The sequence below is a fragment of the Pleurodeles waltl genome, chromosome 6 (genome assembly GCF_031143425.1).
Source record: "Pleurodeles waltl isolate 20211129_DDA chromosome 6, aPleWal1.hap1.20221129, whole genome shotgun sequence".
Classification (NCBI taxonomy): Eukaryota; Metazoa; Chordata; class Amphibia; order Caudata; family Salamandridae; genus Pleurodeles; species Pleurodeles waltl.
Window position 1 is genome coordinate 626,236,267 of NC_090445.1, and position 72,089 is coordinate 626,308,355.

Here is a 72,089-nt window from a genome sequence, read left to right on the forward strand (position 1 = left end):
GGCTTCCACAGCAATCCCAGCATGGAGACAGCACTCCTGGCAGCCACTGACGACATCCGACTACTCCTAGACTGCAGCCACCTTGCAGCACTCATACTCCTTGACCTCTCAGCAGCTTTCGACACGGTCTCCCACAGCACTCTCCGCACCAGACTCCACGACATAGGAATCCGCGGTAGAACCCTGGAATGGATCCACTCCTTCCTCTCCGGGAGGACGCAGAGGGTCAGACTCCCGCTGTACCCCTCCAGACCCAAAGGAGTAAACTGCGGAGTCCCCCAAGGATCCTCACTGAGTCCCACACTGTTCAACGTATACAAGACCGCTCTTGCTTCTATCATCAGAAGCCATGGTATGAACATTGTGTCATATACCAATGACACACAACTCATCATTTCCCTCAAAGAAGAACTGGACATGGCCAAAAGGAACATTCACACAGGAATGGAAGCCTTCACCAAGAGAAAGCTGCCTCTAGCTCATCTTCGACAAGACAGAGATCATCTACAGAAACGCCACCTCGGCTTGGGATGACTCCTGGTGGCCCACATCCCTCAGCACCCCCCTGCACCGACCGAGCATGCCGTCAACTTAGGAATCATCCTTGACTCCTCCCTATCCATGACCCGACGGGTAATCTCTGTCGCCTCCTCCTGCTGGCACACACTCTGCAAACTACGGAAGATCTTCAGATGGATCCTGGCAGATTGTCGCAGGACAGTCACCTACGCCTTAGTCATGAGCAAGCTCGACTACAGCAACACCCTCTATGCCGGCACCTCAACTAGGAACATAAATAAACTTCAACTCATCCAGAACGCCGCCGCCAGAATCATTCTGGACCTCCCTTGCAGAGAACATATCTCCCAACACCTGAGGACCCTCCACTGGCTACCCGTCAAGAAGTGAATCACCTTCAAGCTTCTCACCCACACGTACAATGCCATACATAACGCAGGACCAGCCTACCTAAACCACTGTGTCTCTTTCCACACCCCCACCAGATCCCTCCGCTCTGCCCAGATGGCCCTGGCTACTGTCCCTCTCATCCACAAAACCACCGCCGGAGGACGATCTTTTACCTACACTGCAGTAAAGAACTGGAACAACCTCCCCCTGCACCTGCCCTGTCGTTCACCATCTTCAGGAAGAACCTAAAGATGTGGCTCTTCGGAGGAGGCCCCTACCCTCACCCACAACGCCTTGAGACCCTCACAGGTGAGTAGCCACGCTTTACAAATATTGATTATTTGATTTATTTTCTAACACCATAGAACATTCAGTGGTACCTGCAGTTTGTGTGCTTTGTGTTCCGAGCCCGAGGGTCTGTGGGAGGCCTCTTATTTTTAATCCCAATTGGGCCCAATATAAATGCTTCACTTAAAATTCCATCTGGACCACTTTTATTCAAATCCCATTCTGGCACAGTGCTAGCTGGAGCCTAAATCTTGATGCCAATGACTTCACTGAAAAATTACACTAACCTTATCACTTCACACATGCTCAAAAGATAAACTATGATTTTAGCAAGTTTTTTTTTTACTTTACCAAGCTTACACACTGTGCTTTGCAACAGGCACATTCACCCTTTGTGCTGTTTAAAACCGGAGAGGCTTCCAGGGCTTTGTTGGGGCGGGATGGGGTGGTGCAGAGAGGGTGGGGTGGGGGGGAATTAATAAAAAATAAAATCACTTATCTGCCTTTCCGCTGCAGCTGTCGTGCCGCTCTTCTCCTGCACTGCAAGCACAGGCTCTGAGCCTGCCTTGCAGCCAATCCTGACGCTGCTCAAAGCAGCGTTCGGATTGACTAGGATCGCCCAGCCAGGGTGTGCACAGGCAGACTGGGAGCCTGTGCTTGCTGTCCCGAGCCCGGCAACTGTGTTGCTGGGCTGGAGAGAGCCTACTGCACATGTATGTTTGGCCGGCCTGAGACAGCCTGCCAAACATACATGCGCACTGAGGGGTAGTGCTGTGCACTCACCCTCAGTTCTCGTCATGCCTAATGCCCGCCTCTTTTACTACAAAATGATAATAAACCTAGTTTGTTATCGTTTTGTAGTAAAAGTTTTGCAGCTGCTGCTGCTGGTGGGGGGCAACGCTCCTCCGCTATAGCAGAGGAGCTGCGCCTGTTTAAATATGAGTGAGATCTCTTTAGTAAGTGCATTAACCAGCATCATTATCATACTGTTATAATAGCTAGGAACTAGCTTAGTACACAACACTGTAGCAAATACCTTAGCCCCGAAAGACATGTTACAGAGCAAGTATGATCTATTAAGTAAACCACAGACTTACAATTACATTTATCCTTGTTGTAACTCTTTTCAGAGACCTTGTTTTAAAACAAATGAATGGATATGTTAACTGTCAGACTTCACACCCCAATTTCTGCTGCAACCATGTTACTCACAATTTATGGGATCTCGGGGTGATTTTCCCCATTTACAGCAGGACTCACACACCAGAGTGCATTAATGCAGTCCTCAGTTTCACTGATACCCTATTCCACAGCAGTCGTTTTACCTGTGGGACACGGTACACGCCCAGTATGTTGGCAATGACCCTTGTGGTCAGTTCAAAGACTTCTCCCACTGCCCCTAGTAGCATCGGCGTGGAGTGGCAGTGGAAGTTTGGCAGCGGCTCTTTCACTCCCGATAAGAGAGACAACGTGCTGGCTACTGCAATGGTTTCTGACTGGCAGGAGTCGTGTATCCGAAAGCCCAGGGTAATGTTAGGTAATAAAGTGGGGTTGCGATTGATCTCCTTCACAGCAAACACCACCACCAGCACCTCCCTGTACGACCTCACCTGAAATCTAAAATACACAAACAAGACAGTTACCAGTTGTATCCAACAGTGCATCACAGTGAAAACCACCGATAAGTTTAATGACACTAATGAGACGGGCTATGCAGCTACTGATTATTAGCATCAGAACCTTTCCAAGAAACGCATACCTGACAACTATTTATTTACAGTTTAATCCACCACTCCACATAAATAAATAGCAAAATGGAAAACCCCACACAAAAAATGTGCTGTTCATTCGCTTGAAAAGATTCGTGCTTCGTGTTTTATTTCCTTGAGAAAAAAAGGAGAGGTTGCTCACCTGCCTTGACTGGTACTACCTCAATATTATCTCTTCTTCACTGTTTCAAAAACAGCTGTAGCAGCAAATAGAATTTAATTAATGCTGGCACATGTGTTAGAAAAGGGGTCTTTGGTTGGAAGTCAGGTTACACCCTGTCTAAGCAAGGACCCTCTCTCTAGTCAGGGTAAGTCACACACAATCCAAACTATCCTGTGTCCACCCTCTGGTAGCTTGGCACTGAGCAGTCAGGCTTAACTTAGAAGACAATGTGTAAAGTATTTGTGCAATAAATCATGCATTATCACAATATAGCACCACAAACATACACCACACAGTGTTAAGAAAAATATATAATATTTATCTGGATAAATACAGGTCAAAACGATTAAAGATGAAATAAGCAAATGTAGGGATATCACTGAAAGTGATATCAAGTGTCTTAGAATGGAAATAGTACTATAAAAGAAATAAAAAGTGTCTTAAGTTCTCCTAGAAACAACAAGTGTGTCTTGTAGGGCAAAGTAACTGTTTTGTGTTGAAAAATCCTCGCAAGGGGCCGCAGAGGAGGAGGTGCGTGGAAAACAGTGGGTGTGCGTCGGTTTCGCCCCTTCGCACACGGACTTACGTCATTATTTTCCACACAGGGAAGACGTTGCAACGATTTCTGGCACGCGGACTCGGATCCTCTTTGTGCTGCTGGGTTTTCAGATGCCCCGGGGATGATGCGTTGAATCCTGGACTTGCGGAGCAAAGTCACAGGGGCTGCGTTGATTCCAGTAGGTGATGCGTGGAATTTTCTTCCGCATGGCAGGTGCTGCGTCGCTTCCTCTCAGGAAGTCAGGTGTCGTTGTTCTGAGTCGGCTTGCGTCGATCATGTAGGGTCGTGCGTCAAAGTTCCCATTGCGTCCTTGGGCTACTTCGATCTTCTGTTGCGAAGTCACAGCTGCATCGTTCCGGTCTCGGCCTGCAGTGAATTTTTACACTGTGTGCATTGTTCTTGGCAGGCAGTGCATCGAATTTTCGCCGCACGGGGATTTGAGCTGCAGGAGAGGAGTCATTTTGGTCCTGAAACTTCAGAAAACAGGAGGCAAGCAGACTTTAGAACACTTCTGGAAACCAAGAGGGATCTCTGTTTGGAGAAGAGCTGAAGAGTCAAGAAAGAACAGCTGCCCTGCCTATGACTGTGCTTTGTGGAGCTATCCTGCAGTTGCTGCTTCTCCCAGAGTAAGAGGACAAAGACTGGACTTTGTGTGCCTTCCATCCTGTGAAGATCTCCAAGGGCTTAAATAAGAGCTTGCCTTCTGTTGTTTGAAGTCTCAGGGACAGCAAAGACTTCTCTCTTCCAACACTTGGAGTCTTTGGAGAGACTCCTACTCTGCCCTGTGGTGCCCAGGCACAGAACGCCATGCAGAGATAAAATCGACGCGACTCCGATCTGCGGCTGAAAAATCAATGCGCCGCCGGCTTTGCGGCTGAAAATCAACGCTCGCCTGCAACGCGACTGAAGAATCGACGCACGGAGCTGGAGATACGACGCACAGCATCGCTGACGGAGGCTGGGAGATAGCAACCCGCGCTGCGTGGTTTTTGGATCATCGTGTGGCTGGATTTCCAATGCAAACAACGATGGGCATGTAAAAACAACTCAAGGCCTGTCCAGACCCAAGAGTGCTGACCGGATCGATGCATCACTCTACTGCGGAGAGAAGAAATGATGCACACCGACCCGACAAAAGGAGAAACGAAGCAAGGTCTTGCTCGTGAGGGGAAGCATCACCCATTGACTTCGACCTGAGCGCTTCAAGTTTACGCCTTGAAGCACCCAGGGCTAGTGTCAATTAGTGACACCTCATCACAGAGTGGGGAGAGGTCAGCAGTCTCACTGACCCCATCCCACTCTGTGACAAAGTTGGGACTGCTACTTTCCCTCACTGGCTGACCCAAGGTTAGCCAGCAAGGGAAGGCAGCAGTCCCAACCCTCCTGGGACCCCCGAGGGTGAAGGTAAGTGTGTGTGTGTGTGTGTTGTGTGTGTGTGTGTGTGTGTGTGTGTGTGTGTGAAGGTAAGTGTGTGTTTTTTAAATGAATGTTTGGTGTGTGCGTGTATTTTCGAATGTTGATGAGTGTTGTGAATGTATGTGAGTGTTGTGAATAAATAAATTATTGAGTGTTCACCCCTCCCTCCTAAAATTACCAGCCACCGCTGCAAGCAACGATGCAGGAGGAGAGAGGGGAAGAAAGGGTGCAAGAAAAGAAAAAATATACCTCTGAAAGTGGCGAGTAGTGGAAAGATATTGGGCAAGGAAAGCAGTACTTGGGCCATGCTCCAGGGTTGGGGCAAACATACAAAGAGGAAGTGTAGCTGGCTCTTGCTGACCAAACAGAAGCAAGGAAATTAGAGTGACAATGAAGCCAACCAATAGTAAGCAATGGATGGGATGTACGCTTCCTGTAAGTAAACAAAATGCCATGCAAGTAACAGTGCTTGCTTTTTCCCAGGTGAGACCTAAAGTATGATGGGGGGGCAAACTGTCAAAGAGACAAAGGTGCCCTCCAAACATACCAAAGGGCATAAAACAACCAACACTACTGCTAAAACATTTTGAGGTGCTAGGGTAAAGGTTGGAAAGTGTGTGAAACCGACTCATCGCAAGCCCTTTTTGACGCACACTCGCCCATGCAGGCTTATTGTTGACGCACCCAAGGTACATTTTCATGCTAACAATGTTAGTGTGTTTTTAATGAAGATTCTTTTTGCATTTTAGTGATAACTTGACTTGTGTATTGTGGATTTTTGTGGTTTTGGTCTCGTTTTCTTTAGATAAATAATCTCTATTTTCCTAAACCTGTGCTGTGTCATTTTGTAGTGTTTTAATTAAGTTACTCTGTGTGTTGGTACAAATACTTTACACCTAGCACTCTGAAGTTAAGCCTACTGCCCGTGCCAAGCTACCAAGGGGGAAAAAAGGGGCTAGCTGAGGGTGATTCTCTATTACCTTGACTAGAGTGAGGGTCCTTGCTTCTACAGGGGGTAACCTGACTGCCAACCAAAGACCTCATTTCTAACACAGAGCTATACAAAGAATGGAGATCTAAAGCCACAGCAGCCACAATTGAAACCTGTGATATTGGTCCTTCCCTGGGAGGTATTATCTCCTGTAATAATTGGGGAAATTGTTATTTTTCTCTTATGGATTAGCAGATTTTGGAAATGAGTGCTTGCTGTTTTTTCAATGTAGTGTATGTTTGTGAATGAATGGGTAGGTGGACCACTGGGACGCTGTGTATGACTGCCTGCTGAGTGCATGCCAGTGAAGAACCTATGGAATATTGAGAAGGGGAGGAATGAAAATCCGATGAGACGTGACATTTACAGGTGAGATTTAAAATGGTAAGGGGGCAGATCCCATTGATCAGTCAGCAGTGTTTGAAGAGAAGTGTTTTTTTTCAGGGAGTCTCCCAGTGTGAAATTCCCTGATGGGGACATCTTAGATCGTGAGGGGGGGGGGGTCTCCATTATTGACAAATGTCCTTAAGGAAGTTCCTTTCTTATAGTGTAGGCAGAGTGTAGGGAAGGCACTTTCGCACATGCCAGGGTAGTGAGAGCTAGGATCCCATTTGCCAATAGGGAGGAAATGAAGACGTGGACAAGCATTCAGACTGAAGACTCCAAAGGTGGACCTCTTTAACAGGGGAATTGTGGGTGGAGTTGTGAGCAAGCATTTAAATAAGTATGTGAAAATCTGTGGGTATCCTTTGGGTTGATCTGCATTTCACTGGAAAACAAACCCTATTTTCTTTCCAGTTGAAAGCAAACCTTTTTTTCAGAGTATAGTTACCACATCTTCCAGAAATATTAATATTGTTATATGTTTGCACATGCACTATCATTCTGAGTGTGGGTGATGGATGAATGTGTGCAGTCATGTGGGGTGAGTAACGGGATGTGTACCTAGGCATTTATACAGCTCAAATCTACCCGAATGTCCCCAGAGCTCTGTACAGGCCCAAAGTCAAAGGTACAGCAACCTGTTAGTAGGAGAGAGCATGTGTGAGAGAGGTATGTACATTTGTGAAGTATGTGTATTTTTTACTGAAATGAAAAACACTGTGTGAGTGTACCTTGGCAGTTTGAGTTTCCTGGTTATGAATGATGCATCAGTGTGTCTAGTGGGAATGTACAGGAGCATCTGTCCATGTCAGCGAAAGTGCATGCGTGAGAAATTAATATATCTGCAAAAATGAGGAGTTTACATTTCAAAGGTTGTGATATGTGTGTGCATAGGAAATATCCTACCTAAGGGTTCATGAAATGCAATGTGCATTGTTTTAATATTATGTACGTGTGGTGTGTGCGCGCACATGTGCGTGTGAGGGAGAAAGTGAAACAGTAATACTGCTGCAGTTAATCAGTTGAAGCAGCCAGAGCCCAAGGCAGTGTGGAGCATCGGGTCTTCTAGCTCTTTATACATACATTTCTAATGCGTTCAAGAAACACGAGGTCGTTAAATGCGGAAGGACAATTACATTTACAGAGTAACTTGGCTTGTCAATGTTGTTCAAACTTTAATCTCGATCCTTGAATAATGTTTGCTTCAGGAACAAGATATGGGTCTTTTACTGAATTGCTGACTTCAAAGTGCAAAAATGGAATATGAAATTTAGATATTTAATTATGGGGTTCCTCATCCTTCACTACTACCTTCTAGCCCTGAAAATATTGTAACCAGTACATCTCTGGAGTCAGGGATGTCAGCTACATCTGGTGAAACGCTAATCAGTCCTCAGTGTACCTCAAATAAGCGGGCACCACTGTGTAATTATTAATTATTAATTATTTTGTAAAATGTATGGTGTGGCTTTTTTTACATGAAGAAACTTCAGTAATCGTAAATGATGACTAAAAACTCCATAAAATAGGAAAGCTGCCATCCAAGCACAAGCGTGAAGTGCATTCATTTACCCCTGAAGCCTAATATATTTGGTGATGTGACTGTGATATCAATTAAAAATGTTTGAAGCGATTCCTTTTTATTGAACGCGCATAGATTTTAGACTGCTTAATTTCGTCCCCTGAGCAAAAGAGGCTGCAGTGCCCTACAGTCTAGGTTGCAGCAACAGCACGATGCCACCATCAGCGAGCCTTGGACATTCTCCTCAGGCACTCCTGACATGAAAATGGTTATATGTACTCCCATCCATGGGCAGTGCTTAATTTGTAAATACAAACGTGCCAGTGCTCAGAGCTCTCCTCTGAAACACGGAGCTGCTGCAATTAAATGTGCGAGAACGGAATACTGAGGCAGCGTAATCAGTGTTGCTGATTCTGAAATTCTCTTTGCAGCTGTTACAATCAATTTTAAACAAGACATTGGGGTAATACTAGTTTAGCGTCCTCCCACTTCCTCTCTTAGTTTTCTTCCAGAATTTTTATAACTAGTAGTTACAGTCTTCACCACTTCTCGAAAATATGTCTTAGACTTGGAGATGTGTACTTCCACTTAGAGCACATTAAAGATTACCGACTGCATTCTTGCCCAACTAATTAACTCCATACTCATGTGGGCGTCACATCCTAGGTGCTGTCAGGGCATCGCCTGATATTATCTATCCACTTGAAAAGTTTGGACTGAACGTTTTTTGACAACATTTGAGTTATGTGACATTTTGGGAGACAAACCCACGTATGATCCTCCTATTCATGGAAAGAATCTAACTCAGAATTGCTAAAAAAAAATCCTCGGCACCGCAGGAAATTATAATCTCAATTTTTATGTAGGTTAAGGGCCTCTACAGTTGCAGAAACCATTGCTTCTCTGTGAGTTTCTAGAATTGAAACACAATTGGCACCTCTCTCTCCACTGGAAGCTTATGCACTCTAAAACTGGAAAGCAGACAGTTGAAACTTAAGTGGCATACTCACTACCCCGAGCTAAAACCTCTATATAATTCCAAAGTCTCAATTTATAAAAAGGTCACTCTCGAGGTCTGCAACCATCACTATTGTAATGGACTCCTAAACGCAGTAAAGAAACACAAGGAAAGGTTTAGAATTAGTAACGAGTTGTCAGACATACCCAGTCCTATTTCCCAGAAGATCATCTCCCAGTCCTTCTGTAATCAACTATCGTGCTTCTTTGGACTAAACATACATTGAAATCATAGTTGCAGAGTGTTCCTAGCTCCTCCTACATGTGCTAGTTAAAGAATCCTCTTCCTTCGATTCAATTGTGCCAACCATCACTGATCCTTCCATCCCCTCCCCTTCTTAACTTGAGCAACTTAACTGTCCCTCTTTAGACACTCTTTCTCAATACACGAAAGGCTGTAAATTCGGCTCTGCTCTTGGTCCCATCCAAATCAAAATAATTCCCATGGATAACCCTGAACTCACTGGAGCAGTTCACATTATCATTGACATTTCATTGTATCTAGAATTGTTCCCAAAGACTGAAGCAAGGCATCCTTAAGCCTTTGCTTAAAAAACCTAATCTTGACCCTAAATTATATATTGTCCTATGTCTGTGCTTTCTGCTGTTGCTGAAATACTTGCAAATTTAGTGGGCAAACAGCTATGTACGCACAGCGAAATTCATTCACTTCTGGGTGACTCCTTGTAGAAGAACAGCTGCATTAGATTACTTGCTGTTGTGGATTACCTTATAATGGTTGCTGAAATCAATTCCACCACTATCATAATCATTTTTTATGTGGACAGCCTTGATCATAAACTCCTATGTGCTGGACTGTCTGACTGCAGGACATTGATAAACCCTTAATCATGCTAAGGCATTCATATTGCTCATTCACGCAAAGTAAGATTAGATGTCAGCAGTGTGACATTTGGTACCATCATACAAAGCACCATGTTTAACCTTACTCTGGGTGACTACTTAATGTTAATGCCTTAGCACGATTTGAAACCTGTCTTGACTACCGTGCCCAAAGATTAATGTTAAATAACTCTCTTTCCCTTCTTCTTCACTACATGTTGGGATGCCCAAGGGCTCTACTCTTCCATCCTCCCTATTGAACATCTAAGTCAGACCTCTCTTCACCAACAACGGAATGAATGAGCTTACATTGATATTTTCCCACTTCCCATTCCAAGAAAAACGTAACTTTCTTGTCTTAATCCTCTTTCTTCTCTTCCTGTGTTACACTGTAATGCCAAGAGGCCTCTGGGTGAGAGTAGTGCTTAATAAATAATCTTAATTCATAAACGGCATAGCACCTAACTATAAGTACTTTGAGATAAAAGAGGTTACATTGTGAAAGGTATAGAAGGAATTATAGTATTTTTATCACTCTCACATTTCAGTGTACAGGTAAAATAATTGTTTCTAAGTCAAGTAAATTTGCCATCCAATTCTTTAGAGCTGGGTTACCATTTTTGATAGCACCAGCTGCAGCTGAATAACAATGGACATAGAAGACAATGATACCTAGAAATATTAATCAGGTTAACTGAGAATGTTAAATTATATGTACTGGGTTTGAATGTAATTTTTAGCTTCACTATGTTTTAAGCTGCTGTGAGAATGTTATTTTAAATGCTACAGAAAAGCTTAAAGGGGTCATTTAATGTTCAGGGAGCATGAGCTCTCGCCCACATAAATTCGTAGTTACCCTGCCTCGTTCTGAGGTGGAGAACTGCCATGTTTCTGATGGCAGAGCTCCGTTAATGGAAATCTTTGACCTTGCGGTCTATGAGCCACATGACTGCAAGCTCGCTGTCAAGGAAGCCCTGCCCTACCACCAGCACTAATTTTCGCTGCCTGCCTCTGATGGACAAACAATGGCCTGACCTACATGGAGAAAACCGCCTTCAGGTCAGGGCCATTGTTAATTTGCTTTTCTGAAATCAACCCATGAGCAGGCAGGTCCAATAAAACGAGACCCACTCAGCATTAGTTGTGATTAAAGTAAATTTGCCAATGCAGCAGCACCTACCCTGGTGAAGAGAGATCTCTAAATGTTGGGGGTATTCCCATGGATGTCAATTCACTGAAATACCAGGGGTAGCGGAAGTGAAGGCACATGCCCTTTCACTCCCCCACTTTCACTCATACACACATGCTTACACATACATACAATTTCACGCTTACATGCACTCTCATATAAAGACACTCTCACCTGCAAGCACGCACACAACATATATTTTTCACTTACCTCGGCTACCATAGGAGGGCATATTCTAGCTAATTGTACTCCATTTTTATTGCATTAATAGTGAAAACTACATTATTCTTCACTATCAGTGCAGTAAAAGATTGACAGAAAACAGAGTGACGCCCCAAGTGACGTCCATAAGGACGAGCTGCCCCTTGGTTCCTGGCACTGAATTTGTCACCTCTGGGATCAGGCCTCGCAAAGTCAGAGCCAGGGGTCGAAAAGGGCAAACCAGGGGTCGCAGGGCGACGAGACTAGGGCCTCTGCCATGATCCTCGTAGGCCTGCGGGGTACCAGCAAGGGACTAAATGACACTCTAAGCTTTTTCATTACTGCTAAGGTAAATTAGGCAGCCACACATTTTCGTAAACAATAAATGAACGATGTTTTTTCCTTGCTACCAAACCAAAATCTCATATCATTCCCAATTCCAGTGACAATTAGAAACAAAGGGTTTTCCTACAGAAACGATGTGTGTATTTGGACAAATTTTTATTTTTTCAAGCACTGTTCACAAAGGAAAGATAATTCGTTTCTGAATGTACCTCCTTTGTTCGAATTGGAGTTCCTCACAGTTTGCATATTTATTCAGCTTTCACACCATCTCAGATCATTAAACACCATACGTGAGCAAACAATCACTCTGGACGCGATCCCACATAACTGTAGTGTCTCTACTGTATGGCTGGCACGCGTGCATAAGGCTGTGATTGCATAGGGTAGCTTGAATGTACAAACACTGTGAAATGACATGGCGAACTCACGCTTCACATGAAATTGCTTCTGGTTCCTCTCTGAAGCTATTGACGGGGCCTGAGTGCGTCCAGTGCACAAGTATCATAGCTCCCAGCACAATCTCTCCCTCCTGGATGTAGCCATTTGCTGCCTTCTTTGGGAGTCTGCAGCTGCCCTTCGAAGGCTGGCCGGACACGGTACACATTGCCAGAAGACCAACTACCAAGCGGACCACCCTTGCAGCGGAGCAGCACAACCCTAGAGGCATGTTGCAATATTCACTTCCGACAACAGTCTGTCAGTTCTGATAATGCGATCACTCGGCCTCTTGCCACTTTTTATAAGAAGAGTACTTCCAGCCCTGAGGATTTGGGTCCAGTGATTCCTTGGGAGGGAAAGGGAATTACCGATAACAGCTCTGGTTCCACGGTGATCTGGGAAGAGTCCCTGCAGGAAAATGCGTCATAACACTTACCCTGTGATTAAATGAACAGCACATGCGCTTGTTCTTTGAAACCTGAGATTATCACAAGAGATCATGATGATTTGTGTAATGCATATGTGGTAAAATAACAGCCCAGACAGTAACAATCACCATCTTGTGGGGAGGTGACTGGCAGTCAATAGATGTTTATATCTTTTTAAATATCACAAATCTCACATCTTGGGAAAAAGTAACCAAGGTGAGTCACATATGGTGCATAGTTTAATGGTACTGCTGACATTTAATTTTACTTAGGCAGCTAAGCAATCTGATTTTTTTTTTTACTTATACTTTTGAGACTTTTTGCTGCTCTTTATAAAAGAAACAATTCTCATTTGATAAAACAAGCTGACTCTAGGAACATTTAAAAACTATTAGAACATTCGAACGTTGGCACTCCATTGAAAGCAATGGAGTGCTGAGGGCTTTTACTGGCCGGTAAAAGCCCACAGCGCCAACATTCCAATGTTCGCTTTGTTCACAGCAACAGCTGTGAACAAAGCCTCACGGAGCCCGAGGGGATTTTAATCCCCTCGGGCTCTGTGAGCAATTTGTTTTATTTACTAGAACATTCTGCCCTGAGTGGCAGAATGTTCTAATAGCCTTAGAACCCGCCGTAGCGGGCTCTACCAGGTTTTAAAGGCCCTTTCACGTGTTAAAGGGCCTCGCCTTCAGCTCAGGCATTTAACGCAGGAGCGGGCCTTTAATAGCCTGTAGAGCCCGCTACGGCGGGTTCTACGGCTATATGAGAACATTGGAATGTTCGCATCTCCATTGCAGACAATGGAGTGCTCCAGGCTTTTACTGGCCGGTAAAAGCCCGGAGCCAACATTCCAATGTTCTCTTTGTTCACAGCAACAGCTGTGAACAAAGCCTCACGGAGCCCGAGGGGAATTCTTCCCCTAATGGCAGAATGTTCTAATAGCCTTAGAACCTGCCGTAGCGGGCTGTACCGGACATTAAAGGCCCTCTCCCTTGTTAAAGGCCCTTGCCTTCGGCTTGGGCTTTTAACGCGGGAGCAGGCCTTTAATGGCCGGTAGAGCCCGCTATGGCAGGTTCTAAGGCTATATTAGAAAATTGGAAAGTTATGCGCTCCATTGAAGATAATGGAGTGCTCCGGGCTTCTAATGGCTGGTAAAAGCCTGGAGCATCAACATTCCAATATATGTCCTTCACAGTTGTTGATCTGAACAAAGGCCTTACGGAGCCCCAAGGGATTTCAACCCCCTCAGGCTTCATGAGGCTTTTGTGTAACTAATTAGAACATTCTGTCCTCTTGGACAGAATGCTCTAATCGCCTTATAACCCCCAGCGGCTGGGCCAATGCCGGCTATTGAAGACCCGCTCTCTTGTTAAAGGCCCACGCTTTTGGCTCGGGCCTCCAACGTCGGAGCGGGCTTTTTGCGACAGGCTGCAAGGCTATATTAAACTAACCCCTGCCTATGTCAACAGTTGTGCTTCTGAAGAAAAGATGCTAATCAGCAGCAGAACGTCTGGTTTGCAATTCCTTTTTTCTGGCAATGCCTTAAGAGGGCCAATAATTAATATAGAAGGTCCTTTAACTCCCCTATCTGGCTGATGAGTAAACCTCACAGATTCAACAAGGTAAGAAATGAGTAAAAGCGGGAATAAAGTCCGACATGTCTTCTCGCAACGAATGTCCCACTGAAACTGCCAAAAAGATCCATCATCCCAACATTCTTATATTCTAAACAAAACAACTGTCATGCCCTTTTCACCATAAATACCAGTGACAGCACGTGAATTAAAGCTATACACAATACATCTTCCCCTTTACATATAAATAAGTTACTAAACTTTTAACATACACACTACTCCATTGACCTTTCTGGCCACCGTCCGTTGTTCCCTCCTGCGTGGCCACTGTTGATGCTGCTGCTTCTTGTGTGTGCCTGCCAGAGCCTGCCGGCTCTGAGTTCGAGGTCCGGTTCCACCCGCAGGCACCAGCCTGCGCCTCATCCCTAGTGGCCTAGTGGCCATCTGTGTCTGTCTGTTTTTCTGTCTTTCTTCTTTTTCATGTTTTTCCTGTTTTTCCTCCTTTTTACTGTTTCTTTTTTGCACTTGTTCACTCGTTCCTGCTTTGGAGCTCTGCTCCTTTGCCGCTCCCATGCTTCCCTCCCTGCCACTGCTACCCCCTCCCTCAAAGCACTTTCTCAATCCCTCCAAAGGTAAACCTGTCTGCACCTAGATTGCACCCAGTGCCACAGACACTGGTTCTCACACCATCCACCGATATGATGCTAAAACCGTCCACTTATTGAACCCAGGAGGTTCGACCGCCTTCCACCTCACTTCCCCTAGAGGCACCCACCACGGTTTTGCCTTCTGCAACTGCCACCGCACCTTTTCCACACACCAGACCCCCAGCTGCAGAACTATTGCACACCATCCAGAACACCTCAACTCCATCCTCCTCAACATCTGCTCCCATCACAAGAACGCTGTGGAACTTTGGAACCTGATACACTCCAACTGCCCAGACATCGCTTTCCTCACCGAGACAGGTTGCTGCCTTTCCCAGCCAAGATCGCCGAAAAAGCAATAAACGCTCAGCTTCGCCGACACATTGAGAACAACAACATACTGGACGTCTCCCAATCAGGATTCAGAACTAGCCACAGCACAAAGACAACCCTGCGCGCTGCCACAGATGAAATCTGATCTCTCCTTGAACGCGGCCAAACCACAGCCCTCATCCTACTGGACCTATCAGCCGCCTTCAACACAGTCTTCCACCACACTGTATGCGTCCAGACTCCACACAGCAAGCATATGTGGCAAGGCCCTTCAGTGGATACACTCCCACCTGACAGGCAGAACGCAGAGAGTCAGACTCCCGCCACACCCGTCAGAACCTACAGAGAACAACTGTGGAGTACCCCAAGAATCCTCGTTGAGTCCCACACTGTTCAATGTCTAAAAGGCTCCGCTCATCCCAATCGTCACAAACTACAGATTGAACATCGTCTCCTATGCTGATGACACCCAGCTGATCATCTTCCTGACCGAAAACCCCACAACGGCCAAGAAGAACTTCCTAGATGGGATGGAAACAGTCCCCGCCTGGATGAAGGAAGGCTGCCTCAAGCTAAACTTTGACAAGACCGATATCCTCATCCTGGGAGCCTCCTCCTCAGCCTGAGATGACTCCTGGTGGCCCTCCACACTTGGCAGACCTTCCCCCACCCCTACAGACCACACATGCAACCTTGGCGTTATCCTTGACTCAGTGTTCCCCATGACAAGACAGGTTAACTTCGTTGCCTCCACCTGTTTCCACACCCTCCGACTACCACAAGATCTTTAAATGGATCCCAAGTGACTGCCACAAGACCGTAACACATGCTCTGATCACAAGCAGACTTGCCTACGGCTACGCCCTCTATGCCTGAACCCCATGAAGAACCTGAGCAAGCTACAACAAATCCAGAACAGCTCCACCAGACTAATCCTGAACATCCAGAGCCGAGAACACATCACAGGACACCTGAGAGATCTCCACTGTCTCCCCGTCAAGAAGAGGATCAACTTCAAGCTCCTCGCACAAACTTACAAGGCCCTCCACAACCTTGGACCCAGCTGCATCAACCACCGCATCACTTTCTTTTCCCCTGTCAGACCTCTCCGCTTCTCCCAGCAGTAGCTTGCCACCATACCTAGCATAAGGAAGTCCTTGGCTGGAGGGAGATCTTTCACTTACCTTGGGGCAAAATGCTGGAACACCTCAGGCCATCACCATTGCTACCTCAATTCATCAAGGACCTTAAGACCTGGCTTTTTGACTGAATTTTGAGGACCTACCCCACAGCGTCTCGAGACCCAATGAGTGAGTAGCGCAATTTAAAAATGTGAATTGAATTGAATACTACTACAATCTGGCTAAGAAATCAATTTTGAAAAAATAAATGGATACAAAATTTCTCATAACATACATTTTGTTTTAAATTAGCAATCACTTAACATTTTCAACATAATTCTTCAAATATCCCAAATATATAACTTTTCTTCTCAATCTAGTATCAATTTGCCTTTCCTCATCACAATCCCCTCTTACAACATACTCTCTGATTTCACCAATTCTTTTCTCACTCATACTTCCTTTACCATCATTCAACTCAACACTTTCTTCCAACCAATCATAACCACTTTTTTTATTTTTGTCCTATTTTCACTTCTCTACTGCTTCCTTTACATCTTAACACCCTGGTCATTTTCCACACTATCCATCACTAAGCCTTGCTGAATTTTTATAAACTACCACAACTTCCAATGAGTCAGAAAACTTGCTTTTACCCTTCTCCACTCTCCTACGTAACTTAACACGTACCATATACCTTTTTTTTCAACACCACTTCTGTGTTACCTCTTTTTTATTTGCATAGTATTTACTATACACATCCTGTGCTCTCTTTATATTCTGTTTAACATTTCAGGAGACCACTTTTGTAACCAAGATTTTACCATCGATCCTTGATTGTCTCTCGTAAAAGGTACTCTCCCTCTCATAATGGTAAATTGACTATACCCAGTCACTGTAGGTGTAGTATGATACACCCATACCGTTTTTTTCACACACACCAGCCAATTCAATCCTTTCTCTTTGGCTAATTGCAAAGTTCTTTTAATTACATAGTTGAATCTTTTCATGCCACCATCCCTACTGGAATGATAAACTGAAGTAAATTTCTGTTCAATCCCATTGCAAATTTAGAAGTGTTCCATAATTTCACTCCTGAACTGCACCCAATTATTCGTGATGACCCTCTTAGGTAAACCTTCTCTCTGGAAGATGTCATCAAGAAACTTCACAATGGTTTCAGTATTGGCACACTTCACAAACAGTACTTCAGGCCATTTGGAGAGATAATCAACAGCTACTAAAACATACCAAAATTCTCAATTTTTCATCCTCAGTAGGGCCCATGATGTCCACACCTAATGCCTCTCAAGCCATCTCAGAACAAGGTATAGGACATAACTGTGATTTATCCACATCCATACAAACCCCACACTCCCTGACAATTCTTTCAATTTCACTGTCAATCCCAGGCTACCAATATATTTTCTTAATCCTCCTCTTACTTTTCACAATACCCAAATGTCCCTTGTGGCACAACTTTATGATGGGCTCACTTAACTCCTTTGGGGGTACTACCTTAACCACTCTCATGACATTTTCATGCATTACTGTGAGCTCATTGCGAACCTCCCTAAACTTCTTACAACTTGTATCCAAACGTTTCTTTTCAGGCCAACCATCTATTATATAGTCCTTTACTATTGTCAAAGTGGCATCTTGTTCACTGGCTTCCGTACACTCATTCCCTGAAACAGCAGCCATTCTTTTATCTCCCATCCATGCCACACATATTTCCTCCTTGTCATCAAGGGTAAAGGTAATCTGCTGAAACATTCTGCTACTTTGTTCTTTCCACCAGGAAGATAACACAAATTGTACCTAAAGTCTAGCAGATGTGCTGACATTCTTGCAATTTAGGTGTTGCATTGCATAAAACTTCATAGGACAACACTTTAAGTATTGGTTCATGACCACATCTCACCTCTAATTTATACCCCCACACAACATTTCTAAAGTGTTCCAGACCCCACACAATAGCTAGTTCTTCCTTTTCAATAACCGACTAATGCTCTTCGGCTGGTGATAATACCCTTTATGCAAACACAACCGTATGTTATCCTCCTCTGGCATCCTTCTGTGAAAGCACTGCACCAATACCTTTGTTGCTTGCATCGGTAGTCAAAATGCAGTCCAACAATGGATCAAAAGCTTGTAAAATGCCTGCATTACAAATGCTGTTCTTAATCTCTATAAAATCATGCTGCACAGTTTCTGACCACACAAATTTCACTTTGTTTTTTAAAAGCTGGCATAAGCTATAAGTTTTTTCTGAAACATTCTTCACAAATTTAGCATAAAATACGACATGCACTAGGAAAGACCTCAGTTCATGGTATTTGGTTGGTGCAAGAGCTTCCTTTACAGCCTTAAGGAGACTTTTCTTTGGCTTGATTCCTTCTGACGTGACTTCATGCCCTAGGTATCCCAAAGTTTTTACTCTGAAATTGCACTTTGAAAACTCAGCTGTGAGCCCATTATCCCAGATGATTTGTGATACTTCATGCAATCTGCTTTCATGCTGATCCTTGTTCTCCCCATGATCAAAACGTCATCCTGGAAGAAAACAATTCCTTCCTTGTTTTCGAACAATTTATTGATCAGTTTTTGAAATACTGCAGCCGGTGACGCAAGGCCAAACAGCACACATATAAACTAATAACATCCTTGGGGAGTCATAAATGTGGTTAGGGTTTTACACTCTTCATGAAACTTTACCTGGTGGAAAGAGGAGGAAAAATCAAAAAAAGAAAACCACTTCATACCTTTTGTCAATGTTAACGACTCGTCAATTTTAGTTAATGGAAATCTCTCAATTACAATGTTGCTATTGAGGTACCAAAGATCCACACACAAACGGATTTTCTCTTTTCGTGCACCAGGCCACCACCAATGGGGCAATCCACTCAGCAGCATCCACAGGTTCAATGACCCTGCAATCAGCAATTTCTTGATTACTTTGTTTACTTCCTCTCTCAAAATCCATGGTATCGCTCTTACCTTCTGTACCTTGGGAATGGCATTGTTCTTAAGCACTATTTTGCAGGAAAAACCTTTGAGTGTACCAATTTCCCTGAAAAAATATCTGGATATGTCTCCTTGTTATCTAGACCACATTGCTCATCTCCCCAACAACCAATACATGATTGTCACTGTTCAGATCCAAAATTATGTTCAGAGCTCTTTGATTGACCCACCCTAGGACTAAAGGCCCTTCCTCTGCTATGTAAAGGTTTTCCATTGATTTTCTAACCTTAAACTCAAATGTTAACTCTCTGGATCCAATCATGGGACTAGAGTCTCCCATAAATCTTTCTGGGGCAACAATCAGTTCAGATAAGGAGTTCCTAACACATCTACAAATTTCTCCTTCCATACCCACTTTTCAACAATTGTGTGTGGTGACCCTGAGCCAGCTATGTTTAAAATTTCCACTCCACCAATCTTCATGTTAAGCACAGGTTTCAACCTGGTATTTTTACCCAGATTAGAAACACCGCTACCTTTGGTATGTTCTTTGATGCATACCACACACTCATTCTCCTTGTAGTTTATGTCTGACTGACACCTTTGCATAATGCCCCTTGATTCCACACTGTTAGAATTTTTTTTTTGGTTGGCAGTCAGGTTACCCTCTGTCCAAGCAAGAACCCTCACTCTAGTCAGGGTAAGTCACACACAATCCAAAGTATCCTGTGCCCAACCTTTGGTAGCTTGGCACGAGCAGTCAGGCTTAACTTCGAAGGCAATGTGTAAAGCATTTTTGCAATAAATCATACAATAACATAATATAGCACCACAAAAATATACCACACAGTGTTTAGAAAAATATATAATATTTATCTGGGTATTTGCAGGTCAAAACGATCAAAGATGCAATATGAATTTGTAAAGATATCACTGAAAAGTGATATAAAGTGTCTTAAGTCTTTAAAAAGTAAACAAAGTCTCTTTCAAGCACAAAGTACCTGGTTTAAAGTGGAAAATCTCCGCAAAGGGCCGCAGAGGTGGAAAAATAGTGTGTGCGTCGATTCCTCCCCTGCACACACGGACCTGCATCATTATTTTTCACACGGGGAAGTCGTGCGCCGTTTTCCGGTGCACGGCAGTCTCCTTCTGTGGTTCGTGGGATTACCAGATGTCCCGGGGTCTGTGCGTGGAATCCTAGGTTTGTTTTCCAGCTGCGCGTCATTTCGGTGGGCTGTGCGTGGAATCTTCTCCCTCACGGCAGGCGTTGCGTCGATTTCCTTTCTGGAGTCGGGTGGCGTTGTCCAGGCGAGGCCGTGCATCGAAGTTTTGGTCGCACCACAGGCGTCGCGTCGAGCGGCGTCTTTCCGGATCGGCATACGGTGAATTTTTCACCAAGGAGCAAGCTGTGCGTCAAATTTTTCGCCGCACAAGGCGTCCAAATGAAAAAGAGAAGTCTTTTTGGTCCTGAGACTTCAGGGAACAGGAGGCAAGCTCTATCCAAGCCCTTGGAGAGCACTTCAGCAACAAGGCAAGAGTTCAGCAAGGCAGCAGGGCAACAGCAAGGCAGCAGTCCTTTGTAGAAAGCAGACAGGTGATTCCTTTAGGCAGCCAGGCAGTTCTTCTTGGCAGGATGCAGGTTCTGGTTCAGGTTTCTTCTCCAGCAAGTGTCTGATGAGGTAGGGCAGAGGCCCTGTTTTATACTAAATTGTGCCTTTGAAGTGGGAGTGGCTAAGAAATGCACCAGGTCCCATTTCAGTTCAATCCAGTCTGCCAGGGTCCCAGTAGGGGGTTTGGCAGTCCTTTGTGTGAGGGCAGGCCCTCCACACTCCCAGCCCAGGAAGACCCATTCAAAATGCAGATGTATGCAAGTGAGGCTGAGTACCCTGTGTTTGGGGTGTGTCTGAGTGAATGCACAAGGAGCTGTCAACTAAACCTAGCCAGACATGGATTGTAAGGCACAGAAAGATTTAAGTGCAAAGAAATGCTCACTTTCTAAAAGTGGCATTTCTAGAATAGTAATATTAAATCCAACTTCACCACTCAGCAGGATTTTGTACTATCATTCTGGCCATACTAAATATGACCTTCCTGCTCCTTTCAGTTCAGCAGCTGCCACTTCAACAATGTATGAGGGCAGCCCCAATGTTAGCATATGAAGGGAGCAGGCCTCACAGTAGTGTAAAAACGAATTTAGGAGTTTTACACTACCAGGACATATAAACTACCCAGGTACATGTCCTGCCTTTTACCCACACAGCACCCTGCTCTAGGGGTTACCTAGGGCACACATTAGGGGTGACTTGTATGTAGAAAACGGGCAGTTTTAGGCTTGGCAAGCACTTTTAAATGCCAAGTCGAAGTGGCAGTGAAACTGCAGACACAGGCCTTGCAATGGCAGGCCTGAGACAAGGTTAAGGGGCTACTGAAGTGGGTGGCACAACCAGTGCTGCAGGCCCACTAGTAGCATTTAATCTACAGGCCCTAGGCACATGTAGTGCACTCTACAAGGCTCTTACAAGTAAATCAAATAGTCAATCATGGATAAACCAATCAACAGTACAATGTACACAGAGAGCATATGCACTTTAGCACTGGTTAGCAGTGGTAAAGTGCCCAGAGTTCAAAAGCTAACAACAACAGGTCAGAAAAAATAGGAGGAAGGAGGCAAAAAGGTTGGGGATGACCCTGTCAAAAAGCCAGGTCCAACACACACTCTTAAAGCTTTTGGCCTTTAGCTAGGCATTTCTTACTAACAGACAAATGGTCCTTACTTCCACATCTATAACATCTTCTTTCTCTGTTTGTTATCACGGTCTTCTTATTATTCTCCTGTATTCTGGGTTTTTCCTTTCTGTATTTTTGTTTTATTTTACAAACCATGTCATTGGACTACTCTTTTGACTCCTCTTTGGAACCTTCCCCAGCCACTTTAGCACACTTGTTTGAAATTTCTGCCTTCTTAACAACTGCAATAACATCTGCTAAAGTTGCCTCACCAGGTATCCACAATCTCTCCTGAACATGCTCATTATTGACATGTGATGATCTGATCAAGAATGATTTTGTCATGTAAAGTTCCAAACCGACATGCAACCTTTTTTTCAAGGCTGTAACATAGTCTTCTATAGGCTACTATCTGTTCTGGTTCCTTGTTAAAAATGTGTGCCTGTCAATAGAAATACACACTGAAGTGGAGTAATAATTGTCTAAATATTAAAATGTGTGTGAATTGTATCTGAATTGCTTCAGAATTGCAGGGATTTGTTTCTATGGCATTGTACACTACAAACCCTTGTGGACCCAGTGAATGTCGGAGTATTTTTTTAATTTTTTTATCTATGATAACTCCTCATCTTCAATTGTGTCAGTAGAATAAGAAAATACTCTTTCCACTCATGCCACTTAATTTGGTGTTTCACCTGAAGCGGGTAGAAATGGTTGTGGTGGCATTAAATGCTCATCCTGCAGGCTCACAGACATCACAAAAATAGGCGTCATGAGATATATTCTTGTCAGGTGCTTAGCTTGTTAAAATGTAAGTTCTGGGGCACATTTGTTTTCTTAGCGACTTGTGGCGAGCACTGCTGAATGCTGGAGTTAGCTAATATCAAGGCACCTTCATCTTGATTCCACCCCAAGCCTCTTCCTTTCATGACTCAACACTTCCTGTCTTAGAATCTCACTCTTGCAAGTTGATTTTAATTCCTGCTTGTACCTTTTGTCATTGTTTGCCGATCTTTTCCTCTTGGTTGTCATTCTCTCCCTTGCTCTGGTTCAAAGTCTGATGATGAAAAATATATCTCTGTTCTGAAAAATAACTGCTGGTGCAGACCACTGACAAGAACTGGAACAAATTAAGCACTGTTCCTGTCTTATAGGAATGTAGGTGGCAGAGGAGTTGGGAAAATAAGTAGGAGTTAGTCAGGTATGATGCAGGAAGGTAGATGTATGCCATGTAACAAAGAGCTAAGTTAACATAAATCGGATATACAGCTACCAATACTGTTAATACCCACATGTAAGAAGGCTCTCCAAAAAATCCATTGTAAATTAAGAAAGCCTGTCACAAGAAGCATAGTAAGACACTCTGATAGGTTTAGCTGGAGACAGCAATAGCCGTTCACTCAAGATCTTGCAAAATCACTAAGAGAAAAAGAACAAAAAGTCAACTGCACGCAGCCATTGGCTGTTGCTAAGTTTCATTTACAATTTGACACCCAACTGATAGTCTCCTTCACCAAAAACCTGACCATTGTCAAGAACAATTTCCATGAAGAAATGAAAGTAGTTGCAGCCTGGATGAAAGACAGTTGCCTCAAACTGAACTCGAACAAAACAGAAGTCCTTATCCTCGGCTCCACACCCTAGGCCTGGAACGATTCCTGGTGGCCCACTACCCTCAGAAACGCCCCCACCGACCACGCCCACAACCTCAACATCATCTTAGACTCATCGCTCTCAATGGGCAGACAGGTGAGCGCCGTCTCATCGAGTTGCTTCCACACCCTGTGCAAGCTTCGAAAAATCTACAAATGGATACCTACCAAAGCCAGAAGGACAGTCACCCAGGCCCTCGTCAGCAGCCGCCTTGATTATGGCAATGTACTCTACAGCAGAACCACTGCCATGACCCAGAACAGACTACAACGCATCTAAAACGCCTCCGCCCAGCTCATCAAGAACACCCTACAACACAGCCTCAGCTCCACCCTTCAGAGAGACCTATACTGGCTGCCTATCGACAAGAGAATCCCCTTCAAGCTCCTGACCTACGCCTACAAGGTCCTACATGACGCCGGACCAGACTACCTCAACCACAAACTCTCCTTCTACACCCCGCCAGACAACTCCGCTCCGCCAACCAGGCCCTCGCCAACATCCCCCGCATCCAGAAAACCACAGCCAGAGGAAGATCCTTCTCCCACATCACCGCCAAGACCTGGATCACCCTCCCCATCCACCTCAGGCAGTCCCCCACCCTGTCACAGTTCAGGAAGGACCTCAAGACCTGGCTCTTCAACTGATCCTCAGCACCCCCTCCCCACCTCCTCCAGCACCTTGAGACCCTCACAGGTGAGTAGCCATGCCTTACAAATCCCTGATTGATTTATTGATTGATTAATTGATTGAACAGCTGACATTCGTGAGCCATTGGTTAATTGCACTTGTCAATCATAATAGATGACGTTTTTCATCTTCACTGGCAAATAAACATTTAATTGTAAAAAGTAGTTAGATGAGCATGCATTGGAAAGAGTGTAATCTCTTTCCCATAGCTCTCGATGGAACCTGAAATGACAGCTTTGCCATCTCTGGTGCAACATAAGTGCTGTGGTCTTAAATGATGCGCCCTGCCCCACCATGAGAAAGACTTGAAGTTGAGCTACTGGGACCAGGAAGTGGAAGTGTAGCCCTGGGCATCCTCCCCATTCCAAAACTAATCAGCTAAAACTGGCAATTCAGCATAATACCTTGTTAACTCTACAGAGGCAGGCCATGGCAAGCTACCGCGTATCTCCAGCAAGGAGTGTATTGGCCACACTCAAAGACATTATCCAGCGATATGAGACAGAGGTGTAGGATTATTAGATTTTCAAAACCAAACAATCGGACAAATGGTCACACACACATGCATAGCAGTATACATTGACAGCTTTTGTGGACCCAAGGGAAATACAATGGTTTCCCCAACAAGCACACACAATGGTACTTTGCACAGACATGCAAGATAAGCTAGACAAAACAATGGCAGATATTTTAGTGGGTATGAATGTTGCTTCATTGTAATGCTTTTGTTACCTTACAGCTTTGAAGATGCTACAAGTCAGGCATTAGTAACTCAATATCAGACTCTGGTCGGGGAGGCCATAGGTCAACCTTAGGTTCCCGGGCAACAACGGTTTTGGTTCCAGTCCTTTGCCCACTGGTGCCCTGTGATCCACCTTACTTTGGCTCTGCAAACTGGGCCAATTACACCACTTGACTCCTAAGATAGGGAGGGCTTTGACTGCAAGCCCTCCCTATATTAGGAGTCAAGTGGTTTCTCATGGAGGTAGAGAGGGGACAAAAACTCTGAACTCAACAGTCAACCAAGGGACAATAATGTTTTCTCTAGGTCATTGCTTATCTTACTGAACCTAAAACACTTTAAACTTACTGTCAGAAATGGGAGTATTTTTTTAGAGTTTTGAGAGCCCCATTGTGAGAATTTAGTTTTTTGGTAGAAGGGGGTGTGAGTCCTTCTCAAGCAACAGCCACAATCCTTGTGTCATGTTGGCAGGAGACGTTGGTGGTCATTCACAGATGTGAAAAGCGCAGAATTTCTGGGTTTTCACTCCATCAGAGGCCAGCAGCAGGATCCAGGCAAGTCCAGTTGATGCTGGGCAGCTGGGCAGTTGCAGGGGAGTCATCTGGAAGCTTTTTGTGTCACTGTATCTAGCCAACTGATCCTTGGAGACACATCTGGAATCCTCGGTTTAAGGAAAGCAGGCCAAGTCTTCCTTCTTTAAGGGTAATCCTTCTGAATCTTCATAGGTCTGAGGGTGTTAAGATTAGAGGTACTGAGGGTGCCACTCTCATACCAGAGTGCAAGCCTGTGTGTGGTGGTGGCTCTCTCTGTCTACCCCTAAAATAGTTCTAGTTGGTTCTTCCCTTTCCTTTAGGTTTGGCTCCAATATATCCAGGGTATCAAAGAGCAGACAGGCCCAGGTGTGAGCAGCATTTGCCAGTGACAGGGCAGGCAGCTTCTGAAGTGAAGATGGCGTTTGGCACAGCCCTCAGGCTACCCTGTGAAGTTCAGGGACAGCTGAGTGCATACACCAGGCCACCCTGCTCAGGACAGAAACACCTTTCCCCACACCTAAGGCACTTTTGTCTGCTGTCTGGTAGGAATACACATCACACTACAGGAGAGCCACTATCAAGAATGTGGCCCTGGAAAGTGGCAAAAAGGCATATAGAAGAAAAATGCCAGCTTTATTAAAGTGGCATTTTCAGACTAGCAACTTAGTCTGACTTTATCATTGAAGAGGATTTTAAATTACAATTCAGATGAGTGGAAGGAATATTTTTCTATCTGGTCTCAAACTGCAGCTATCACTTACTAAATGTAATAAGGTAATCCAGTTTTAGGGTAAACGGCCTTAATAACAATGGTAAAACCAGAAATGCATTTACAATGAAGGCTTTACAACACAACAGTCTTTATCACAACTGTTTTTACAACAACATTTTTTTTACCACAAGTATGCCTTTACCACAGATGCCTTTACTAAGAATTTCATTATAAAATATATTGCCAGTAGGTAGTTATAGTTAGGACATGTACAAAGGATTTTTCTAGTCCCAAACTAATCGGCCCGCTTGCGACTAGAAAAATGCTTTTTGGGATGTACAAAGCCCAAACTGCGATTCGGTAACTTGTTACCGAATCGCAATTTGGGTTTTGCGATTCGGTATTCGGAAGGGGCTTGTTCAGGGCCTAACTTCCTAATACCGAATCTAAATGGTATGTATGATTGCTTTGTGACCGTGAATGCGGTTGCAAAACAATTGCAGTTAGCACCAATTTCAAATTGTTGCTAACCCATTCGCAAAGGGGCCCCCTTCCCCCTTATGAATGCATGTGAAAACGTTTTTTAAGAGCAGTCAGTGGTCCCACGGACCACTGCCTACTCTTAAAAAAATGAAACTGAAACGTTTCATTTTTTCCTTTTTAAACGCAGACTGTTTTTCTTTAAGGAAAACAGACTGCATAAAAAAAAATAGATTGCTTTATTTAAAAGCAATCACAGACATGGTGGTCTGCTGACACCAGCAGGCCACCAACCTTGTGTGACTTTTGCGATTCTCAGTGGGCCGCAAATTGTGACCTACCTCATTAATAGTAATGAGGTAGGTCTATTTGCGACCCACCGGGAAGCGCAAAACAAACTCAGTGAGGTTTCTTACATTTGGAATTGCGATTTCCTAATTGCAATTCGCATGGAATCACAATTAGGAAATCACAATTCCAAATGTTCATACATGTGGACCATAGTTTCTATAGAAAAAGCTATTTTTACTTTCGTATATCTTTGGTGCCACTTGATGCATCTTCACAAAGTTTTCCCAAAAACATCGATGCTCATGTCAGCTGATGTCTGGAAAGTTTTGGGGAGATCTGTCAAGCGGGGCAGTGAAAAAGGGGAAGTAAAAAAAGGTGCATTTCTCATGTTAATTCACATGGGGATTTTGAACATGAATAGCGCCCGAACCACTGGACAGCATAACATTAATTTTGCCAGAAAGGTAGCTCTTGGTCCAGAAAGCGCACTTTTGGTTATTTTGTGTACATACATGCAGTAGTTTTCGAAATATTTAAGAAAAAACTAATTTGTATATGTAGGGATGCAAAGGCTAGTCAAACCCTCTGATCTCGTGCTGAGGTCTGACTGGCTGCCATCACTTCAGCAAGGAAGTGTTCGCAGGCATGTTGGGACTCGACTTCAGCTGAGTCCCTGAAAAAGATAAAAAAAACATAAAGGTGCCAGGGTAGGGGAACCCTGACCCCTTAGCTCTGGTGATGGGGTCCTAGACGGAACCCCCAGAGCAAAAAAGGATTAAAAAAGAAATGTTGGCAGGCGCTGCAGCAGATCCACTGAAATGTAAAAGAAAATCAAGTAGAGTCTCCTGCACTTGTTTAACTGCAGCCCCTGGGGCGAACAGGATCTGAGGCATTCAAATTTTGAATGCGGGAGGCCACCCGGCCCACGCACTCCATGGACTACCAACTCCCTGGGGCACAAATTAAAATTCAATACAGGGGGGTTGCCTTCCCCCTTCATAGCCCCAGGGGCCACCACCTCGCCGGAGCAGAATTTGGATTGCTATACGAGGGGGCTGCCGCCCCCCTGCAGCCCTAGGGACCACAACCTCCCCTGGGCACTATTGCCAATGTTTCTCTGTCCCCCCCACAGCCCTGGGGACCGCTACCTCCCCGGGCCAACTTCTATTGATATGTGGGGGGCAACCCTGGGAACTGCCACCTCCCGGGGCACATCTTCTAAATCCAATGCGGGGTGCTGCCTGGCCCCCCACAATCCCGGAACTGCCACCTCCCCAGGGCTGAATTAAAAAAAGCTAGAGGGTCTACTGCTGACCCCAGACACCGGGGACCTTCACCTCCCCAGGGCTATTTACATTAGAGGGAGGCCACGCGTCCCCCCTCGAGGAGCCACAGATGTCCCTGGGGACCACCACCCCAGGGACAGCTCCTGCTATGTACCGGGGTGCCTACCCCCGGGATATAGCTGTTTGCTCTGACTTGGCGGGAGCTGTCAAAGAGCAAACACTTCGCCTTTTGCAAGTGAGAGCAGTTAAACAGCTCCCTCTTGCAGAAAGTGAAGTTTTCATTACTTGCATATAAATATGCTGGCACGGAAACAGATGAAAACATTGCTCCTACAAGCAAGGAGTGGTATTTAAACCAGCTCCCTGCTTTTGGAAGCAATGCCGGCTCCCGATGGAAGTGGGCAACCGGCTAGGCCCACAGGGGCCTTGAGGCTCCTCCCCCCCGGTCCTGTCACTCTCCCTTTCTCTCTCTTTCATCCCATAGCGGGATGGAAGAGAGAGAGAAAGATAGAGAGAGAGAGAGAGAGAGAGAGAGAGAGAGAGAGAGACTGTCATTGCAATCCTCTCTCCATGCAATGACTTCAAGTGTCAAGCTAGCAAGATGTTTGGTACGAATATTAAAGTTACGTTTCAATAGAGAGCAGAACAAAGTCACTTTTGGCCTATCGGTCACAGTCTTGTGCTGTATCTCAGTAGGCTGAAGGTTCAAATCTTAGTATCGCTTGGGAGTGTGTTTGCTTATTTGTATTTGACTGTTAAACCTTCCTAGTAATGGAACATTCACGCTTCTTTCTAATCACATGAGTGGGTTGACCTTTTTAGGTATGTCTGGAAGCATCACAGGAAGAAGTCACCTATGGCCTAAAGGTTAAGGTCACAGACCCTCACACTGATAGTTGAGGTTCTACTCCAGGTGTGTCCATGGTCTTTCTCTTTCTTTTAAACTTCAAAAGTTTAAGATTAATACTGAAAGGTGATCTCACTCATTTAAATTGACAAAAACATTTTTTTTTTCAAATTGTCTGGAAATATCTCATTCTATGTATATCATTCAGGAAAGCCTAAATCCCTCTCTGTCTCAAACTTTCAGAGTTGGGTGGTTAGGAGGGTTGGCCGCACGGACTGGCTGCATTCCATGCCCTGTGGACATCCATAACGGGATTGTTAGAATGAAAAGAACACTCGGGGACCCTTTTCTTGCTCCTTCTTCTCCCTTTCCCACTGCTGCACGCCACACTGCCTCACCCACAGCCCAGACCGACACCTCAAGTGTTTACTCCTCAACACCCGCTCACTTGCCAAACACACAGTCGAAGTCTGGGATTCCTCAACTTGATCACCCCTGATGCCGCCTTCCTCACAGAGACCTGGATCACCCACACCTCAGGCCTGGACATCACCACTGTCATTCCCGACGGCTACACAGTCGTCCACAAAGACATCCAACCGCCCCCAATGGATGCCACAAATGCGAGCGACTCTGCGCTCAACCTGCACCCATGGATTACAGAATGTGCCAACACCACAGGCCCCTTTAGAAAACCTGCCAGAAACCAGCACCAGAGGAAAGTGAACAGGTTCACAACAGAACTCCAAGAATCCAAATGCAACTGCAGATGACAGGAATGAAAATGGAGGAACAGCAAAACAACCACAGACCACACAGCCTACAAAAATGCAGTCACCACGCATCATCAGCATATCAGAGCCTGCAAGAAAGCTGTCATTCAAGAACCCACCAGCACCAACGCACACAACAGCAATGAGCTATTCACCACAGTCACAAAATTCACAAACCCTGGATCAGACACCTCAGACCCCCCCCCCACAAGGCCTCAGTGACAACCTTGCCACCTTTTTCCACTGGAAAATATGGGACATATGAAGGATTTAAGAACCAAAACCTGCCCCAACCACCCACCAGCATCACCACAGACCCCATGCCACAGGCCTTGAACCACTGGACCCCTATCTCTACAGAAGACACCCAGAAACTCTTGAACTTCATCCATTCAGGGGCACCCTCAGACCCATGCCCTCATCACTTCTTCAGCCTGGCCAGCGCCAACATGCCACCAGAGCTCTTCTGGACAATCATCGGAACCACCACCTTTCCATCCGACTGGAAACACACAGAGATCAACCCTCTCCTAAAGAAACCCTCTGATGACCCAAGGGAGATGAAAAACTACAGACCCATCTCTCTGCTCCCATTCTCTGCCAAGGTAAGAGAAAAGGCCATCATCATGCAACTGGCAGAGTTCCTCAAGTCAAACTACATCCTAGACCTCTCACATGAGCAAATACAGCACTGAGACAGCACTCCTCGCAGCCACCAACGACATCCGCAACACACTGGACCATGGAGACACAGCCACCCTCATCCTCCTTGACCTCTCCACTGCATTCAACACAGTTTTCCACTCCACCCTTTGCACCAGACTCCACAATGCCAGTATCCACGCCAAAGCACTGGAATCGATTTGTTCCTTCCTGACCGGACGAACCCAGAGTGTACACTTTGGTGCCAAAAGAAACATGCTGTGGAGTAACCCAGGGATCCTCACTAAGCCCTACCCTCTTCAACATCTACATGGCAGCACTTACTAAACATTGTCTTCTAAGCCGACGATACCCAACTGATCCTCTCCCTGACTGACGACCCAACAACAGCCAAGAGAAACATCTACAACTGTATGAGTGCAGTCGCTGCCTGGATGGAAGCCAGCTGCCCTAAGCTCAACTCGGACAAGACAGAGATCGTCGTACTCAGCTCCACCCCCTCTGCCTGGGACGACTACTGGTGGCTAACCACCCTAGGAAACGCCCCAGCCCCATTGACCATGTATGCAACCCGGGCATCATCCTGGACTTCATGCTTTCCATGACCCGTCAAGTCAATGCCATCTCATCAGCCTGCTTCCACACCCTGCATCTCTTTCAGAAGATCTTCAAGTAGATCACCACTGAGACTAGATGGATTGTCACCCACGCTCTGGTTAGCAGCAAATTGGACTATGGCAATGTACCCTATGCCGGCATCACAAAGAAGCTACAAGCAGGACTACAGATAATCCAGAACACAGCAGCCAGACAGATCCTGGGCATCCCCTGCCACAGCCACATCCCCGCCCACCGCAGAGATCTCCACTGGCTCCTGGTCGACAAATGCATCACCTTCAAGCTATCGGACCACATTACCACAACCACCGCTTGACATTCTACACCCCAGCCCGGCAACTGTGATCTTTCCATCTTACTCTCACCACCATCCCCAGAGTCAGGAAAAGTACAGCTGAGGCAGATCCTTCTCTTACCTCACAGCCCATAAAATACTCCCCCACTCAACCTCAGACCGGCCACATCACTGAAGCAATTCAGGAAGGATCTCAAGACCTGGCTCTTCGAATGATCAGCACACCCACAACAACGCCTTGAGACCCTACAGGTGATAAGCTGCACTATACAAGTAATGATTTATTGATTGATTGAATCGCCGTGCACGGCCTTCGGCTCTGTGCTGCACAATATTGGGTGGTTATAGAGAGTTGGCCACCTAGCCTGGCCACAGGCCAGGCCCTTTTTTGGCCATGCGTGACAGTGGTTGGATTAACATGAAAATTACTACATGTTGAAAAAACATAGAAATTCTCTGAAAAAAACAAAGGTTACTGCAATGTTATAGTTAGGAAATAGAATTTTTTTAAAACATAGAACTTCTGTTAAAAAACAAAGGTTACAGGGACATTGTAGTTAGGCTCCTATTTTAAACATACCAAACCATAGAAATTCACCAGTTATAGTTAGAGTTATCTCAAGTAACTATACCTTGTGCCCTAAGGTAACTATAACTCACTCCCTCGCCATGCACTGCTAATTACTCCATAAATGATGGCACTCATGACATCTTTGATACATCATTGATAATATCAATGTAATATTTGCAATAAATCTTTTGACGAAAAGGTGTGCTTGGCGGGGACGCGTCCCTGTAACCTTTGGTTTTTTAAGTGAATATATGTGTGTGTGTAAGTCGGGTACAGCAGATTTGCCTCTGAGCATTCAGTCTTTTAGTCTTTTTAAGGCTGAGCCCCTGCCTTACCCGTTCAGGAAAGAGGCATATCTTGTGACACTGGTACATGCATTTAGTGAGCATGCTTCTGCAGCACTGGTTTCATTGATGTGGGACCATAGCAGCAGCCTAACTCGGCAAACAGGCCAGGAATGAGATCAGTGCTGCAGGCTCCCACAGGGGGCATTCATGTTTAGCAGGTGCAGATTCCCACGACAGAAGTGTGTTTGGTCTTGGTAGTTGCAGACTACAGGTTGTATTTCTCAGTTAGTGTTCATCTTTAGCAATTTCGGCCTCTGAAGCTCATGTATGATATGGAAACATGGTATCTGTATCGGCAGCAACATGTAGCCTTAGCATTAGAGAGTAGTAGCATCAGTCTTTTGGCCCACACAGTGTTGCTCTTTCAGGGAGTCTCTCGACACAGCCTGCTATCAAAACTGCTCAGGGAGCTCAAGTGACCCCCTTCATGACATGAGTTGGCTCTTGGCTTCAGTCCCACTAAAATGTAGCTTCTACTTGTGTTCCTCATTCTAGAAGTATCTCTCCTGGATGGTCTTTTCTCCTGCCCACTGGGTACTCTTCTTACCTTTCTGAGCAGGCAGGGTGGGTTCTAGACAGACCCTCAGCTCCTCCAGAAAGAAGTAAAAAGTTAAGTTGATATCCCCCTGTCTCTGGGAGACCGGGTGTCATGCAAAGAGGAGCCCTGGTCACAAAGCAACTCTCAAAGCACTCCCTTCCTTATCATGAGTAACTTAGAACAAAATGTGGAGCTTGTGTCTCACTTTTATACTCATTTTCCAGAGAGGGATGTGGATCCATTGTTTAAGGTTTCAGAACCAGTTCAGATTAGTTATCCTTCAAATGTAATTTTCCGGCTTGCAGACACAGCTTATGTTATGACCCTGGTTGTGTCACTTTTGCAACACAGTAACATGGTGCAAGAGCAACACAACTCCTAAGGCACATTTATGAAGCCACACAAGGCCACCTTAAAGTTGTCTTGGGTGGCTTCATAAATCTCGAGTAACGCAACACAGCACAAATTACTGCGTTGCATTAGTCTGCCCTGGGAAGGTGTTCCATGGGTGTTACGTAGGTGTTCCCATTCAACTCCCATGGATTTTGACGCATTCCTAGATTTACAAGAAGTTGTAAACCTTTGAATGTGCCAAAATGCTACGCCTTCCCAGGGGAGCCATAACAAGTAGACATATCTTTATTTCTCCTCTTTACTTCCACTTTCTATGTGTGCTACATTCTGCAGCACATACAGAAATAGGAAAAAACCTCTCAAGATTGTGAAGGTGCCCCTCCCTGCATAAAAACCATGGTGCAAGGTTGCTTGCATTGGTGCTAGGCTACCAAAATGGCGCAAGTGCAGGGGAAAAGGCAAGAATGTGCAGTGTTTTTTTAAATACCGCACATTCCTGCCCTTTCCCTGTGATGCAGTGCAGCGCCGCAAGGTAACTTCCTGCGCTGCACTCCATCACGTTTTCATAAATATGGCCCACAGACTCTTATACCCACACATACTACATATCCACAGTATATATATGAATTCAACATCTACATTCAATATTAGTGCAAGGGTCTGGGGTGGGGTCACACTAAAGCAGAACTTTACATGAGGAAGGTAAAAAGGTAATGCACACTCTCCTTTGACATAGACACACGGTTTTTCTCAAGACTAATCATTTAAAAAAACTAATCATGTTGCCATCACTGATTCATGTTATCAAGAGTTAAGGAGAGTAGAATCATATCAGTTATGAGGGCATACTATATGCACCCTTCCAGCCCACGGAACAAATTGTGGACCTTGCATTGCCATGGATAGACCTAGACCTCCGCGCACAAGCTAGATTAGCTTGGTTGCAGGGACCAAGGAAAAAGTGAGGATACCAGTTTCACATGCAGTCAGGATAGAAATATACGCCTGCTTATCATTGAATTGGCATTTATGTCACAACACTAATGCAGGCCTAGTTTTTACTTTGAAGTCAAGCACTTCTAGCTTCGTTTTTCACATTATAAATGCAAGACCATAGGTACCAGAATGCAAAGGGAACACATGGCCAGGTTGAGCTGCATATGCTTAAGGATTGACAGCTGAAGATCAAAGATGTGGAGCTGAGTCCACAAGGTAGGTATTCATGTCATATTTGTAAGTTAAATAGGATAAATTTGCATTAAATGAGGCAAACTAAAATACGTTTTTTTGTCTGTGATCATCGTAAAAATTTGTCATGCATTTTCTCCTCCACAACCTATACTGGACAGCAGTTCTTTATAACGAGATTGCGAGGAGTGTACCATCATTTCTCATTGGGAAGGGCATATGATGAAGAAACAGCATATTCGGACAAGCGGACTCATGCATTGTGTATTATGTGACACTCCCAGGCTGCCTTGGATTTTTAGCCTACAGCAGTGGTTCCCGACCTTTTGACTTCTGTGGACCCCCACTTTATCAATATGGGAACCTGGGGACCCCCACAGAATCATTATTGAAATCCTAGGACCGAAAGCTGGGGACCTAATCTGTTAGAATTATTAAATTTTCTAAGCAGTCGCCTACCCCCGAGTAGGCTTCGCGGACCACCAGGGGTCACCGGACTGCAGGTTGGGAACCACTGGCCTACAACTCTTTTCGCTACACATACTTATAACACTAAGGCCCTCATTCTGACCTTGGCGGGCGGCGGAGGCCGCCCGCCAAAGTCCCGCCGTCAGGTTACCGTTCCGCGGTCGAAAGACCGCGGCGGTAATTCTGACTTTCCCGCTGGGCTGGCGGGCGGTCGCCTTCAGACCGCCAGCCAGCCCAGCGGGAAAGAGGCTTCCACGATGAAGCCGGCTCGGAATCGAGCCGGCGGAGTGGAAGCTGTGCGACGGGTGCAGTTGCACCCATCGCGTATTTCACTGTCTGCGCAGCAGACAGTGAAATACATGTAGGGGCCCTCTCACGGGGGCCCCTGCAATGCCCATGCCAGTGGCATGGGCACTGCAGGGGCCCCCAGGGGCACCGCGACCCCCCCTACCGCCATCCGGATCTCGGCGGTCCGACCGCCGGGATCTGGATGGCGGTAGGGGGGGTCGGAATCCCCTCGGCGGTGCAGCAAGCTGCGCCGCCGCGGAGGATTCAGTGGGGCCGCGGTACACTGGCGGGACCCCGCCAGTGGTGCCGGTCCGACCGCGGCTTTACCGCCGCGGTAGGAATCCCCATTGGAGCACCGCCGGCCTGTCGGCGGTGCTCCCGCGGTCCTCCGCCCTGGCGGTCAAAGACCGCCAGGGTCAGAATGACCACCTAAATGTGAAACTACAAGTTGCAGAATGGAACATAAAGTACATTACAAAACCAGGTGTGTCATACAATGTTGGGCTACCTAGCAGAAATGCAACTGAATCTGTTATGTGATGTTCTTTTATATGGGAAACTGAGGAAAATACCTCCTCCAAATTCAAGGGAAGCCTGCTCACTACAGGCCTCTATCCTCTCCACTTCACACACAGCTCCTGAACTAGTATGTCTTAGAGAAAGTAGAATGCACACACAGAGCGGCATACTTAGAAGCATTAATGTACACAGTGGAACAGATATAAAGGCACAAATGCACAAAAAGGCATCAATGAGTAATAAAAACAGACACACACACATACCGATATCCGTTTAATATAATGCCACATATAGAGAGCCAAATTCAAACACAGACAACACACACTCACAGACTACACGTATACAGGTGGATGTGTAATGCATGACTGCTGGATGATCAATAGATGCACACGTATGTAAAGGCACATGAATAAACTACATGGATGTCTAAGTATGAAAGTATGCATGGATAAATGGATTCTTAAATGGACAGTGCGGGGTTATCAATAAATGGAAATGTGAGTTTGTGGGTTGATGGAGGGAGTATGTGTGAGTGAGTGGATGGTTATACCGGGGATAACCGTATTTGTACAAGTGAATGGATAGACCGATCTGTCATCCATCTATGTATTTACTCCTCAACCTATACATTAATTCAACTATGCACTCACTCGTGCGCCTTTCACTCATTCACCAATTCATCTCTCCATGCACTAACTCACTCATTTATTCAGTCATCCATGTATGTAACCCTACCCTTATCCATGCCTGAAGATTTGAATGGGATTAATGAGAACCATAATCCACTGATTTTCCCTCCACCTATGCAATTAACACAAGTTGATCTACATGCGTACCTGCTGATTCCAGAAGATCCTCACCACCTGAGGAGTTCTCTAGTGTTCGATCCAGTTCTCTGTCACCTTTTACTTCTATATTGATCACTTGGGACTTTACTTACAGATAACATCATAATTCTCCAATATGCTGATGATAAGCAACTATACTTAAACGTCCCCTCTGCTACTGATATCCAGCTCCTTCACACTGCTTGACTTCCTCCAGACATGTATGCTCAGCACCTACGTGAAATCTAAACCCCTCCGAAACAGACTTTGTCGGCTATTCACAAAGAACAACAAGCAATAACTAGACCATATTTCGGCAAATGACCTGGACCTTGAATGAATTCGAGCCCCTGCTCCCAGCCAGTGTTAAGTAGCTTAGGAATTGCCCTGGATACCGATCTCACCCCGAAAGAACACATCACCAATACACTCAAGACGGCCTGGAAACACCTCTCGCTACTAAAGAAAGTGAAACCATTTCTTACAGAAAGGCACTTCAGAACTGCTGTTCAAGGACGTGTGATGAAGCAGAAAATGAAGGTTTTGATTTATTAACGCTTAAACATAGTGCTGAAATAATCATGTGCGACATTAACCGAACTAATTAAGATTGTAAGGGGACAAAATGTGCCCTCAGAGTAGTTTGCCATCATTTATACACGTGCTTTATATAACGTGGTGTATTAGAATTGCACTAATCCGACATAATCATAAACGTGTGCTACGATTTGCTTGTTTGAAATGTTTTAGCTTAGCATTACTTTAGCGGAGGCTTTGGCCTAGTTGCCCGTCTCACGGTTTAGATGCTCGTATTTTTCCACTGTGCTAATGTGTATTTTTGCTTGAAGCTGTACTTTTCCACAGAAACTGTTCACATGCTTATCTTAAAGTTAGTGCCAGCCTGGCATATTTTCTCTTTAATTCAAGGTCGACTTGCAGGTGCGGACAATGGAGGCTCTGAGAGTAAGCTAATTGGGAGACAATGTTGCAATTTGTGTACCCATCTCCAAGGATAATGTATGCTTAAGAAAAGCTTGAGAACTGTCGTTTTTGATTGGTCAATTTGAAGCTAACCTATGAACCCTCCAATGGAGACCCTACAGGACTTGAACTGTTGTCTATAAAAATCAGGTGCACGAGAAGAAATTGGACCATTGCGGCCATTACCCGGACACTACGCCATTTTGACTTCGTAGCTATTATGGCCCACTTTGCTGCGACTCCATTTTGAGAGACTTTGATGCTTTCTCTGATCGAGAGAAAGAGACTTTAATGATTCTTGCCCTAGAGACTGTAACTTTGATTTGATCCCTTTGCATGAAGTAATAGTTTTACCTTGCCGCCGTGAGGCAATTGCCCCGTCCACCCCTGCCCCTTTGTCCCGTCCCATGCTGATCGAGAAACGGTACCCATGCTGACCGAAGAACGGTACCTGTGAGACGAAGACTTCCTTGTATGCTGATCGTAATTGGTAAATATGAAAGGAAATTGTAAAATTGCATTGTGTTTCTTTTAGGTAACCAACTGCTGATTTTGGTAAGAGCCCTAGTTAAGAGTTTTTCTAAATTAATGTTGCTAAATTGTTTTTGCATGAAGTCCCACATGCCGATGCTAATTTGAGGTTAGATGAGGATTCCATATGTCGCACGATGCAATTTGAGATCTTGTTATGCTGACTAAATGTATGCCATTAGTTCATTACAGATTATCGTATTAGTGCTTTGCATTGCCATTATCGAATGCCTTGTGATTCAAATGCTTCATAGATTACACTTGTTTCGACGCTATGGACAGCTATTAATGTTCATATATGTTTATCATTTGGTGTTGAGACACATTTATATTGTGCTAGCTTTGTTAATATAGGGAAATAAATTCACTAACTTCTCAATAAACTGGTGTGGTTATTCCTGACTGAAAGGTCAGGGTTCGCCGAAATGTATTCTGGATTAATTGTAAAGTGTTACGTTGTTCAAGGTGTTGCTTATGTTCGTTATTGAATATTGATTTTGTTGAGATTGACCGGGTTAAGAGTACAGAGAGTTCCCACTTAGTCAAAAGATACATCGGCCTAAAGAGCGTCCAAACGCAGGTAAATTATTACTACGGACCGCTCTATCACGTGTACTCTCGTAGCTGATTGGTAACAACCTGTTCTGCCGCCTCCCAGACTCCACTGTGGCACCCTGAACAGGTATCCTACATGCTGCAACATGTTTCATCCAGGGCTGGAAGAATTTGGTCAAATCACCCCCACAAGCTCCCCTTGCTGGGTGGCACCATCTCCAAACCCAGCTACTTCATCTACAAAGCCCTCACGGCACAGCTGCTTATCAGGCTGATAAGCACACCATTTCTGGTGGCTCTTGGCACGTCTGCATCCAGGACACCAATAGAATGAAGATGAAGAAGTGCACAAAAGAAAAAAAGCATCAGGCATTGTACATCTATACACCCAGGTTTTGGAACGGCAACCCCATATCCATCAGAACTGCCCTTTCCTTGCTCCAATTTAGAAAACAATGGAAAACTGAAGTCTTTAAATACAGTTCAATGATGAAGCATAAATAGTCTGCATTTGCTTTAAGTAACCCCCTACCCCTCCAATTACATGTTGACCTTGCCTTTGCCCCTTATTAATGCTCCGTTGCCTTTCAGCTAGCATCACACTATATAAATACTATGGATTTACAAATCTGTGTTCTCCGTCACTCAGATCCATCCATTCCTACACACATTTATTAATCCAGCCTTTAATCCATTCACTCACTAGCCCATCCACACAGGCAGACACACATGCATTCATTCACCAACTAATGATGGAATACATATTCCTATATAAAAGGCAAACCTACTAGCTTTGTCAATGTATAATTCATGAATAGCTTTTATTGGGTATATATGTTTATGTTAAGTGTCACCAAGCTAACATCCTGAATTATGAACGAGCATTGGCAAAATCAACAGGTCTGATTTTAATGGGCTAAAGCATGCAGACTCTAGAATACATAAATTATTGTTTATATGTTAATAAAATAAAGCCATCACTACTGGCTTTGACACTTTATAGTGGTTGAGCTTAACTAAGGTAAAAGAAAATAGCTGCAATTTACTGGGAACAGGAACTAACACTTTAAACTATGGACATAATTTAATCTGCCCCTATAGTTGTGATGGGCTTAAAATGTTCTAAACACTGTTGAGGCTGGCGTTGTCTTTATTGGGTGACTGTGAAAGTGCAAAAAAGTGTCTAGAATCTATGCATGATCAGAAATGTTTACCATAAACACAGTCTGACAGGCAGAATCAATCTAAGCATTCCATGGAAATTGCTAATAACAATTTGTGAAAATACATTTTCATTTATGTTATACTTCTGGCCTTATGTGTTAGTAGCTAAAACATCTCTGAATTACTCATGGGTGTGTGTTCTACTTGTAGTTCCGGATCATACGGGTCTATTCACAAACTTAATTTTGGTGTACTTTAGTAGTACTACAACTTTAGTAGTGCTACAATAGTACTACAAAAGTACAATAAAATGTTTTCCACAAACCTTTGAATGTAAATCTCCCTCTCTCCTATCGTTTCTACTGAGAGATCTTCACACATAACATTTAACTACTTAGTAGTAAATATGGTAGGGACCAGGGAGAGTGGTTGGTAAAAAGGCCATTCTTCGACTAAATGGGAAGTGTTTCGGGAGGAGTAAGAAAGGAACAAGGGAGGGTTAGTTAGACCTGACATCCTTAGGGTGGTCACCCCTAACTTTTTGCCTGCCTTCCTCCACTTTTTGGACACTGTTTTTGCTGGTTTTTAGACTCTGCGCACTTTACTACTCCCAACCAGTGCTAAAGTGCACATGCTCTCTCCCTTTAAACATTGTAACCTTGGATCATACCTGATTGGACTATTTAATCTACTTATAAGTCCCTAGTAATGTGCACTATATGTGCCCAGGGCCTGTAGATTAAATGCTACTAGTGGGCCTGCAGCACTGGTTGTGCCACCCACTTAAGTAGCCCCTTTACCTTGTCTCAGGCATGCCATTGCAAGGCCTGTGTGTGCAGTTTCACTGTCACCTCGACTTGGCATTTAAAAGTACTTGCCAAGCCTAAACCTCCCCTTTCTCCACATATAAGTCACCTCTAATGTGTGCCCTAGGTAACCCCTAGAGCAGGGTGCTGTGTGGGTGAAAGGCAGGACATGTACCTGTGTAGTTTACATGTCCTGGTAGTGTAAAACTCCTAAATTCGTTTTTACCCTACTGTGAGGCCAGCTCCCTTCATAGGCTAACATTGGGGCTGCCCTCATACAGTATTGCAGTAGTAGCTGCTGGTCTGAAAGGAGTAAGAAGGTCATATTTAGTATGGCCAGAATGGTAATAAAAAATCCTGCTGACTGGTGAAGTTGGGTTTAATATTACTATTCTAGAAATTCCACTTTTAGAAAGTGAGAATTTCTTTGCACTTAAATCTTTCTGTGCCTTACAATCCACGTCTGGCTGGGTTTAGTTGACAGCTCCTTGTGCATTCACTCAGACACACCCCAAACACAGGGTACTCAGCCTCACTTACATACATCTGCATTTTGAATGGGTCTTCCTGGGCTGGGAGGGTGGAGGGCCTGCTCTCACACAAAGGACTGCCACACCCCCTACTGGGACCCTGGCAGACAGGATTGAACTGAAAAGGGACCTGGTGCACTTCTTAGCCACTCTTTGAAGTCTCCCCCACTTCAAAGGCACATTTGGGTATAAAACAGGGCCTCTGCCCTACCTCATCAGACACTTGCTGGAGAAGAAACCTGAACCAGAACCTGCATCCTGCCAAGAAGAACTGCCTGGCTGCCTAAAGGACTCACCTGACTGCTTTCTACAAAGGACTTCTGCCTTGCTGTTGCCCTGCTGCCTTGCTGAACTCTTGCCTTGCTGCTGAAGTGCTCTCCAAGGGCTTGGATAGAGCTTGCCTCCTGTTCCCTGAAGTCTCAGGACCAAAAATAATTCTCTTTTTCATTTGGACGCCTTGTGCGCCGAAAAATTCGAAGCACAGCTTGCTCTGCGGTGAAAAATTCACTGCATGCAGATCCGGAAAGACGCCGCTCGACGCGACGCCTGCGGTGCGACCGGAACTTCGACGCACGGCCTCATCTGGACAATGCCACCCGACTACAGGAAGGAAATCAACGCAACGCCTGCCGTGAGGGAGAAGAGTCCGCGCAAAGCCCACCAGAACGACGAACAGCCGGAAAACAAGCCTAGGATTCCACGCACAGACTCCGGGACATCTGGTAATCCCGCGAACCACAGAAAGAGACTGTCCGCGCACTGGAAAATGACGCCCGACTTCCCCGCATAAAAAAAACGACGCAAGTCTGTGTGTGCACGGGAGAAATCGACGCACACGCCATTTTTCCACGTATCTCTTCTTCTGCGGCCCTTTGCAGAGATTTTCCACTTTAAACCAGGTACTTTGTGCTTGAAAGAGACTTTGTTTGCTTTTTAAAGACTTAAGACACTTTACATCACTTTCAGTGATATCTCTACGGTTTCACATTGCATCTTTATTCGTTTTGACCTGCAATTATCCAGATAAATATTATATATTTTTCTAAACACTGTGTGGTGTATTTTTGTGGTGCTATATTGTGTTATTGTATGATTTATTGCACAAGTACTTTACACATTGCCTTCTAAGTTAAGCCTGACTGCTCGTGCCAAGCTACCGGAGGTGGGCACAGGATAATTTGGATTGTGTGTGACTTACCCTAACTAGAGTGAGGGTTCTTGCTTGGACAGAAGGCAACCTGACTGCCAACCAAAAACCCCATTTCTAACAGTTAAGTAGGAGCATTAGGTAAGGGGGGAGTCATATACCCACTCACAAAAGAGTAAACCCACTTCTTTACACAAACTGTACTTCTTTAGCTACCACATATAAAAGTACCCAAAACAGTTGCAAATTACTCCAGCCCAGAGCTTAGGTAAGTCCAGTACCACAAATGTATTAAAACATATCTAAAAATAAAACATATTTATTATTTAAATACAATTAAAAAAAAGTTTTTAAATGTATAAATTAATATAACATTATTTTGATTTCAATGTAATTAAATTACTTTCAATCGTTTAGAATCATCAAGTGTAATAATTGATAATAGATAATAAAAATATTTTTAGTTGAAAAGAGTATTTAATTTTTAATGTACACTTCATAATATATTTTGTATTAAAATGTAATTTAATATAGTTTAATTGATTACGTATTAAATTGAAAATTACGTTCATTTTGTTGTACGATTTTCTTTTTTTGTTTTACATTTAAAATAAATATATAAAGTAATTTAAGTTAATATACTATGTAAAAAATATTTGTAATCATTTTTTCAGCGTTATATAAACTTTTTTTTTACTTTTTCATATAACTTACCATAGGAAGGCTTCGGAGTTGAGGTGGAGATCTCCAAATGGAAAAAAAATATAGGGAAAATTTAAAAACCTTTATTAAAATGTAGAATAAATTAGCAAAAATATTTTATGTTAGCTATTAATGTAACTTACTCATATATTTATTCGAATGAATCAATGAATGAATAAATATATTTGTTTTCCATTAAATCACAAAAGTTTACATGATAAAAAACACTCTGAGTCATATCCACAACAAATTCCAAATATTGTATGTGAAGAAGTAAAAATAGATAATACCATTTAGGATGCTAAAATGAAGAATCACAGCATGTTAGCTAAAATCGGGACTAGAATCCGCAAAAAAACATATGCTAAACACCCCAAATTAAGAAACAAATCAGAAAATAGCAGATAGTAGGTGATTTTAGCAGCTGGAGAAAAAAATAATGTGGCCCTTACTTGCTTGAAGTTCATAGGCAAAAGGAGTGGGAGAATGAACTTGTGCCGAAGGTAGTTGAATCTTGGGCATGTCATGACGAAGCGACAAGTGTCGAAGAGAGAGACATCATCACAAGGGCATGCCTGAAGGTCCTCAACTTTCAACCAAGACCCCTTAGGCAACAAGAGTAGATAAAAACAAGTTAAATCTAAAATAGGTAAGCAACCTACATTGGAAGCTGGAAATTTCAAGTGTTAGGTAGGGATCCATTCCTGGAACAGTTTTCACCATGACAAAATGGTGCATAGTGCGCTTGTGAAGGGCCATGGCCTCTCGTTCTGCAGTCGATAAAGTAAAAAAAGCCTTCTTTAGATATGAAATATCCCTCCTTGCTCTACGCTCCAGTTGTGCAAAAAAACTGGGAATGGCCCAAAGAAGTTAAGGTACACTTGATGTATGACAGCCACGGAATACAAGACATGCCATCAAGGGCCAAGCAGTCACGTAGGATAAGGCTGTTAAGAGACAGGTCCTCCTTCAGCCAGATGGACAGCCAGAGTCAATCAATCAGGGATTTGTAAAGTGCACTACTCACCCATGAGGGTCTCAAGGTGCTGAGGAGGGGAGGGAAGGGGGAGAAAGTAGGGGGGAGGTGCTGCTACTGCTCGAACAGCTATGTCTTGAGAAGTTTCCTGAAGGTAAGGAGGTCTTTGGTCTGGCGCAGGTGGGTGGGAATAGTGTTCCACATTTTGGCAGCGAGGTGTGAAAATTATCTACCGCCGGTTGTAGTTCTGCGGACGCGTGGGATGGTTGCGAGAGTGAGGTCAGCAGAGCGGGGATGCCGGGTCGGGGTGTAGAAGGAGTGTCATGAAGCATCTCAGAAGGTGTGCTCTGGGGGACTTTGAGAAGGCCTTTCAAGAAGGAATGACCTGAAGCTGTAAGGAGGACACATAACCCCAGATATCACTTTCATAACAGGCCATCATGACACACTTGGCCTTGAAAACTTGTTTCCACATGAGTATGTCCTAAGCACCTCACCAAGACACTGACCCCATTAACAGCAGACTTAAACCTCACAGTGTATATCTTTAGCAAAGATTCCCAGGAAAGTATAGAGATCCTTAAATATGAAAAATGGTTTACCATTCAAATGAGCTGGCCCTTAATTGAGACATTTTTAGATCTAGTATTTCTTGGGCCCATCACCATAACATGGGATTTAGAGTAATTGGAGGTGAGATCAATCCCATCCATGAAGGTGACAAAACAATCTAGCAGACACTGTAGGACATTGGCCGTACATGACAAAAGTACTGCGTTGTCCGCGTATAAGCAGACAGGTAGACAGCGACCAGCTACAATTGTTATGTCCACTCCAGAATCTAATTGGGCCATCTCCAGCCTGTTAATGTGAAGATAAAGGAAGCCAAGATGCATCCCTGCCACACCCCGATCTTTAGCTTCAAACGCTGGGTACTTTCCCCATCCGGCCCGTATCTAACAGAAGCAGCTAAACCTTTATGCAAGGTGTGCAAAAAGGAGAGCAGGGCCGGCTTAACCCCCCATGGCCCCAAGCACAGCACAGCCTATCAAAGGCTGAGCTTAGAGCCATGAAGTCCAGGTGAACCGTCCCTCCCTTCACCCTGGTGTACTTTATGATCAGCATCTAGAGATTCAGGGTCTGGCCAACAGTGCCCTCTCTGGCCCTAAAACCATATTGGACTTCTGAAAGAATGTTGCTGTGTTCGACCCAGATGGAGAGGCGATCCAGCAGAACCCTTCCCAACACCTTGACTACACTATCCACCACTGAAATGGGATGGAAGCAAGAAGGGTCACCCCTGCTACCTTTCTTGAAGATTGGGATGATAACAGAATGCTTCCAGGTGGATGGGGGCATAATGGCTTGCCTTACCTTCTCCCATTGTAAGCAAAGATGAGGTGACACCTGCTGAACAAGCATAAAATCTTCGCCAGACTCAAGGTTGTAAATGGCCCCAAAGTGGTCCAACCATGCCTTGGGAAAAATAGTCAGTGCCTGCACGCTCACTTGATCGATGGAAAAAAACGATGGTTCACAACCGTCCAAAACTTGTCCCAGAGCTCCCTCTCTAGAGTCTTCTTCCTCTCTGATGAGCCATGCAAACATCCACCCTAGATCTCCTCACTCCCTCCCTGCCCTGGGGCTGCCTGTGCAGTCAGCCATCAAGACTGTGTGAGCCTTGGAGTATGCCTTATCAACCCATCTACTTGTTCATGCAGCGTGAGTTGCAGTGGGGGTCTGTAAGAGCAAACTTAATATAAGCTGCAATATTAGAAAAAGCCTGCAAGATGTTGGAGTGAGAGGCCCCATCATCTAGGCAGATGCTGATGTCCTGTGGACAACACGAGAGGAGAGAGGAATGAAATTCTGCTGGGACCATCTTAGCTCACTTAAGTCTTTGCCCCTGGGCTATAGTAAGGACTAGTTCCAGAAAAAAGTCCTCAAGTCAACCTAAAGGTGGAGACCTCCTGAAAGAAGCCAGAAGAGGGTTGTGGTCGCTCATCTGGTGCCTCACTACCTTACAATCAATTACAGATGCAAATAAACAGTTGGAAGCATAAATGCAGTTAATGATGGAGCTAATGCCTGCCTCCGTAAAGGTGTGAATCTGCAGCTTGTTATTAATATCCCACTGACTAAAAAGATCCACTAGGGAGTGATCTACAAACAAAGTGTTAAACCAGTCTCCTAAGGGGGTATGTTACGGGAGTGCCTAATCCCACACCTCCAAGTTACCCTCATGGGGTGAACCCTCATATAAAACACAGTCAGGACTGGAGTGTAAATTAAGATCTCCGATCAAAAGGAGCACTGTAAACATGAGTGTGCTGGCAATGATGTTACTAAAAAGCTGGACCAGCTCACTCAAGACAGCATGCTCCTCCAGAAATAGATGATAAACATTGACAACTAGAACCCTCGGCTGGTTTGCAAAGGTCAGAAGCATGCCCAAGATAGAATGAGAGGGTATGACAACTTTCCCTATTTTACATGTCATATTAAGTTTGATAACGGTGGCTAGCCCACCCTTAGCTCTCCCATGAGGAGATGTCAGGGCAGATAAAATAAACGAGACATAACCATCTAAGGCAAGGGACCCCCTAGTGTGCCATGTCTCTTATAGACAAACAATGTGAGCAGGACATAACAAATCCATACACTCTTTGTCTACCAGCTTCCCTCTGATCCCTGTGGCATTTCAGCTCACGACCTTTACGGACTTGGGGGGTTAACAGGGATATGGGATGGGCACTGAGGATGGGGCAAAAAAAACATTTGGTCCAGGACCAAGTCAAACATGTGGATCAAGCTCACTCAACTGCTCAAAACGGTTGCTCAAATATAGACTGGGAGTCTTGGTGGTAAAGGAAGCGCATTGCGCCATGGGACCCTGAACCACAGGCCTAGACAACCCTCTCCTGCCATGCCACCACCCGCTAAGTAGGAGAGGAGGTTTATAAACATATCCCAAGGGAAGCAGACGGATGTTCTCATCCTCCGCACGCCTGCGATAAAGAAGTTCTAAGATAATGCCTGCCCGCCAGCTATTGGAAAAGTTAATTACCACACAGTTGCCTGAGCGGATTTTGGGGGAGTGACCCAGCCAGCCTAGTCTCCCCACCATAATTATTTCCATGGCACAAATATGAACAAGCTTAAGCTTCTTGGAGAGCCAATGCAGTACTTTATTTTTTAATTGTGGAAAGCTTTCCATGGCTGTTTTCTTAATAGGAGGAACATTCCCCATAACAAGAACTTAGGGTGCTGCCCTTTGAGGAGTTGCATGCTGCTCGCCAACATACTCCCCAAGATGGCAAGGGCTAGAAGTGGCCAAAGTAGCACGGATTTCCATCAGGGAGTCCCCAAGGTAGCTCCTGAGACTTTCCACTTTATGTATACAAGCAGTGAAATCATCAAATGCCCTGGTGAAGTGTGGGAAGAGCCTGCATCTGATGCGGGTGGGAATACTAAAGGTTCTTTCTGGACACCCACACCTGTAACAGAGTTATTTTCTTAGAAATTCTCACTCGCTTCCTGAACTTGTTTCTTTGACTGGTTACAGGGCTAGGCTGGCAAATATCTTCCTTGGGACCCTCCTCTACAACAGACCCCCTTAACAGTGAGAAGCAAATTTAGAGGAGCCAAACTGCATGATGTCCTGTTCACCCACCACAATAGTGGTGTGGGGTGAGGCGGAGCCTATCTGGGTGCTAGGGGTGGCTGATAAAGGAAAGACAATGCCATTCCTAGATAAGGCTAGCCTTCTTTCTGCTAACTCCATCACATTAGAAACCACACCCACTGCACGTGTCAAAAAAAAACCAATGGTGGATATCCGTAGGGTTCTCTGGGGAGGCCTTGAGAGGGGCCCGGCTGTTTTTTTCTTCCCTATCCCAAGGTTTCTAACAAATAGACAGAAAACAAATAGTGTTCCCACCTAATAAACAACCACCAACGAAATATAACAACAACATGAAACTGGGGCCAAATGATACACAAAAAAACAGAGAACCCCTCTCTTTGGACCTAAAAACAATGGCTGTATCAATAACGAACGAAACAACCCTTAGAAAAAGGGCAGCTGGAAGACTATATTCAATAAAGAGGACACAGCCCCTCTGAATAACAGCAAGACTTAAAAGTAGCAGTCAAACAAAAGAAGGCAAAGTTAAAAGTGCCAGTAGCTTCCTAGACAAGGGCAGACAGTCACCTGGATAGTTCTCACCTCCCTGAGGAAGTCCGAACTCCATGAGTCAGGAGATATACAAGTCGTGTACCTCACCCCCTGAAGTAGACCTCAAGTAGACCACTTAGAAGGCAGCAGGAAGAGTAAAAGACTGTTAGTGGAGAAGCAAGGTGGGTGACCCCGTCCTGCCTCTTCCCAGCCTGCACACATCCATTGCAGCGGATACATGTGGAACACTAAATAGTGTTAAGAGGGGGTGTGGCCTCTTCCACCCCCTGTGCTAATATTGGCTCCTCCTGGCACTAGAAATCCTGGTCAGTGGCGTTCATCAGCCAGCAGGGACCCGCAGTGTGCTAAATAGCGCTAAGAAGGGGGTGTGGCCTCTCCTGCCCCCAGTGCTCTCATTGGTGCCTCCTGGCGCGAGGAATCATCATCAGATAATTCTTTTGATTATTGTTCCTGCTGTTTGGTCTGCCCTTCTGTCCATGTACTTAAAAAACATTCACACCAACAAACCAAGGCCGATTTTCACTTTTTTTCACTTCTTTTCACAGGCCAGGCACAACCTGAACACTACTCAGAGGTATCCCTCTCACGCACAGAGGGCATGAGAGGTCCAGCAGATGTCGTCATGTTTGCATTTTCCTCTGTGCGCCCCTACGGTGCAGGCCCTGACTCACTCCCTCATGGTGATGCCACCTCCCGCTCACCATGGCCATCACTGCCAGCCTCTGTGCGCCGCTCCCTAAGGTGTCCATGCACTCCAGCCACCACAGAAGTTGCACTGTCTGGGCCCCGTCTGGACTGTCTCAGAGACAGAGAGTGAGACAGCGAGAACAACACTTAGGGGGTCATTCTGACCCTGGCGGTCGGTGATAAAGCGGCGGCCAACCCGCCAACAGGCTGGCGGTCCAAAAAATGGAATTCTGACCCTGGCGGGAACCGCCAACACAGCCCGCCACTTTAACACTCCGACCGCCACGGCGGGACAGACAAACAGCGCGGCGGTCACCGCCAACAGGCAGGCGGCAGACAATGTACCGCCCACCCTATCACAACACACCAATCCGCCACCTTTTACGGGGCGGGAGCCCCGCCGATAAAAACACGGCGGAAACAGACTATGAACGGGAAAACGCTCACCTCTATACACTCCACGAGGACGGAGGACAGCATGGAGCCCGAATTGAACATCCTACCTGCTCTCGTCTACCTGCTCATCTACCACGAGTACGAACTCCGGCCCAGACGACAACGGTGAGTACCGCACCTACGACACAGGGGAGGGGGGAGGAGGAAGGGTTACGGGCACACACATACGCATCACACCCACCCCCCAACTATCTACCCACCAATGCAGAGCACCAAGTCAAAGTGACCCCACCCAAACCCCCCGGAATAACGAAAAGATAAAATTAAAGTGCGAAAATAAATTTATGTATAAAATAGGTTCATTGAAGTCATGGTAAAATAGGAAAATGAATCAAAAAAATCCAAGTGTAAACATTGCGTAACCGATAAATAGAGGCAATAAGTCCAGCACAGTCACTGAAATTTCAACTGTCCGTGGGCCAAAGTGTATCAACACATGGGCAAAGCCCACACAGGAGACCTGAGTCCGTTGGAGAGAACACTGCAGGGGCATCAGATGATAAAACTACAGGCACCTCAGGGGGAAGGGAAAGGGGGCACCTCAGCCACATGAGTCCACGATGCCAGATCCAAGAAGGGGCCACCATGCCCACTGTTCAATCCTGGGGAGTGCAAAGCCACAGTCTCTCAAGTCTCTACAGTGGGTGGATTGCCCACTGTCATATCCTGGGGAGTGCAAAGCCACAGTCTATCAAGTGGATAACAGTCTCCACAGGCAATGGAGGAGGCAGGGTGGGCCGAGTGCAGTGTGAACAGTAGCACGACACAGAAACGGCACTGTCATTGGGCCAGCGGTGCTTGAGATGAAGGGCCCAGCGGAGCGCTGCTTGAGATGAAGGGCCCAGCGGAGCGGTGCTTGAGATGAAGGGCCCAGCAGAGCGGTGCCTGACAGGAAGGGCCCAGCGGAGCGGTGCTTGAGATGAAGGGCCCAGCGGAGCGGTGCTTGAGATGAAGGGCCCAGCGGAGCGGTGCTTCACAGGAAGGGCCCAGCGGAGCGGTGCTTGAGATGAAGGGCCCAGCGGAGCGGTGCTTGACAGGAAGGGCCCAGCGGAGTGGTGCTTGAGATGAGGGGCCCAGCGGAGCGGTGCTTGAGGCCCCGGGGCCCAGCAGAGCGGTACTTGAGACGGCGGGGCCCAGCGGAGCGGTGCTTGAGATGAAGGGCCCAGCGGAGCGGTGCTTGAGACGGCGGGGCCCAGCGGAGCGGTGCTTGACAGGAAGGGCCCAGCGGAGCGGTGCTTGAGATGAAGGGCCCAGCGGAGCGGTGCTTGAGACGCGGGGCCCAGCGGAGCAGTGCTTGACAGGAAGGGCCCAGCGGAGCGGTGCTTGAGATGAAGGGCCCAGCGCAGCGGTGCTTGAGACGCCGGGGCCCAGCGGAGCGGTGCTTGACAGGAAGGGCCCAGCGGAGCGGTGCTTGAGATGAAGGGCCCAGCGGAGTGGTGCTTGAGACGGCGGGGCCCAGCGGAGCGGTGCCTGACAGGAAGGGCCCAGCGGAGCGGTGCTTGAGACGGCGGGGCCCAGTGGAGAGGTGCTTGAGATGAAGGGCCCCTGTTCAGCGGTGCCTTTCTGGACGGCGGGGCCCTGTTCAGCGGTGCCTTTCTGGACGGCGGGGCCCTGTTCAGAGGTGCCTTTCGGGACGGCGGGGCCCTGTTCAGCGGTGCCTTTCTGCACGGCGGGCCCTGTTCAGCGGTGCCTTTCTGCACGGCGGGGCCCTGTTCAGCGGTGCCTTTCTGGACGGCGGGGCCCTGTTCAGCGGTGCCTTTCTGGACGGCGGGGCCCTGTTCAGCGGTGCCTTTCTGCACGGCGGGGCCCTGTTCAGCGGTGCCTTTCTGGACGGCGGGGCCCTGTTCAGCGGTGCCTTTCTGGACGGCGGGGCCCTGTTCAGCGGTGCTTGTTCTGTAAGTCAAGGGAGTCAGACCTGGCCACGACTCCTTGCTCAGTCGCCCTCCGACCGTGCAGTTGCTGGACCCTTCGGTGACGGTGTCCTGGGCCCTTGGGTGTCCTCCCTCACACCCGGGATGGGGCTTGTGGGGCCCTCCTGGTCCGCGCTCCTGCTGGCTGACTTCTCCGCCCTGCTGCCCTTGCCCCCCTTCGATGTGGCTCTCTGGGCCTTGCCTCCCCTGGATGTTGTGGCAGGTGAAGTGGCAGAACTTTGGTCCTTGGGGGCAGCCGTGTCAGTCGTCCCGCGGCGGCCCCTTACTTAACGGGTCCTGTTTCCAGGGGGGGGGCTGGCGTTCCCCTTGCTGCTGACCGATGTATCACTGCTGGCAAAGGGGGGACTCCAAAATCCATGCACTACGGTGACCCTTGAAGCCGGGCTGGTGGTGGCTGAGGCGCTCTTGGGACTCTTAGCAGATGGAGTGGGGGGGTCAGGTGAGGGAAAGAGGTCAAGATTGGAGAGGTAAAGTTTTTTAGGACCAGGGTAAAGGGTAGGTGTAGTGGTTATGGGAGTGGAGGAAGAGGAGGTGGTTGTAGGAGAGTCAGGTGTGCTGTCCTTGGGTGAAGGTGCATGGGCTGGAGGCTGTCGTGAGGTGGTTGGCTGTTGGGTGGGTGGCTGCCTGCGTTTGTGTGTCTTGGAAGAGGGGGTGACAGACACAGTGGGAGAGGATACAGGGGACGTGTAAATGGCAGTGGGGGTGGTGACTGCACGTGTGCGGACTGGACTGGAGGGTGTGCTGGTGATGGAAGTACTGGCTGTTGGTGGTGTGCATGCAGGTGTGAGTAGAGACGTCACAGGGAGGGAGGAGGGAGACGAGGAGGTGGGGGACACAGAGGTGGTAGTGGCTGTTGGCATGTCTGCATCTGGGTGTTGCTTGGGTGAATGTTTGTGTGATCTGTGGTGCTTATGTCTGGATGAGCTGCCCTTGGGTGTTGAGGTGTGTGCAGACTGGTCTGATGGTGTGGGTGGGATAGGCAGAGGAACAGGAGACAGAGACAGGCTGGAGGCAGTTAGAAGAGGGAGGCTGGAAACAGGGACAATGGCTGCCGTCAGTGCTGAGGCCAGAGCATTGAACGATCGTTGATGGGCAGCCTGACCCGAATGAATGCCCTCCAGGTATGCATTGCTACGATGCACCTCCCTCTCTACCCCCTGGATGGCATTCAAAAGGGTAGAGTGCCCAACAATGATGGTCTCTAGGAGGTCAATGACCTCCTCACTGAGGGCAGCAGGGGTAACAGGGGCAGGGCCTGAGGTGCCTGGGGCGAAGGAGACGCCCGCCTTCTTGGGCGAGCGGGCACGGAGCGAAGGCGGAGGGGCTGCTGGGAGGGCGGAGCTGGTGCGCTGGGTGGCGGCTGTACCTGTAGAGGCGGGGGGCACGGATGTTGCCACCACCGCTAGCGAGCTCCCATCCGAGGACGTGTCGTTGTCGCTGGTGTCACCACGGCTCCCCGTTGTGAAGCTCCCCTCGCCCTCCGTATCACTGGTGACCTCGGTGTCTGTGCCATGGCCCACCGGGGCCTTGTGACTTGCAGCTCCCTCGTGCTCCAGTGGGGGGAGACATAAAAACAGGTTGAGTGCATGCATTGTCAACACCGTTGGCGGAGAGGACAGACACAGGAGCCTCATGCACTAAGCCGCGCAATCGGGGTACACTACTCAGTACTTGTGACTAGGCCAACTGGTCTAGGGACAACAAATGCGCACATGGGTGATGCAGGACCATGGATAGCTGTACTTGTCACCCTACAGAGGTGGGGGGCGGGGGCACAGGGACATGGCTAAAGGAGAGGACTACACTACGGAAAGCGCCCTGGCCTAATGTCACCCACAGCCCTCTTCCCCCACCCAGGCACCTCCACTGCGCGTAATGATAGCTGAATGTGCTGCTACTCACCCCCTTGTGTCTGCTGTGATGTCCTCACGCGCCCATCCAAATCGGGGTAGGCCGCCGCCAGGATCCGGGACATCAGGGGGGTCAGGGTACGACTGGCACCCCTCCTAGGTTGGGAGGCCATCCCCAGCAGTGACTCGGCGGTATTCCTGGTCCCGCGGCGGATGTCCTCCCACCTCTTGCGGTAGTGGGTGCCCCGTCTGTTGTGGACCCCCAGGTTCCGGACTTCCTTGGCGATGGCACACCAAATGTCGACTTTCTGATGGGCGCTGACCTATTTGACATGTACAGGGTGGAAATTGAAATATCATTAAATTTCCGCATGATAGATGCGATTGGCCCACCCTCCCCAACCTTGCCATGTGGCACATGCTCTCATCTGTCGTGCCTTGCACTCGTCATTGTCTCCCCACCCCACCATCTTACATCCAACATGCACAACCCAGGCATAGCCCATTCAACGTGCACACAGTGTACTTACCTGTTGGTCTGGAGGACCGTAGAGTCGCGCATACTGGGGCAGGACCCCATCGACAAGTTTCTCCAACTCTTCTGTAGTGAAGGCAGGGGCCCTTTCCCCAGTCGCAGCAGCCATTGTATCTCCCAGACCGAGGTCACAGCAGCACTTGCAGTATAGGTCCTCTCCTGTGGATGATCAGGTCTCGAGTGATTAACCAGATAGAAAATGGCGGTCACGCCCTCGGCGGTGCGTACCGCCGCGGTGCGTTCCGCGACCGCCGGCGCACCTAGTCATTGGCTCGTGAAACCCATAGGGTTCGTGGTTAACCAATGCGGCTTGGCGCCGCGGTCTTCGACCGCCTACCGCCACGGTGTGTCACGCCAGCGCATTGACCTCACATCCCACTGTCACACTTCTCAGGTCAGGCAGCCGCCATTTCAAGGGCCCACATCAATCAATCAATCAATCATAGTATTTATAAAGCGCGCTATGTACCCGTCAGGGTTTCGAGGCGCTGAATTTCTACTGCGTCACACAGGCCTAGGCCTTGCATTCCCACTCATACAAGCCATTCAATGCATTGAGAATCGTGTACTGTGCAAGCTGTAGTTACGTACCTGTGGGTTGCTTGACTCTGTACTCCATGTTGTCCTTCCTAGGCACCGTCCGCTGGGACTTGCGAGGAGAAGGATGAATCCTCCCGTGTACCGACCGCTGGTGGACCTGTCGACAATGGAGGAACGTCATATAATACTTCGATACCGACTTGACCGAGCCACTATACATGAACTGTGTGCCCAGCTGGAGCCAGCACTGATGTCCCCCATCCGCCAACCCACAGGAATTCCCCCTCTGGTGCAGGTTCTGTAAGTCCTCCATTTTTTGGCAAGTGGGTCTTTTCAGACAACAGTGGCCATGTCATCAGGGATGTCTCAGCCTATGTTTTCCAAGATTTTGTCCAGAGTGTTGTCTGCCCTGACGAAATACATGCAGAGCTACATTATTTTCCCTGAGGAGGGTGATTTGGCCACTGTGAAGGGTGACTTCTATGCCCTTGGACATATCCCCAACATCATTGGTGCCATTGATGGGACCCATGTGGCCTTAGTACCCCCAAAAGACGATGAGCAGGTGTACAGAAACAGGAAAAGTTACCATTCGATGAATGTCCAGGTGGTCTATTTGGCTGACCAGTACATCTCCCATGTAAATGGCAAGTTCCCTGGGTCAGTGCATGACGCGTATGTTATGCGAAATAGCAGCATCTCTTATGTGATGGAACAGCTACAGAGACACCGTGTGTGGCTAATAGGTGACTCTGGTTACCCCAACCTGCCGTGGCTACTGACCCCAGTGAGGAATCCCCGGACCAGGGCAGAGGAACGGTACAATGAGGCCCATGGGCGATCTAGGAGGATCATAGAAAGGACCTTCGGCATCCTGAAGGCCAGGTTTAGGTGCCTGCATATGACAGGGGGATCCCTAATGTACTCACCAAAGAAGGTGTGCCAGATCATCGTGGCCTGCTGTATGCTTCACAATCTTGCATTGCGACGCCAGGAGCCTTTTCTGCAGGAGGATGGTCCGGATGGTGGTGTTGTTGCAGCTGTGGAGCCTGTGGAGAGTGCAGAAGAGGAAGACGACAGGGACGAGACGGACAACAGGGACACAGTCATACAACAGTATTTTCAGTAGCACCCAGGTAAGAATCCCCCACGCCATTTTACATTTACCTCTGGCATCCTGCATCTCTACTTTCTGTGTTTCCCCCCAGTTCCTTTCAACTGAATTGTGACTTTCCCTTCCCTTTTCAGAGCTGTATGACCCACTGCGTGACTTCTGGTTTGTTCGCCCATGGAGTAAAGCACATTGACAGTGGTATGTTGTCATCACAATGTAACTGAACATTTTTGAACCGTTATGTGTAATACATTTGTTAAGAATACAAGCAGACTCCTGAGTGTTTTAAGTGCAATTAGTGATTTATTTAAAGTGCTACATGTAGGTCAATGATAGTAAAAAGGTGATGGGTGGGGGTGGAGTGATGTCCATGGCAGAGTCCAGTTCTCGGTCGCACAGGTGCATTGTCCATATGCCTGTGGAAGGATGGAGCAGGGGCAGTTCAAGGTTGGACAGGGTGACAATGTGGGACAGTGGAATGACATCCGGGGGGATCTTATGCTGGCGGGGGTCTTGGCATCCTACTCTATCTTCCTTTGTGATCTCAGGCTCCTCTTGCGGGGTGGTTGATCTTCAGCAGGAGGTGGGGTTCTGGTGGCCCGTCGTTGTGTGGGGGCCTCCTGACCACTAGCGCCGGCCGAGGTGGTAGGCTGTTCCTGGTCCGGGCTGGTAACAGGGGCCCTTTGGGGTGCCACATGGTCCCGCAATGTGGTGACTATTAGGTTCAGGGCCAGGACGATGTTCCTGAGCTCCTCTCTGTACCCCATGTACCGTTCCTCCTGCTGTGCCTGGATCTCCTGGAACCTGGCCAGTACCGTCGCCATCGTCTCCTGGGAGCGGTGGTATGCTCCCATGATGGTGGTGAGGGCCTCTTGGAGAGTCGGTTCCCTGGGCCTGTCCTCCCCCCCTGTCGCACTGCAGCCCTCCCAGTTGCCCTGTTTCCCCGGGCCTATGTCCCCTGGACGGTGTGCCCACTACCACTGCCCCCAGGTCCCTGTTGTTGTTGGGGTGTTGGGTCAGCCTGGGTGCCCTGTAGTGGCGGACACACCGCTGATTGACCTGTCCTGGAGACAGAGGCATGGGCCCGCTGGGTGGGAGCTGTGCTGATATTCCCAGAGGGGGTTAGGTCTGCTGTGGCCTGTGTCTGTGTGTGGGGAACCGACTGTCCAGAGGTCCCCGATGGTCCGGGCTGGTCATCAGGTTCTAGGTCGACAGAGCTGCTGTCCTCACTGGGGGCCTGTTCTGGGGGTGGGATGGACATATCTGGACCCTCCTGGCTGGTGTGTTGGCGTTCGGGCCCTGCAGGGGTGAAAGAGTATGGTTATTGCTTCTGTGTGTTCCATGGCGTGCGATTTGTGGGTGCCCTTGTCCCCCAGTGCTGGCATTCCCTTGTGGCAGGAGTTGTGAGGGTGGTTTGTGGGGGGGATGGGTATGTGCAGTGGTCATGCATAGGTGATGGGTGTCCATGGTTTGTGTCGGCATTCAGGATTTGGTTTTGGGTTGGGTGGGTTGTGCTGGTGAGACATTGGCAGGGAGGATGAGTGCTGGGGGGTTGGGGGTGAGGGTGGGGGTGTGGGTTGGCATGCTGGTGGTTGGGGGGGGGAGTAGTTGAGACTAGACTTACCAGAGTCCATTCCTCCGCCTACTCCAGCGAGGCCCGCAGGATGCAGGATGTTCAAGACCTCTTGCTCCCATGCTGTGAATTCGGGAGGAGTGGGTGGTGGTCCGCCGCCAGTCTTCTGCACAGCGATGTTGTGTCGTGAGACCATCGACCGTACCTTCCCCCGTAGGTCGTTCCAGCGCTTACGGATGTCTTCCCGGTTTCTGGGATGCTGTCCCACAGTGTTGACCCTGTCGACGATCCTCTGCCATAGCTCCGCCTTCCTGGCTATTGTGGTGTGTTGCACCTGTGTGCCGAAGAGCTGGGGCTCTACCCTTATAATTTCCTCCACCATGACCCTGAGTTCTTGGTCGGAAAACCTGGGGTGTCTTTGGGGTGCCATGGGGTGGTGTGGATGAGGTGTGGGGTGGTGTTTGTGGTGATGTGAGTGGTGGTGTGTGGTGATGTGTGCGTAGATGTGGTGTGGCTGATGATGTTGGGTTCCTGTGTGTGTTGGGGTTTTCGCTTGCTGTGCTCGCTCTCTCTCTCTCTATCGCCTTCTCTCCGATTTCCAACTAGTGGGGGTTTGTGGGTGATGTGGGTGTGTGTTTTATAGTTGCTTGGATGTGTGGGAGTGGTGTTTGTATGTGTATCAGGTGTGGGTATTTCAAATTGTCCAATGTGGCTGTGTTTTGGAGCTGGGTGTGTATTTTGACCGCGGCGGTGTGTACCGCCAATGGAATACCGCGGTTGAATGACCGCCTCGTGGATTCGTGGGTCGTAATGGCATGGGCGTGTTTGTGTTGGCGTGACGGTGGAGGTTTGGTCATCTCCAGTTTATCGCTGCCCGCTGATGAGGCGGCCTTCCGTGGATGTCGGGTTTTTGGCGGCTTGGCAGTTGTGGATCTGAATGACCTAGGCGGTTTACCGCGGCGGTAGAATGGCGGACTTCTGACCGGCGGTAAGAGCCTTTTACCGCCGAGGTCAGAATGACCCCCTTATTGTTAGGTGCGTTACTCCTCCAGGCGTCCGTGCATCGAACATGTGACCACCATATCTGAGCTAGGCCCTCAGTCCTACTCCTGCGACCTACTGTAAATGTATAACAAAATTAAAACTTAATTTTGAATTAAATATTTATCAAAATATATTAAATTAAATGACATTATTTTCGGAAATTTAAATTAAAAAATGCAGTCCCTTCTACAGTAAAAACAATGTTTTTATCATGCATTAGTAATTATTAAAAATGGTTTATGGATTAAACTAAAAGTACCTTGGATTTAATAAAAAATCATGTTACATTAATTTATAAATTAAAAAAGATTGTCTTAAAATAGTTTATATTGAAATAATAAATATGTTTTATTTTGGATTTAACATAAATTTATATGTGTTTATATTTTTAATAGTTTAAATTGTTCTAACATTACTTCCTTTTTTATACACTTTTTTATTAGAGTTGTTACAATCAAAAGAACAATCACAGAATGATATAACAGCAGCACATGGCATCACTGATATAACCAAGAACAAGAAAAAAGAAAAGACCAAAAAAACAAACAAAAAGGAGCTAGTACAGAAATGTCAAATGCCCATGAAAAGAGAGAGCAGCTCATACTCTATTGAGCCACCTTCAAGCCTTGAGGCCCCTACCCTTATGAATAGCAGCCTCAAGCTCATAAAACTGTGAGAAGAGTAGCCACCATACTGCAGGGGAAGTAAGCTGAACCCAGACTCTTGAGATACAAAACTGGACTGTGATAATCACAATTTAGACCTCTGAGGCAATAATGTCATGCTTGTGTAGCCCAACATAATGGGGGTCATTACGACTCTGGCGGACGGCGGAGAAGCAGGGGTAAGACTGGCAACAGGCTGGCGGTAAATTTTTTGCAATTATGACCACGGCGGTTACCGCCATGGTCATCCGCCGCTTCTCCGTTCCATCCGCCAGGGCGGAGATGACCGCTGGGCTGGAGACCTGGGTCTCCAGCCCGGCGGTCGTCACTATACCGCCGGCGGTATTTGGACCCAGCTGACCACCATGGATTTCATGCGGTTTGGAACCGCCATGAAATCCATGGCGGTAAGAACTATCAGTGCCAGGGAATTCCTTCCCTGGCATAGATAGGGGTCTAGCCCACCCCCCACCCCCACCCCGACTCCCTCCCCTACACCCCCCACCACCCCTGCCAGCCCCCAAAGGTGGCAGGATCCCCCTCCCCCTGACCCCCAACATCACATCACTCATTCACACACGACACGCACGCAGGCACCACCAACACACATACATGCACACACACCAACATACATGCCAACATCCACACAGACAGACACGCACACCCACATTCAAACATACACGCACACAACCATACAGACATACCTACAGACATACACGCACTAATTCCCAAACTCACAACACCCCTGCAAGCATACACGCACTCACACACCCCCTCTACATACACACACGCACACCCCTATGCACGCACACAACAACCCCACCTCCTCCCCTAACGGACGATCGACTTACCTGGTCCGTCGATCCTCCGGGAGGGGACGGGGTCCATGGGGGCAGCTCCGCCGACACCACACCGTCAACAGAACACCGCCATGCCGAATCACAGGACGTGATTCAGTGGACGGTGTTCTGTTGACGTGGTGGTGGAGCAACCTCCACTTCCCCGCCGACTGGCAGTATGGCTGTTGGCGGCTCTCCGTCCGAAAAAGGCCGGAGAGCTGCCAACAGTCATAGTACGCCAAGCGGAAAACCGCCACCACTGGCGGTCTTCAGCACGGTGGTCCCTCGGCAGTCTTGACAAAAGACCGCCGAGGTCAAAATGACCCCCAATATCATTAACAGACCACTCAACAGGGTACTGTAGATGAAAAGATAACAACTGTGCAACATCAGACCAGAAAGTCTGAAGTGCAGAGCATTCAACAAATATGTGAATGATATTAGTTGCATGCTGGCCGCACTTTGGGCAGTGCGTCTTATAATTTAAATGGTTCCTAGTCCATTTACAGATCCTATCTGGAGTGTAGTATAACATGTACGAAGCTGTTGCAATGTAAGACTAGCTGAGCACACGGAGCGATTTATGACATCAAATCCCTCCCAGATTTCATCAGCTGATATAACCTGATCGAGCCTAGCACCCCACTTAGTAGTTAAAATGGATCAATCATCAGACCTATCAATTATCATGATCCAATACAGGACCCTTATCGAAGGTTGGCAGTCAGATGTTTAAAGGTAAGCTAAACTGTTGTGATTGCAGTTCCAAGCCATAGAGACTTAATTACAGCTAAAGAGATAAACTTGTAGGTATTTAAAAAAAAAAAAAAAGACTGCTGGGGAAGATCATACAATGTTTGTAGTGTTCAGAAGGAGCATATCCCATCCGAATATTTTTTTTTTACCACCAGTCATGATGCCCTGCCTCACCCATTTTAGAAACATTGAGGGCCCCATTAAGAGTTTGGTGGACGGAAAACTCCTATGTGGCGACTTCCCTGCCGGAGCTATTGTAGGTTTCCTGCTAGGTCGGCAGGTGGAAACCTAAGTTTCTGCCTGCTGGCCTAGCGGGAACAGGCTACAGCATTGTCTCTGGCTCGTGATCGAGCCGGCAGCAATGTCACCTGCAGGGTGCACCAGCACCATCGCAATGTTTACTGTCTGCAAAGTAGACAGTAAATACTGTGACAGTGCTGGCCGGGAGGACCCATGGCAAGTACATGAGCCCCTCTGTGGCTACCTGCACCTGTTCTCCGCTAGCCTTTTCATGGTGGTGTTACTGCCATGAAACTGCTGGCAGAGAATGTTATTGTAATCCCCAGGGCAGTGCTGCTCTTTGCAGCGCTGCCCAGGCAGATCAGGATCACAGGCAGACTGCTGGGATCCAAGATCCTGGGGGAGCTGGTGGTTCCCTGGTGGTCGGACCACCAAGGTTGTGATGTGGCGCTTGGACCGCCGCATTGGCAGCAGATAAGACCACCACACTGAGTGTTGAAAAATAGATGGAAAATTAGGATTGCCCCATATTGATGTAAGCAAGTGAATAACCGGGAATCAAAACCAGATACTAATTTCATGCCACACAGCATCCCTGATAATAATAAACCGCGCCCTCGTAGGGTCACTACATTGACTCAGACCAAATCGATAGTGAGGCCCTAAAGCCAACTGATACCCAATGGCACATGATTCGTAAGGATGCTTTTAAAGAAGCATGAGCCAAAGGTGACCCAAAAATACAGCTTAAAGTCCGGAAGAGAGAAACCACCTTGATTAGGCTGATGTTTTAAAAAACTGATTGCCCACCTAGCCTTTCGAAGTCCCCAGATAAAACTACCAATAGCCACTTCAAGACGCTGAAAAAAATGATCAAGACCCGCAAATGAGTAACCTGGAACAGATAAAGGGATTAAGGCAAGATATTCATCTTGACAATGTTGCAATGTCTTAGAATAGTAATTGGGAGGTGGTTCCAAGACCGCTTCTTCATTATTACTGATTTTAAGAGATTTTCAGATCAACCGAAGACAAATCATTAGGTGTCTGTTCTTTCTGAGTATAGTTTGCAAAGGTGTTCTTTGTAAAGGGTGTCTAGCAAAACCTGTAGAGATGATTAGGCTCTGTGCTTCCTGTTGTGTTTCCATCATAGGGGTAACTTTATTGCTAGCCCTGTGTGTCTTTGTGGTACATGAACATATTTGACACAACAATCAGAGCAAGATCGTGCAGCAATGCCATAAATCTCCCTAGGACATCGCAGTCTGGTTTACAGCCACAAAACAAAAACAATTGCAATAAAAAATACGATATTTTCTGTATTTTTGCTTGTTGAGAAAATACCATGGCTTGATGTCTGTCTTAGAAGTCGGAATTGATAGGTGTTTTTTCCAAAGAAGATGTATGTTTTTATTCAGGGAAAATGCATGTGGTACTTAAATGTAAGATAATTATACATTATTACTGCTGTCCTGACTCAGAATAAGTATTCACCAGTGATCTTGCTGTGATGTTTGTACCAAACATGGACCAGTTAAGTTGGCAAAGCAGCTTACTTGTCCCACGAATAATGTGACATTTTAAAGAAGCCCTTTAAACACTCATAATTCTAAATCCAAAATTACTTTTCCCCACCTAGGCATCTTTTCTATTTCCTGCAACCAGCTGTTAAGGGCTATTCACAGTGAAATATTTTGAAACTTTAAGAACTAGTTTTAAGTCTGTCCATCCCTTCAAGCATGTTTGCATTGTTCTAAACAGCTACCTTTTCATATAATGCACCATTTGTAATCCCGGATTGGATGCTAGTGCCATTTTTAGGTTGCAACCTACCAGACAGTACCCCAGTCTTGGGGACTTTCAGGAAGTTGACCTAGGAATGCATTACACTTGTTGGTTACCATTGGCTTTGTAACTCCCATTTTCTGGGTTTCCATTTGCTAGTTTTATTCACTTTATATTCTCCAGGTTCAGTTCGTGGTCCCTCCTGTTGCATAAACCGTGTTTTCTGTATTCTTCCACAAACTCGCTTTCTGCCAACAGGCCTTTAAATCTTGTTATTATATTATCACAATTGCTGTGCATTCAAAGACTGAGGTCAAATGTCAGGTGCTGTCTTGCCAGGGAGCTTGTTTACTTTTCTTTCTCTGACTTCAAAGTGAGAGGGTTTATGTGACACTGTTGCTAGATACTAGAGGTAGGAATGAGTTTTTTCTAGCAAACGACAACACTTAAATGAACTGTATAAGTATTTCATAATATTTCAGAATTATGAATGCACAAATGTAGCAAATTTTTTGTTATTTCTGAAGTGTGTTGGAAACAAATACTTTAATATGGTCAAAACATATCATTTTCGTCTGTGCACTGTATAGTTTTATTAGTACAACTGTATGTCTGTGCAAATGTAATGGTAATTTCAATTGAAAATGTGTTGTCTGTAGTGGCAGTGTGCTACTACACCATGAATAATCCAATCTACAGCACTCCACTCCACACCACACCATTGCACTCTATTCTGCACCACTACACATTACACCACTCCATGCCACTGCACTCTGCACCACTCCACTCTAGGCCACTTCACTCTATGCCACTCTACTCTATCCTGTACCACTCTACTCTATGCCAATTCACTCTTTGCCATTCTAATCTACACCATGGCACTATTTGCCACTGTACTCTGCACCACTCCAGTCTAGGCCACACCAATCTACGCGGCACAACTCCACTCTACGCCACTATACTCTATGCCACTCTGCATCACTGTACTCTACACCACTGCACTCTATTCCAGTACAATCTACACCAATGCACTTTACTGTTAACATTCAACTCTATGCTCCTGCACTCTACGTCAATTGACAATACACCACTCTAATATACTCTGCACCACTGCACTCTATGCTGCTGCACTTAATATCACTTCACTCGACACCATTACACTCTATGGCACTCTATGCAACCACACTCTACACTGCACCACTCCACTCTACATCACTTCATTCTACTCTGAAACAATCTACATTATGCCACCGCACTCTACACCACTCTACTCCAATATGTGCCACTCCACTCTATAAAACATAACTCTTAACCACTGCACTCTATATAACGGCACTCTACTCTGCATTCCTCTACTCCACGCCACTGCGTTTTACGGCACTCTACACTGCACTCTGACACTCCACTCTGCAACACTGCCCTCTCCGCCACTGAATCGTACACCACTCTACTCTACAGTTCTCCACTCTATTCCACTGCACTCTATAGCACTATACTCTACACCACTCTATGCTACTCTACTCTGTACCACTCTACACCACTGAACTCTATGCAGATTGATTCCACTCTGCACTCTGTCACTGCACTTTATGCCACTCAACTCTAATCTGCACCAATGCCCTCTGCATTACTCAACTCTAGGCCACTCTACTCTGCACCACTCTATGTCAATGCACGGTATGCCGCTGCACTCTACTCTGCACCACTCTAATCTGCGCTACTCCACTCTGCTATCTACCACGCTAATCTATGCTACTGTATTCCATGACACTGCATTGTATGCTGCTGAATTTAATTCCACTGCGCTCAATGGCACTGCACTCTATACCACTATACTCTGCAACACTCTACACCAATGCACTCTACCCCCTTTCACTCTACTCAATGCTACTCCAGTGTGCGTCACTCTACACGACTCCACACTATGCCACTCCAATACACAGCACTCTCTGCCACTCCACTCTACAACACTATACTCTTCCCCATTCCACTTTACAACACTTCACACAAATCTCCTCTATGTCACTAACTTTTAGGCATGCTGAACAGCAGCCCTGCTGGTGTATAACATGGCTAAAACACATTGGCAAAGCCAATAGCTTTTGCATAGGCAGGACCTATTGAATTTGCCCCTGCTTGTTATTCTTGAATTTCTAATAGTGGTAAAGGAAACACTGCATTTCCTTGTATAGAGTTCAAGCTAATTTAGGAACTGCTCGGTGGAATCACATCTGCCCGAATCTCACTTCTGTCCCAAGCCCGCCCAAACCAATGCAGTAATCCCATCACTTTCAAGGAGCAGCGCGGCAATGGCAGAGATGAGGCTAACATTATCATATTGGTAAAGATGCCCCCATACCAATATAGAAACAACTTTATTTGAAGCGCTTAGTTTGAGCATATGTTTGCCAGGGATCAAATACAAAGCGAAGCACTGGACAAGGTTCTCACACCAGACTTGGAACAACTTAAAATCCGCTCACCTTTGCATTTCTACAACACTGATTATTTGAAACAATGGCAAAATGTCATGCACGGCTGGGCCACTCTAGCTGCAGATTAATTTAGAGCTGTAGCAATAGGGGTGCGTCACACAGGCCTAGGCCTTGCATTCCCACTCATACAAGCCATTCAATGCATTGAGAATCGTGTACTGTGCAAGCTGTAGTTACGTACCTGTGGGTTGCTTGACTCTGTACTCCATGTTGTCCTTACTAGGCACCGTCCGCTGGGACTTGCGAGGAGAAGGATGAATCCTCCTGTGTACCGACCGCTGGTGGACCTGTCGACAATGGAGGAACGCCATATAATACTTCGATACCGACTTGACCGAGCCACTATACATGAACTGTGTGCCCAGCTGGAACCAGCACTGATGTCCCCCATCCGCCAACCCACAGGAATTCCCCCTCTGGTGCAGGTTCTGTCAGTCCTCCATTTTTTGGCAAGTGGGTCTTTTCAGACAACAGTGGCCATGTCATCAGGGATGTCTCAGCCTATGTTTTCCAAGATTTTGTCCAGAGTGTTGTCTGCCCTGACGAAATACATGCGGAGCTACATTATTTTCCCTGAGGAGGGTGATTTGGCCACTGTGAAGGGTGACTTCTATGCCCTTGGACATATCCCCAACATCATTGGTGCCATTGATGGGACCCATGTGGCCTTAGTACCCCCAAAAGACGATGAGCAGGTGTACAGAAACAGGAAAAGTTACCATTCGATGAATGTCCAGGTGGTCTGTTTGGCTGACCAGTACATCTCCCATGTAAATGCCAAGTTCCCTGGGTCAGTGCATGACGCGTATGTTATGCGAAATAGCAGCATCCCTTATGTGATGGAACAGCTACAGAGACACCGTGTGTGGCTAATAGGTGACTCTGGTTACCCCAACCTGCCATGGCTACTGACCCCAGTGAGGAATCCCCGGACCAGGGCAGAGGAACGGTACAATGAGGCCCATGGGCGATCTAGGAGGATCATAGAAAGGACCTTCGGCCTCCTGAAGGCCAGGTTTAGGTGCCTGCATATGACAGGGGGATCCCTAATGTACTCACCAAAGAAGGTGTGCCAGATCATCGTGGCCTGCTGTATGCTTCACAATCTTGCATTGCAACGCCAGGTGCCTTTTCTGCAGGAGGATGGTCCGGATGGTGGTGTTGTTGCAGCTGTGGAGCCTGTGGAGAGTGAAGAAGAGGAAGACGACGGGGACTACACGGACAACAGGGACACAGTCATACAACAGTATTTTCAGTAGCACCCAGGTAAGAATCCCCCACGCCATTTTACATTTACCTCTGGCATCCTGCATCTCTACTTTCTGTGTTTCCCCCCAGTTCCTTTCAACTGAATTGTGACTTTCCCTTCCCTTTTCAGAGCTGTATGACCCACTGCGTGACTTCTGGTTTGTTCGCCCATGGAGTAAAGCACATTGACATTGGTATGTTGTCATCACAATGTAACTGAACATTTTTGAACCGTTATGTGTAATACATTTGTTAAGAATACAAGCAGACTCCTGAGTGTTTTAAGTGCAATTAGTGATTTATTTAAAGTGCTACATGTAGGTCAATGATAGTAAAAAGGTGATGGGTGGGGGTGGAGTGATGTCCATGGCAGAGTCCAGTTCTCGGTCGCACAGGTGCATTGTCCATATGCCTGTGGAAGGATGGAGCAGGGGCAGTTCAAGGTTGGACAGGGTGACAATGTGGGACAGTGGAATGACATCCGGGGGGATCTTATGCTGGCGGGGGTCTTGGCATCCTACTCTGTCTTCCTTTGTGATCTCAGGCTCCTCTTGCGGGGTGGTTGATCTTCAGCAGGAGGTGGGGTTCTGGTGGCCCGTCGTTGTGTGGGGGCCTCCTGACCACTAGCGCCGGCGGAGGTGGTAGGCTGTTCCTGGTCCGGGCTGGTGACAGGGGCCCTTTGGGGTGCCACATGGTCCCGCAATGTGGTGACTATTAGGTTCAGGGCCAGGACGATGTTCCTGAGCTCCTCTCTGTACCCCATGTACTGTTCCTCCTGCTGTGCCTGGATCTCCTGGAACCTGGCCAGTACCGTCGCCATCGTCTCCTGGGAGCGGTGGTATGCTCCCATGATGGTGGTGAGGGCCTCTTGGAGAGTCGGTTCCCTGGGCCTGTCCTCCCCCCCCTGTCGCACTGCAGCCCTCCCAGTTGCCCTTTTTCCCCGGGCCTCTGTCCCCTGGACGGTGTGCCCACTACCACTGCCCCCAGGTCCCTGTTGTTGTTGGGGTGTTGGGTCAGCCTGGGTGCCCTGTAGTGGCGGACACACCGCTGATTGACCTGTCCTGGAGACAGAGGCAATGGCCCGCTGGGTGGGAGCTGTGCTGATATTCCCAGAGGGGGTTAGGTCTGCTGTGGCCTGTGTCTGTGTGTGGGGAACCGACTGTCCTGAGGTCCCCGATGGTCCGGGCTGGTCATCAGGTTCTAGGTCGACAGAGCTGCTGTCCTCACTGGGGGCCTGTTCTGGGGGTGGGATGGACATATCTGGACCCTCCTGGCTGGTGTGTTGGCGTTCGGGCCCTGCAGGGGTGAAAGAGTATGGTTATTGCTTCTGTGTGTTCCATGGCGTGCGATTTGTGGGTGCCCTTGTCCCCCAGTGCTGGCATTCCCTTGTGGCAGGAGTTGTGAGGGTGGTTTGTGGGGGGGATGGGTATGTGCAGTGGTCATGCATAGGTGATGGGTGTCCATGGTTTGTGTTGGCATTCAGGATTTGGTTTTGGGTTTGGTGGGTTGTGCTGGTGAGACATTGGCAGGGAGGATGTGTGCTGGGGCGTTGGGGGTGAGGGTGGGGGTGTGGGTTGGCATGCTGGTGGTTGGGGGGGGGAGTAGTTGAGACTACTGTAGACTTACCAGAGTCCATTCCTCCGCCTACTCCAGCGAGGCACGCCGAATGCAGGATGTTCAAGACCTCTTGCTCCCATGCTGTGAATTCGGGAGGAGTGGGTGGTGGTCCGCCGCCAGTCTTCTGCACAGCGATGTTGTGTTGTGAGACCATCGACCGTACCTTCCCCCGTAGGTCGTTCCAGCGCTTTCGGATGTCTTCCCGGTTTCTGGGATGCTGTCCCACAGCGTTGACCCTGTCGACGATCCTCTGCCATAGCTCCGCCTTCCTGGCTATTGTGGTGTGTTGCACCTGTGTGCCGAAGAGCTGGGGCTCTACCCTTATCATTTCCTCCACCATGACCCTGAGTTCTTGGTCGGAAAACCTGGGGTGTCTTTGGGGTGCCATGGGGTGGTGTGGATGAGGTGTGGGGTGGTGTTTGTGGTGATGTGAGTGGTGGTGTGTGGTGATGTGTGCGTAAATGTGGTGTGGCTGATGATGTTGGGTTCCTGTGTGTGTTGGGGTTTTCGATTGCTGTGCTCGCTCTCTCTCTCTCTATCGCCTTCTCTCCGATTTCCAACTAGTGGGGGTTTGTGGGTGATGTGGGTTTGTGTTTTATAGTTGCTTGGATGTGTGGGAGTGGTGTTTGTATGTGTATCAGGTGTGGGTATTTCAAATTGTCCAATGTGGCTGTGTTTTGGAGCTGGGTGTGTATTTTGACCGCAGCGGTGTGTACCGCCAATGGAATACCGCGGTTGAATGACCGCCGCGTGGATTCGTGGGTCGTAATGGCATGGGCGTGTTTGTGTTGGCGTAACGGTGGAGGTTTGGTCATCTCCAGTTTATCGCTGCCCGCTGATGAGGCGGCCTTCCGTGGATGTCGGGTTTTTGGCGGCTTGGCAGTTGTGGATCTGAATGACCTAGGCGGTTTACCGCGGCCGCGGCGGTAGAATGGCGGACTTCTGACCGGCGGTAAGAGCCTTTTACCGCCGAGGTCAGAATGACCCCCTTATTGTTAGGTGCGTTACTCCTCCAGGCGTCCTTGCATCGAACATGTGACCACCATATCTGAGCTAGGCCCTCAGTCCTACTCCTGCGACCTACTGTAAATGTATAACAAAATTAAAACTTAATTTTGAATTAAATATTTATCAAAATATATTAAATTAAATGACATTATTTTCGGAAATTTAAATTAAAAAATGCAGTCCCTTCTACAGTAAAAACAATGTTTTTATCATGCATTAGTAATTATTAAAAATGGTTTATGGATTAAACTAAAAGTACCTTGGATTTAATAAAAAATCATGTTACATTAATTTATAAATTAAAAAAGATTGTCTTAAAATAGTTTATATTGAAATAATAAATATGTTTTATTTTGGATTTAACATAAATTTATATGTGTTTATATTTTTAATAGTTTAAATTGTTCTAACATTACTTCCTTTTTTATACACTTTTTTATTAGAGTTGTTACAATCAAAAGAACAATCACAGAATGATATAACAGCAGCACATGGCATCACTGATATAACCAAGAACAAGAAAAAAGAAAAGACCAAAAAAACAAACAAAAAGGAGCTAGTACAGAAATGTCAAATGCCCATGAAAAGAGAGAGCAGCTCATACTCTATTGAGCCACCTTCAAGCCTTGAGGCCCCTACCCTTATGAATAGCAGCCTCAAGCTCATAAAACTGTGAGAAGAGTAGCCACCATACTGCAGGGGAAGTAAGCTGAACCCAGACTCTTGAGATACAAAACTGGACTGTGATAATCACAATTTAGACCTCTGAGGCAATAATGTCATGCTTGTGTAGCCCAACATAATGGGGGTCATTACGACCCTGGCGGACGGCGGAGAAGCAGGGGTAAGACTGGCAACAGGCTGGCGGTAAATTTTTTGCAATTATGACCACGGCTGTTACCGCCATGGTCATCCGCCGCTTCTCCGTTCCATCCGCCAGGGCGGAGATGACCGCTGGGCTGGAGACCTGGGTCTCCAGCCCGGCGGTCGTCACTATACCGCCGGCGGTATTTGGACCCAGCTGACCACCATGGATTTCATGCGGTTTGGAACCGCCATGAAATCCATGGCGGTAAGAACTATCAGTGCCAGGGAATTCCTTCCCTGGCATAGATAGGGGTCTAGCCCACCCCCCACCCCCACCCCAACTCCCTCCCCTACTCCCCCCACCACCCCTGCCAGCCCCCAAAGGTGGCAGGATCCCCCTCCCCCTGACCCCCAACATCACATCACTCATTCACACACGACACGCACGCAGGCACCACCAACACACATACATGCACACACACCAACATACATGCCAACATCCACACAGACAGACACGCACACCCACATTCAAACATACACGCACACAACCATACAGACATACCTACAGACATACACGCACTAATTCCCAAACTCACAACACCCCTGCAAGCATACACGCACTCACACACCCCCTCTACATACACACACGCACACCCCTATGCACGCACACAACAACCCCACCTCCTCCCCTAACGGACGATCGACTTACCTGGTCCGTCGATCCTCCGGGAGGGGACGGGGTCCATGGGGGCAGCTCCGCCGACACCACACCGTCAACAGAACACCGCCATGCCGAATCACAGGACGTGATTCAGTGGACGGTGTTCTGTTGACGTGGTGGTGGAGCAACCTCCACTTCCCCGCCGACTGGCAGTATGGCTGTTGGCGGCTCTCCGTCCGAAAAAGGCCGGAGAGCTGCCAACAGTCATAGTACGCCAAGCGGAAAACCGCCACCACTGGCGGTCTTCAGCACGGTGGTCCCTCGGCAGTCTTGACAAAAGACCGCCGAGGTCAAAATGACCCCCAATATCATTAACAGACCACTCAACAGGGTACTGTAGATGAAAAGATAACAACTGTGCAACATCAGACCAGAAAGTCTGAAGTGCAGAGCATTCAACAAATATGTGAATGATATTAGTTGCATGCTGGCCGCACTTTGGGCAGTGCGTCTTATAATTTAAATGGTTCCTAGTCCATTTACAGATCCTATCTGGAGTGTAGTATAACATGTACGAAGCTGTTGCAATTTAAGACTAGCTGAGCACACGGAGCGATTTATGACATCAAATCCCTCCCAGATTTCATCAGCTGATATAACCTGATCGAGCCTAGCACCCCACTTAGTAGTTAAAATGGATCAATCATCAGACCTATCAATTATCATGATCCCATACAGGACCCTTATCGAAGGTTGGCAGTCAGATGTTTAAAGGTAAGCTAAACTGTTGTGATTGCAGTTCCAAGCCATAGAGACTTAATTACAGCTAAAGAGATAAACTTGTAGGTATTTAAAAAAAAAAAAAAGACTGCTGGGGAAGATCATACAATGTTTGTAGTGTTCAGAAGGAGCATATCCCATCCGAATATTTTTTTTTTACCACCAGTCATGATGCCCTGCCTCACCCATTTTAGAAACATTGAGGGCCCCATTAAGAGTTTGGTGGACGGAAAACTCCTATGTGGCGACTTCCCTGCCGGAGCTATTGTAGGTTTCCTGCTAGGTCGGCAGGTGGAAACCTAAGTTTCTGCCTGCTGGCCTAGCGGGAACAGGCTACAGCATTGTCTCTGGCTCATGATCGAGCCGGCAGCAATGTCACCTGCAGGGTACACCAGCACCATCGCAATGTTTACTGTCTGCAAAGTAGACAGTAAATACTGTGACAGTGCTGGCCGGGAGGGCCCATGGCAAGTACATGAGCCCCTCTGTGGCTACCTGCACCTGTTCTCCGCTAGCCTTTTCATGGTGGTGTTACTGCCATGAAACTGCTGGCAGAGAATGTTATTGTAATCCCCAGGGCAGTGCTGCTCTTTGCAGCGCTGCCCAGGCAGATCAGGATCACAGGCAGACTGCTGGGATCCAAGATCCTGGGGGAGCTGGTGGTTCCCTGGTGGTCGGACCACCAGGGTTGTGATGTGGCGCTTGGACCGCCGCATTGGCAGCAGATAAGACCACCACACTGAGTGTTGAAAAATAGATGGAAAATTAGGATTGCCCCATATTGATGTAAGCAAGTGAATAACCGGGAATCAAAACCAGATACTAATTTCATGCCACACAGCATCCCTGATAATAATAAACCGCGCCCTCGTAGGGTCACTACATTGACTCAGACCAAATCGATAGTGAGGCCCTAAAGCCAACTGATACCCAATGGCACATGATTCGTAAGGATGCTTTTAAAGAAGCATGAGCCAAAGGTGACCCAAAAATACAGCTTAAAGTCCGGAAGAGAGAAACCACCTTGATTAGGCTGATGTTTTAAAAAACTGATTGCCCACCTAGCCTTTCGAAGTCCCCAGATAAAACGACCAATAGCCACTTCAAGACGCTGAAAAAAATGATCAAGACCCGCAAATGAGTAACCTGGAACAGATAAAGGGATTAAGGCAAGATATTCATCTTGACAATGTTGCAATGTCTTAGAATAGTAATTGGGAGGTGGTTCCAAGACCGCTTCTTCATTATTACTGATTTTAAGAGATTTTCAGATCAACCGAAGACAAATCATTAGGTGTCTGTTCTTTCTGAGTATAGTTTGCAAAGGTGTTCTTTGTAAAGGGTGTCTAGCAAA